We start from the raw sequence: 72,089 nt of genomic DNA, 5'->3' as shown, positions 1-72,089 counted from the left end.
CTGACATCAATATCCTCACTGATATCCATTCTAAACATCCCTGTCTTCCCTTCAGAGTACTCCATGTACCGCTTGATCTGCATTGCCTCAGCCCTGGCTTTATCAACTACACATTGCCAACGAAACGGTCTTATTCACCAGACAAGAAGTGGGTCTCATTTTTCTCTCTAAAGACAAACTTTTTTCTTACACTTAAAGGTCTTCTGCCTGAAAACACAGCCATGTTTCAGCACATAGTTCCAAAACAGGTGTTGGCTAATTCAGTAATTAGTATGCACATCTAACTCCATGCAGCCTCCGTTGATCTCTCAATTATAGTTAGTGGGTCCTCTGAAGTTTGTGGTAGTTAATTAGAGCATTATTGAACAGTTGGGCTCGAGAGCTGAGCTCTGCCATCAGCCTCCAGCCTGGTCCCAAGCCCTGAATGCTGGGACCGGGCCTTGACTGGGGAAGCGCTAGTCTGCAGGGTGACCCGGTGCTAGGAGGGCTTTTACTGTCTTTTGAATAACAGCTGGAGGGAGGCTTCTTTTATGAGTGGAGAATAATGGCCACATTCTTTATTCTGTCCCACCCTTGACAGGAAAATTCACATTCCAATGGTGATCTGTTTCAAAAATGTCTCCTTGGGGGGGTGGAAAAGATACCTTCAACATTCAAAAAAGAGGATAATGGCTCCAGGTGGGCTCTGGAAAGTCAAAACCTAAGGTGAACACATGAGTTACAGATCATTCTCCCTGCCCCTCTTCTGCTGCTTCGCCGTGACTAGGCTCCCAGAAGACCTTGGGAGGGGCAGAGAGAGACAGTGGCCAGGAGCGTGTAGGGACCCAGGCAAGGTAAACAGGGCACAAAATTCCAGAATGTGATTTGGAAACGGTGGCCTCTGAATAACGGAGGTATCATGTCATCTGAAACATCTGAGTCTGACTTTCCAAAACTCCTAATTGCCCCAGTTCTGTTCTGAATGCAGCCCATGAATATTAGAGCAAGCATGCCCTCACCACTCTAAGACAAAGAGACAAGCATGGCTTTGCCGATGGAAGGGCGGGAGGTGCTCGGGGGATTGGAGGCCAAGGAGGATGGAGCATTACTGATTGTGGTCACGGTCTGTGCTTTCCAGGGAGGATTCTCCTCTCTGTTCAAATCTAGCTTCCATGCTGTTCTTCCAAATTCATCGAGCCAAAAGGGTCACCACTCTTTTCTTGGCAAGCAGTGAGGTGTATTATTCTGCAACCCACCCACCATTGCAGGGATGGAATGGGAGAGGCAGGATCTGGGCTGGTCCACTGAGTCGGTATTCATCTCTCTCCACCTCTCTTCCCTAACACCCCCTACCACTCCCAAGGTTCTCCCAGCTTGGTCAGGAATGTAAAGGCAATGGAAAGACACACACATCTCAAAAGTTTGAAATGAACTTCATACCTCGGAGTTATTGGGGGTCTGGCTCCAGAGCCCTGCAATGAAGTGAACATCAAAATAGAACCAGTCACACAATTTTTTGGTTTCCCAGTTCATAATATATCATAGTATATTAAGTGTACAATAGCCTTTTGTTTAAAAAACTTACATACTTTAATTTAAAAATTTGCTGTCATTTAGTCACTGCTGCTGCTGCTGCTAAGTCGCTTCAGTCATGTCCGACTCTGTGAGATCCCATAGATGGCAGCCCACCAGACTCCAACATCCCTGGGATTCTCCAGGCAATAACACTGGAGTGGGTTGCCATTTCCCTCTCCAGGGGATTTTCCCAATCCAGGGACTGGCAGGGAGATTCTCTACCACTGAGCCACCAGGGAAGCCCAATTTAAAAATGCTTTATTGCTTAAAATGCTAACCATCATCTGAGTCTTCAGTGATTCATCATCCTTTTCTTGGTAGATGGTTTGACGTATCTCGAGAATTAGCAAAATGTGACACAGAGGCGTGAAGTGAGCAAAGGCTGGGGGGAAAATGGTGCTGACAGAGTGGCTTGATGCAGGGTTGCCACAACAAACCTTCAACCTGTAAAAAATGCAGTATCTGCAAAATGCAACAAATCAAGGTGTGCCTGTGCTGGAGATGAAATGGGTACGGTGGAAAGAAGGCTGCATTTGCCAGGATACGATCTCCACACGGCCACTGTATGAGCTTATTATGTAGGTCACATGACTTCTCTCCAACACATCTGAAAAGTGAAAATTGGCATAACGTGCCCTTCAGAAGCAGTTAAGCAGAGGTGAGGTTATCAACCATCTCCCTGGGAAGGGCGTGAGTAGAGACAGTATGGGAAATGATGTTAGAAGGCAGAGAACTGGTTCTTCTCTCCACTCTGTTCAGTGAGGGATCCTTAGGTGAGTCTTCACTGATATGGGTGTCAATTCCTCTAGCCACAAACAGGAAAAATAGCAGGATCCATCCAATACATCCCACAGAACCAAGGTGAAGACTAAATGTGATAATTATGTGAAAATACTGTGAGAGCTGTAAAGGGTGACATAAACAAATGTTTAGTACAGGCTGGAGTGAGGCGGATGAGTGATCAAGTGGCTGCACTGATTGCCAGGAAGCTAGGGAGAAAACTTTGAGAGTTCGTGACGCTCATCTACACAACAGCCTCAGAGGCCGACATCAGACAATTTACAATTCAGAGCTCTCCTGGGCTTGCAAGAGCCTTTGAAGTGAGGGAGCCTCCCCACCTCAGTTCCACTTTGCTGTACTGTGAACATAAAGAGCTCTTGCCAGATTCTCACCAGGCTCTCTATGCATCAATTCCTATACTAGGGAACAGCGTAGGAGAGCTCATCAAAGGTTCTAGGAATTTCATCTTGGTCACCACTTTTCCCTCCATCAAGCATCCTTTATAAAGGCCAAGCCATGAAGCAGGTACTAGATGTCTTTACATCCTATCTATCTGAAGCTAGGATGTGGTCAAAGGCTCTCCTGACACCCTTCCAGGCTAAGATGTGCTATTTCAGAATTCTATAAGCCCCTATCAGAAATTCAGTGAATAGATAATAATTAGACTCCGTGATGGAGAAGGCAATGGCACCCCACTCCAGTACTCTTGGCTGGAATATCCCATGGATGGTGGAGCCTGGTAGGCTGTAGTCCATGGGGTCGCTAAAGAGTCGGACACGACTGAGCGACTTCACTTTCACTTTTCACTTTTCACTTTCATGCATTGGAGAAGGAGGTGGCAACCCACTCCAGTGTTCTTGCCTGGAGAATCCCAGGGATGGTGGAGCCTGGTGGGCTGCCGTCTATGGGGTTGCACAGAGTCGGACACGACTGAAGCGACTTAGCAGCAGCCGACTCTGTAATGTCAATGGAGGTCTGTTGTTCAGTTGTTAAGTCGTGTCTGACTCTTTTTGACCCCATGGGCTATAGCCTGCCAGGCTCCTCTCTCCATGGGATTCTCCAGGCAAGAACACTGGAGTGGGTACCCATTTCCTTCTGCAGGGAATCTTCCCGACCCAGGAACTGAACCCACATCGCCTGCACTGGCAGGTGGATTCTTTACCAGGGAGTCACCAGGGAAGGCCCCAGTGGAGGATCACTAAGCATTAAACACTGGAGGGCCATCATTTCAGTTAAAAAAGACTGAGTGCTGACTACGTGCTAGGTTCTGGGGCAGCAGCACTGACTCCCTTTACCTCTCCAGGGATCGAGGTTGAGGAAGTCCAATTTGTGAGGTTATCAGTACAAATACACCTGGATTGTTGTGTTCTCATGCTGATGTTCATAATGCCCTATGGGGTAGGCAGAGAAGACCCTAGCATCCCCCGTTTAAAGATGAGGAAACCACCATCTGCAGAGGTTAAAGTCACATACTTAGTAAGTGCTGGAGTCAAGACTGTTACACACACTCTGAGGGGTGTGTGTCTACTGTAACAGGTTTATTGAGGTAACGTCAGCATGCAATAAACTGTACATATATAAAGTGTCCATTTGATCAGTTCTGATATGTAGTCACCTGTGAAGACACCACTACAATCAAGAGAAAGAACACTGCCATCGCTCTCTCCAGAGTTTTCTCACGAGCCCTTGTAATCTCTCCTTTTTGCCTGCCTCCACCCTTCAAGGAATTACGTGATCTGTTCTCCGTATCTAAAAATGAGTTGGCTTTTTCTAGTACTTTATATAAATGGAATCATATACTAAGAACTCTTTCTTGCTGGGCTCCTCTCACTTAGCATAACTATTCTGAGATTCATCTAACATTGCTGCATGTATCGCTAGCTCACTTCTTTCCACTGCCAAGGTGTATTCCACTGTGTGGACGCACCACAATTGGTCTTGATTTGATGTCCAAACAAATGTTTTAATGGCTTTGCTCAGAAAAGGGGGGGGAAAAGGGAAAATAAGGGCAATTCCCTCTACTTCTGCGCCAACTGTAGATGATAACAATTCACGTCTGTTCCTCAGATAGCTCCTGATTAAATGGTCACGTCAGAGATGCACAGACCACAGCATCAGGAAGCATCACTGAGAGGAGGTCTTATTGAGACCTGTGCATCAAGACGACAGTTTCTTTGCTTGCAGACAAGGAGAACTCACAGAGGCATAAACAATGGAGAACTTTGGAAAAAATTATGAGAGCAATTTAGCAGTGGATAATTAGATATCTTTTGCAGGGTGTTTGGGAAATTAAATTAGCTTTTTTTTTTTTCAATGAAGGTTTGGGGGGAACACTTCATAAAAAATATTTCTGTGACTGATTGTTTTTCTAATATTCTCTGCCTCTCTTTCTTGCACATTCAGGGAAGTGGCACTTTTTGCCCTCAGCGGTGGCAGCCAATCATAGCCTATAATTGCATTCACTGCATAAATTGTCAGTGTCATGAATAATAAAATTAGTTTAAATAAACCCCCAGCCGCAATCACAAATAACTATCTGGTAGAGGATCCTCTGTCCTTTCATTCTAGGGGAAAGGGCCAGTGTAATCTCTGTAGTTAAATTCTCAAATTAAAATGAAGATATAATTATTAGAGGGAGAGGGCTGGCAACGGAGGGGGATGCTCTTTGATGCTCAGCAGCTTCATGAGAGATCTGGCCTCCCGCCTGGACCCTCAGGGAGCCTGGTACCTATGCTGGACAGCCATGGCTAGCAGTGATGGCCCAGAAAGGGTTTGCACTGCCCCGGTGACCTCAGCTTTCCTATAGGAGGATCTAGGGGGAGAGGTTTGAGACCCAAGGCTGGTCAAGTTCTTCACTCTCTTGCTGTGTCCTAATGAAATGTCTCCACATATTACCTGGTGGCCCCAAGCTACTTCTGAAAACTACCCCCACTGGTCTGGCACTCTGATCATCGAAAAATGCTGGCCAGTTTTCAAGGGAATCTCTTGAAGAACTCTCCCATTGAATAGCGATCAACTCCTTAAGCTTCCTACTACTTGACTGTGCATAAAGGTGTTTTGGGAGTTTTGGAAGTCCTAGCTCAGATTCTTTTTTTCCAAACTTTTTATTTTGTATTGGGGTACAGCTGATTAACAATGTTGTGAGAGCTTCAGGTGCACAGTCAAGGGACTTAGCCACATACATATGTGTGCTAAGTCACTTTGTGACCCCATGGACTGTAGCCTGCCAGGCTCCTCTGTCATGGGATTCTCCAGGCAAGAACACTGGAGTGGGTTGCAATGCCTTCCTCCAGAGGATCTTCTTGACCCAGGGACCGAAACTACACCTCCTGTGTTAACAGACAGGTTCTTGACCTGCTTGGGAAGCCTAGCCATACATACACATTCTCCCCGAAACTTCCTCCCCATCCAGGCTGCCACATGACATTGAGAGAGTCCCCTGTGCTCCACAGTAGGTCCTTGTTGACTATCCATTTTAGATATCCAGCCAAGCTTTGGTTTGACAGTATGACTCATAACCTCAAAAACCTTTGGAGACTACATTTAGACATCTGAGTGGACTCCATCAGCTCCTCTCTTTCTTTACACACCCTTTGCAAAAGCTCTGCCCTCTGTAGATGTTTCAGAAGCTGCTAGAGTGAGTGAGACAGGAGCCGGCAATCCCACTCTTAAAGTCGGACCGCCTCTCGCCCACAGCATCCTCAAGCTGGAAGGCTGCCCCATCACTGTCCCCACGGCGGCCTGCCTGTGCCCTGGATTCTCCCATCACCCTCCTGTCTGCTTTCCTCAGCATGGCTTCTGTTTATATCACATGATTTTCCCAAACGCAGTCCTTCTCACGCTGACCCCAGCCCCCCGACTGAGCCAGTTGTCAGGGTGAGTCTCACCCCTTCTGCCCCCCACTCCCCTTATCCCACTCCTGAGCCCCCTCTACTGACTTTATGTAATGAGGTTTATTGTTTGTGCTTAGCAGTTTTCAAAGCCCCATCACCCTCTTTGAGTTCGCCCTCAGATCTTTAGCTTGCCAAAGAGGTGGGCTTTTGAAGCTCCCTTCATTAATTCAGTAACTAGCTTCTGCATTTAATGGCACACGGGTTTGAAGTGTACATAAGCCACAGTGGAAACATCTGAGAAGCGTCCCAAGATACCGCAAATTATAAAGGCTGATTAGGAAATAGCATGGCGCTCTATCTTCTCCTGCCTTAGAACTTGATTCCTTATATCAAAAAGATTCCAGGATATCAAAATATCACTGTCTGACTCTGATAATGACTTCCCAGAGTTTCAGACATTGGTGGAACAGAGACTTAATTTTAATTATTAGCAGCTCTGTTGTTGTTGTTTTTGTTGTTGTTTTTTAATCTTCAGTGCCTGGAAAGGACAGGGGAGCTGGGAAGAAGGATGATGAGGAGAAGGAGGCAGATGACATAGCTATGCAACCCTGCTGCCTTCCACAGGTCTCACTCCGCCTGGATGGAGGGGTTCCTGGGCTGCAGATGTAGGCGCTTCTCTGTTGCTAGTCTGTCTTGCTGGCACTAATGCTCCAGGCACAAATGCCAGGAGTTGATCCCTGAGAAGCCACGCGGGCTAACAATCAAGGCAAATGCGCAGACGTCAGAAACCACACGGAAGCAACTGAGTTTCCAAATCCAGCCTTGACCAGCTGGATTATAACCTGCTGAGGCTACAGCCACGGCAGGGGTGGAGGTGATGCCGGGGCAGCTGCAGTGGTGGGCGGAAGCCAGGCCTCTCCCCCACTTCAGTGAGGTCCCCGTTATCCCTGAAAGAGGACCATGATCCTTGGGAACTATGGCTCAGGGAAAGGAATCTTATCTAAGACCACCTGAGAGTGTCTGCAAAAGTGAGGCTGGGTTTGACGTTCTTTAGGGAGTCACCTGTTATATCCAAAGTCCTCACCACCCCTGGGAGCGGCTGATGCTCTTTACTGTCCTCCCACACCGACCCAGTCTCTGACCCAGAGGCCTGGATGCTGGTCCTGACCCTACCAGCATCAGACACAGCCTGAGGGAGATCACAGAGCCCCCCTTTGTCTTCAGTGGCCTTGGCAATTTCCAACGATTTTTTTTTTTTAAGTAGTGGAAGTATTTTCTTCTTCAAATGAAATCTGACATGCATGCTCACTATTTACAATAGCTGAGAGGGGCTTCCCTGGTGGTACGAGGTCCCTGCTGGCTCTGTTTCTCTTGGACCCCCTCCTACCAGCCGCCCCAGCAGAGGCTGAGGGACCTCAGGGCACCCCAGCCCTCCTCAGAACCTACCAGAAAAACGAAGCACTAAACTATCCTCATAAGTGCTTCTGGCTGTAACATCTATGACTTGATTTTAATCTGCACCATTTAGGACGCACTCAGGAGGGGCCCTGAGAGAGGCACATGGCAGACTTTTTCCCTTGGAAAAATCAGCCACCACTTATCCTTAAGGAGGAAAAAAGATGCCAATGCTGAGAAAATGATTTCCCTTTTCACAACCTTATTATGAATGCTGAGCATAGCTGGAGGCAAGGCAAGGCTGTGTGTGTGTGAGTGTATAAGTGCATGTGAGTATATAAGTGCATGTGAGTGTATGTGTGCATGTAAGTGTGTATATGAGTGCATAAATGTTTGTATAAGTGTGTGTATGTATATGTGTGTGTATAATTGTAAAAGTATGTACAAGTGTATGTATAATTATGTGTATGTGTGTGTGTCTGTATGTGTGTATATAAGCATGTGTATAAGTGTATGTATAAGTGTGTGTGTATCACAACAAACTGTGGAAAATTCTTCAAGAGTTGGGAATACTAGACCACCTTACCTACCTCCTGAGAAATCTGTAGACAGGTCAAGAAGCAACAGTTAAAATGGACATGGAACAACAGACTGGTTCCAAATCAGGAAAGGAGTACATCAAGGCTGTATACTGTCACCTTGCTTGTTTAACTTCTATGCAGAATACATCATGCAAAACGCCAGGCTGGATGAAGCACAAGCCGGAATCAAGATTGCTGGGAGAAATATCAATAACCTCAGATATGCAGAATGGCACCAGAACTAAAGAGCCTCTTGATGAAAGTGAAAGAGGAGAGTGAAAAAGTTGGCTTAAAGCTCAACGTTCAGAAAACTAAGATCATGGCATCTGATCCCATCACTTCATGGCAAATAGATGAGGAAACAATGGAAACAGTGACAGACTTTATTTTTTTGGGCTTCAAAATCACTGCAGATGGTGATTGCAGCCATGAAATAAAAAGACACTTGCTCCTTGGAAGAAAAGCTATGACCAACCTAGAGAGCATATTCAAAAGCAGAGACATTACTTTGCTGACAAAGGTCCATCTAGTTTAAGCTATGATTTTTCCAGTAGTCATGTATGGATATGAGAGTTGTACTATAAAGAATGCTGAGCGCTGAAGAATTGATGCTTTTGAACTGTGGTGTTGGAGAAGACTCTTCAGAGTCCTTTAGACTGCAAGAAGATCAAACCAGTCAATCTAAAGGAAATCAGTCCTGAATATTCAATGGAAGGACTGATGCTGAAGCTGAAACTCCACTACTTTGGCCACGTGATGCGAAGACTTGACTCATTTGAAAAGACCCTGATGCTGGGAGAGATTGGGGGCAGGAGGAGAAGGGGATGACAGAGGATGAGATGGTTAGATGGCATCACCGACCCAATGGACATGAGTTTGAGCAAGCTCTGGGAGTTGGTGATGAACAGGGAAGCCTGATGCGCTGTAGTCCATGGGGTCACCAAGAGTCGGACATGACTGAGAGACTGAACTGAACTGAAGGGTGTGTGTGTATACATGGTATGGATGTGTGTGTGGTGTGTGTGTGTGTATACGTGGTATGGATGTGTGTGGTGTGTGTGTGTGTGTGTACGTGGTATAGATGTGTGTGTGTGGTGTGTGTGTACGTGGTATGGATGTGTGTGTGTGTACGTGGTATAGATGTGTGTGTGGTGTGTGTGTGTATGTGGTATGGATGTGTGTGTGTGCGTGTGTGTACGTGGTATGGATATGTGTGTGTGTGTATGTACGTGGTATGGATGTGTGTGTGTGTGTACGTGGTATGGATGTGTGTGTGGTGTGGGTATGTGTGTGTGTATATGTGGTATGGATGTGTGTGTGTGTGTGTATATGTGGTATGGATGTGTGTGTGTGTGTGTACGTGGTATGGATGTGTGTGTGTGTACGTGGTATGGATGTGTGTGTGTGTGTACGTGGTATGGATGTGTGTGTGTGTATGGTGTGTGTGTGTGTGGTGTGTGTGTGTGTGTATGTGGTATGGATGTGTGTGTGTGTGTGTGGTGTGTGTGTGTGTATGTGGTATGGATGTGTGTGTGTACATGGTATGGATGTGTGTGGTGTGTGTGTGTGTGTGTGTGGTGTGTGTGTATGTGGTATGGATGTATGTGTGTACGTGGTATGGATGTGTGTGTGTGTGTGGTGTGTGTGTGTGTGGTGTGTGTGTGTGGTGTGTGTGTGTGGTGTGTGTGTGGTGTGTGTGTGTACGTGGTATGGATGTGTGTGTGTGTGTGGTGTGTGTGTGTATGTGGTACGGATGTGTGTGTGTGTGGTGTGTGTGTGGTGTGTGTGTACGTGGTATGGATGTGTGTGTGTGTGTGTGGTGTGTGTGTGTATGTGGTATGGACGTGTGTGTGTGTGTGTGTGTGTACGTGGTATGGCTGTGTGTGTGGTGTGGGTGAGCAGGTGTGGTTGACGACTCAACTCTCTCAGCTCCTCTGGTCGTGTCTGCAGCAACAGGGCAGGGACTGCAGCCAGATTGCAGCTTTGTGCCCCGGGCACTGCAGGCACGTTGACCCCAGGGTGGCCAAGGGGCTGAGAATCCCTTCATATCCCATGAGAGTGGAGGGAACCCATCAGGTCTCCCGTGTGAACTGGAGAGACTCAAGTCAAGACTGTCTGGGTGACAAACCCACCTCTGGGCACACGTGTGCAGCCTGACACCCCAGCCCTGGGTCCGGGCTGGGCCACTGCTGAGTGTTCCAACCACCTGTCCAGACACACTTTCACCATCTCCCTCCCCGCACGGCTGTTTCCATGCAGGGGAGGAATTTTGGCGCTGCAGTAATTTCCCTCTATTGTCTGGCACCCCTGCTTTCACATCAGAGAACTATAGGAAGAGAACCGTATTCTCCCAAGCAGATTTCAGCATTTAGGGGACAAATAAATCCACTCACAGCCCAGGCTTCCCCCACTTCCCTTACACCACTCACAACAATTCAGATAAACACCTTTTCAAATGGCGCTTCTCCTGTAATTTCACTTCCTTTAAAAACAGTGATGGGGTTATGTCTGCTGCCCTGAAACGTCTATCATGCGTTTATTTTATCCAGCTCAGTGCTAGGCAGCAATTAGCAAAGGGAACACTAATTAGGTTTTACAATGTAATATGTGTCCCCCTAAACTTAAGTCATAGCATTTTAAGCTCCTAACGATTGCAAGGTCACTCCTCTTTTCTTCATAATAGCAAGGATGCTAATAAGTGCATTTGGTATGCATGGGGATGCCCTTGTTTTCTCTTGGGGCTTATTAGCATTTATTGGGGACACTTTTCTTAATTTGTTGCTGAACTCATGCCCTAAACAGAACCAGTGAACCAATGAACTGAAAGGCTAAAATTTTGAACTCTAGAGGAATAGATCCTCTCTATAGCCTGGCTATCTGGGTTACTATGAGAAAGTCAACTTGTTTCCCCACCTGATTTCCAAGCTTCACATCCCTATATGTCCAGTCGTCTCAGCCAGCCAACCATCTCCCACCTGCAAATGTATTTCAACTTGTCCCTTCCTGCCAAGACAAATGTTATACTACTAAACTATGTATGTTATAAATGCCTTAACATTCAGAGTTTCAGGGTTTGATCCTGTTGCCAGGATACTCTGGGTGCAGATACTGTTTCTAGAATCAGTTTCTATTTCTTAGACTGGAAGCTCTCAGGAGGCGGAATGCAAACCCATGAGATAGTCTCTGGGCAGATTGAGCCCAGAGTCACACATAACTCAGTGCTCTGTGTGGGCTCTGGGCGCTGCTGCAGAGAATGAGGCAGTGGGCACGTCAATGCTGAGCTTCCAGCAGCCTCAGCAGAATTCTCCCCGGTGCAGCTGCAGGAAGACATGACAAAACGTATTTCCAGGGCTGACATGCCCAAACCATCACGTCGAGGTCGACCTCAGAGGATGATGTGATTCTGAGAGACACTGATGGGAATCAGCCTTCCTGTCTTCCTTCTAACAGAGTGAAAGGAAGTGATGAATGGAGGTTTATATATGCAAACTAGAGAAAGCTAGGGTTATCTTAATTTATTTCTTTGTTTGGTCAGTATTTATCCTTGTGTAGGGATGTAGTGGGGAACAAAATAGGCCAGGTGTGTTTTGTGCCTCTCGAGTCTATCTTGCAGTGTGAGGAGACCATGTTAGTGGGAGTTGCTCAGTCGTATTCAACTCTTTGCAACCCCGTGGACTATAGCCTATCAGGCTCCTCTGTCCATGGGATTCTCCAGGCGAGAATACTGGATTGGGTTGCCATTGCCTTCTCCAGGGAATCTTGCCGACCCAGGGATCAAACCCAGGTCTCCTGCATTGCAGGTGGATTCTTTACCTTCTGAGCCATCAGGGAAGCTCATAGAGTGAGCTGCTAATTCCCCAATGTGTTCTTCATTTTTAATCACGTTAATTAAAATAAAAGAGTTATGAGGTATCATCAAAGAAGATGGCCTGATCTACTCACTGGGTGTAGGGAGTTCTTTGAGGAAAGGGTATTTCAGCTGGACTCTGACAGATGAGTAGAAGTTATTAGATAAATGGGGCAGGGACAGAGAGCAGCACGCATGAGGGTCCCAGGGCTGAAAGTGGCAAAGAGCCAACTGAGGCTGTCTGGTCAGGCTGGGTTTGCAGTGGGGAGCTCTCTGCAGAACTTCATTTTTATCCTTGGCCAAGGATAGAATATACTGGGCCATTTTATCCTTGGCACCTTTAAAGCAGAAAGTGACATGATCACTCACCAGCCCTGTCCTCCAATATTTTCTTGAGCAGCAATCAGATGAGCTCTTGAGCTGTCTAGGCGCTAAGAGTGGGAGTTACAGAATCCTTCATAACATGCTCCATCTTCTCTGGGAATCTACAGAGTGTAGGCCTCCAAAGCTGTCTGTGAGGATCGAGAGATTAGATGCACGCACACACACAGAGCTTTGAATGAGAATCAACAGATCAGCGTGGCAATCTGTTCGAAGGAAGTAACTCCCAGGAACAGAGATTCCCAGCTACTGCAGCTTGTGATCATTCCTGGTGTTTCCATGATAGCTGCCTCCCGACAAGGAGCATCCTTCTGTGGGAAGAAGAAAAAGAAAAGCTTCCACAGCGGCTCATATGGTAAAGAATCTGCCTACAGTGCAGCAGACCCAGGATGGATCCCTGGGTCGGGAAGGTCCCCTGGAGAAGGGAATGGCTACCCATTCCAGTATTCTTGCCTGGAGAATTCCATGGATAGAGGAGCCTGGTGGGCTACAGTCAAAGAGTCAGACACTGCTGAGCGACCAGCACTAAGAAGGAGCATCTTTCTGGTGGGAAGAAGGAAAAGACAAGCAGAGCAGGCTTGAGAGAACAGGTGGGAGGAAGGAAAGACCATCCAAAAAGCTTCTGAGAAGCACTCAGAATCTTCCTGCTCTCCCTTTAAGAGGCCTGAATGTCAGATCCTGCAGGAGCAAGATGAGTCCCGGGTCTCAGACGGAGCGAGGCTCTGAGTCCTGCCTCTCCTGGCTATTGAAAGCCCTTGTGAATAAGGCGCCGGTCCTTCGCCTCTGGAGCAGGCTGGGGTCGGACCTTCATCCCATCCCTGCCTTGAACCTCCCTTTCATGGCTGTCCTGAGCCAGAGACAGAACTCATTGTGTCAGGAGCCTCAGTGACCACACGGCCCAGCCGCCCCCACTGGCAGACGCCTCAGACCCCTGGCGATAAACACTACTTTGTCACACACACTTAAAAATGACATCAAGAGAAGAAACTGCAGTGGGTTGTCACCAGAGCAAATGGAACATTCTCATAGCCAGATAATGCAGAAATAAAGTGCGTTTGTAATAGACAACAAAAGGATTATCCCCCATTCATTTCAAAGCACCCTTCATTCCACTGAGGGATTACATTTCTCTTTACTTATCTTGCAAATGTTGTGGTTTTTTTTTGCTTTTTTCCTCATTCTTGTTTTCTCTGAAGAGCACACGCATGGCTTATGGCAAATATAAAATGTAGCTGGGTCTTTTCAAGGCAAGGCCTCTGTTCATCACAGAGACGTCATTCTCCAGGACAGCATGGAAGCTCTAATCCACTGCCAGGTGGCTGGATGGCTCAGCAACCAACACACAGCATCCCAGGCATCGCTGTCTCTTTGTTCATCTGCAAGGGGGAAAAGGAGCCCCGAGAGAGGGCAGCATCTCAGAGCAAAGCTGAGCCGGTCAGACGGCCTCTCTGAGTTCTTCCAACACTGGGCTTTGAGCCCCTGAGGCAGGCTTCGTGGCTGTCCTCTGAACACCCTCCACGTACCCATGGCTCTTGAAGAACCACTGACTGGCCTGCTTTTTTTTTTTTTTGTCTCTCTGTGCAGCATGTGGGATCCTAGTTCCTGGGCTAGAGATGGAACCCATGCCTCTGCATTGGAAGTGTGAAGTCTTAACCACTGGACCGCCAGGGAAGTCTTGGGGACAGGCATGTGTTTTAAAGACTTCTGCTCTTTACTTGGAATGGAGTAAACCTCAAAACCTATGAAGCAGGCAGAGTAAGGGGCATTCCCAGTGGATGGAACAATGGCACTGGTGTCTGAGAAAACTGTGGAATGTGCATGGAGCGTGGGGCCCACTGGTGGCTTCAGTGCCCCACCATCCAGGGTGTGGGGACTGTGTGGACTGGCCAGGACTGTAACGCCGTCCAGAGCTCTGACTCTGCTCCGACCCCCGGGGGAGCAGTGATGTGATCCGTGATCTCTAGCACTTAAGAATTCACTCTCACCATAGGGTTCATCTCTGTGACTCTTTGCCTCCCTAGTTGTTACCCCAGCACACTATCCTGTGCTCCCGTTTCCTTCCCACATTTAGTATTTCCCACATTTAGTACTTCCCGCATTTAGTCCAATGCTCTGCCCAGGGGTGGGCTTCCCTGCTGACTCAGTGGTGAAGAATCTGCTTGCCAGTGCAGGAGAGCTGGGTTCAATCCCTGGGTTGGGAAGATCCCTTGGAGGAGGAAATGGCAACCCACTCCAGTATTCTTGCCTGGAGAATCCCATGGACAGAGGAGCCTGGTGGGCTACAGTCCATGGGGTCACAAAGAGTTGGACACAACTGAGTGACTCAACAACAGCTGCCCAGGGGGTACTTGCATACACATCGCCGTGGCTTCTGTTTGCTTCTGGCTCTGTTCATTTGCTCCTCTAGGATTTTGCAGTCACGAGACCCCAGGAAGAGGTCAGGGAAGGGGCTGCAGTGGGTAATGGTCCCTGAGTGCCTTTCTTGTGCTGAACTGCCCACTCCTGGCAGCATGCTGTGTCTTGACCTCTTTCTTCTCAGCTCCTGCTCTTCCCTGCAACTTCTCAACATAAGAAAAGCATCTCACAAACATGGACTGCAAACACCTCCATAACTAAAACCATCCCTTCAGGCCACTGACCAGAGGAGTACAGGTGACCCCACTGGGAGGAGCAGCAATTTGGCCCCAGACCCACCGGGCTGAGGATGGAGCCTGACGGCTATTCTTCCCAGGCTGATGGGAAACTCCAATATGAAAAGATCCGTCTTGGAATGAGGCCAGCTCTGGATCACACAGCTCAGGGAGACCTCCCGTGAAGGTGTTCAAGGCCTCATGGAAAGTCAAATCATATTTTAGAAAACAAAACAGAAACAAATGTGCAGTTCAACTGGATGCCAGCGTGGCCTGTCATGAGTATCAGATCTCTTGTCTTTCACCTGTCAGACTCCTAACTAACCCCACCTCACTGCCAATGGGAGGGAGAGTGAACCCCTGCCTCCACGGAGAGTCCAATTCACAGCCTCCCCCTGTCAGTGTATAACAGGACCATCAGGATATTTTTATTTCTCCTCTCTCTGTGTTGCACAATGCCACATCAAAAATACATTTGCAGTGAAGCTTATTTTCTGAAGATGGATAATTTGGTTAAATCTCTTCCACTTTGATTTCCTCTCCAGTTTCAGATGAGCAGCCGTACAACATGCAGCAGCAAAAGCCCATTTTATTCTCATGAAAAAGGATTTAATGACCCTCTGATATAAAATTGATCCTCTGATAAGATGGCACTTTGGGCTACTTTGACAGAAATATTAAACTAAGTGAGCCTGCACATATGCACTGATGTATGGCAGCTCGAGTTGCAGCTGGGATTAGGGGGGGCATGTAACTTTGCCTCTGCTGGGGCAGGGGGAGTAGATGCCTGGGTTGTCCGAGCCCATGAAACACCATTGAGTCACTGACTTCCTGCAGCATCAGGGCGGTCATTACAAGGACCACAGCTCGTACAGGCTGGGGAGTTTGAAGAGCTGCCCTGCAGACTCAAGCATTCCGTCAAACCGGTTGTTTGCCCTGGTTCTGTTCTCAGATGCGATTCCCTCCTCTCTCATGGAAATTTGAAGGTAAAGATTTAGCATCAAAGTCATCAGTAAGGAGAATAAGGGAAAGTAACAATGAAATACTGCTTTGTATGAATTAGGTAAGCAAGAATTAGAAAAGTGGAGAATACCAAGGTTAGTGGACATGGGGGTGGGGAATGGAACCTCCAGAACTAGTGGGAAGAATATAAACTGGTCAATTATTTTAGAACACATCTGGCAGTATTTAATACAATTATACACCCTAAGGCCCAGACATTTGGTCTGGGGGTATGAATGCCAGAATTCTCAAGCAGGCTCATGGGAGCAGGGAATGGAATTAGAAGCAACCCAAAGATCCATCAAGGGCTTCCCTGGTGGTTCAGATGGTAAAGCCTCTGATTGCAGTGTAGGAGACCCGGGTTTGATCCCTGGGTTGGGAAAATCCCTTGAACAAGGGCATGGCAACCCACTCCAGTATTCTTGCCTGGAGAATCCCACGGACAGAGGAGCCTGACAGGCTACAGTCCAGAGGGTCACAAAGAGTCGGACATGACGGAGCAACTCACACTTCCATTTTTCAAAGATCCATCAAAAGGGAATGGATAAGTGAAACTTTGCAAATGCATCAGTTAGAGACAAAAACTGGGTAAATATTAACAATATGAACAGTTCTTAAATGTAGAGCTGGATGGAAGAAGAAACAGAATTATGTGTGTGGTACAATGTCCTTTAAGTAAATTAACGCCATTCACATAGAAAATGCTGCTTATTTACATACATATTAAAAGACATGTATCAAACATAGAGTAGTTACATAGGGGTAGAGAAGGGAAACAGGAGTGAGGACCAGAGATAATGGTAAAATAATATAGAAAAGAGCGTTCTTCTTAGAAGGATGACAATGACCGTTAGGTAAGAAATATAACCAACCAACATTTCTTCAGCTTATTTCAATGAAAAAAATTAGCTTGCCAACTTAGAGCATGGGTAGAGAATGTAAATTCCAACATAGACACTGATTCTGATGATGACAACCCAGGCTCCCTTTTCCAATGGTCCACTGAACCTACTTATCTTGTACAATCAGTAAGGATGCTGTTAGACAAGGGGATTCAAAAGCAGGTGGATATTCTGGGTTTCCTGTGACTAGAGGTAGTTAAGGCTAACAGAAAGCAAAAGGTCAATTAGACTCAGTTACAAAGTAACTGACCCATAAGGATGGAATGTTCTCCTCTCTTGTAAAATGGAGATGTTCTATGTATAAGACTCCAATTTGGGAAGTGCATTGACTTTTTGACTTGGGTATAATGGTCATTTGGAGAGGTTGATCAAAACAAGATATGGTCTGAATTCTTTATAGCCTTTCACTCTGTGGAGATGTGAAGATAGCTAAGAAGAAGTAATGGAGGTCATCAAAGTCGTTTTCACTTATAAAATGTGACCCGGCAAACCATTAAACATAAAATCTCTGATAATAGCAGTTAAAAAAAAAAAGTGCCATGTACCCTAACTGACAAAGGAAAGGAAAGGAAGGAGCTGAAAGTTGGATGTGAACTCTGATAAGCTCCCTGCTGCTGGAATTATAATGGTGCCTACTTTTCTCCTTCCACCTAAGCAATCTGTAAGTAAGTAGTGGAAGATAAATGTTCTTCAAAGCTGGAGAACCTCTTGACCTCTGGAAAGCTATGCCATGCTCACCAACTGGCATGTCTGCCCGGGTGAATCCTAGGGATCAAGTTTTGGAAGCAGTTGTAGTGAAAGGTGGTTGTTGTTTAGTTGCTAAGTCACGTCCGCCTCTTTGTGACCCCACTGGGCTCCTCTGTCCATGGGATTTCCCAGGCAAGAATACTGGAGTGGGTTGCCATTTCCTTCTTCAGGGATCTTCCCGACCCAGGGATCAAACCCAGGTCTCCTGTACTTGCAGGCAGATTCTTTACCGCTGAATCACCAGGGGAGCTCCATACTGAAATGTGTCATCAAACAAAAGGACTGACTAGGGAGGCTGATGATGCCTAAGGCTGGCAAAAGAGCTGTTCCTGAAGTTCTGTAACGTTTGAACACATCATTTAGTTCAAAAGCAATCCCCAAACCTGGCCCAAAATGTGTCATGGGGGCGGAGTGGTTGAGCTTTACACATTAGAATAGGAAAACAACACCAGTAGAGGCCCCGGAAGAAATCCTAGACCTGTAGCATCTTCTTACACTCTTTCCTGGAGCTCACACCTCCTTCTACAAATCCCAAACTGCCCTTCAATTAAGCAAATTTGCTGGGAGGGAGGGAAGCAGCAATGAGTCTATTAATTGCTTGGTGGTTGGTATTTTGTAAAAGGAGGAGTCAGTTGATAGATCATTTTCTCTGCTCTTCAAACAAGTGTTTTATGCAGTGGAGACACACTGAGGAGTCAAGGAGCTGCACACAACTGGGTATATTCCCAGGTGTGAAAACACACGGCTCTGTTATATCGAGTTTATACCAAGTACATAGTTTAACACCAGAACATTAAACTCTCAGTCACCAATCACTTACACTCTTCAAAACATAGACCCCTTCGTCACCCATGATCAAGGAGAAAGTGGATTCCACTGGGGTTTAGAACTAGTTCTAAACCAGAGTTCTTGTGTGCAAGAAACACAGAGAAGCATAGGAATAGAAATGACAAAAAAAGAAATACTGCAAGTCTATTGATGGCAACCCAATAGGAAAGCATATTCATTTGCCAATAACACACACCCACTCCCTTTCCTCTGTTAAGGGTTAAGGAAAAAAGTAATTAAACAATGATTTCCTTATAAGTGCTGGACTTCTGAGGCCTGTTTTCTCTGTTGGAAAAAAAAAATAGATTTAAGATAATGGTCCTATTCTCCCCAGAATAAATTAAGCTCAGAGATAAAGAATTCCATTACTAACGCCTTTCAGCAAAGCCCAGTCATCCTTTAAAGTCAAACTTTAAAGTAGAATGTGCCGTGATCTTGTTGAAATCTTTCCTGTAATGATATTTAAGTGATGGGCAAGGGTATCAATGGTTCAGGCAAAGTATTGATTGTGTATCTTCAGGGCTGTTGAGCTCTTCTAGAGTATTCTGTTGGAAGGAATGCGCTGCACTTATTTAAAGACATTTTCAAAATAGTTGCAAGTGAAGTCAAGCAGCTGCTTTTTCTTGGAAACTATAAAAGAAAGAGGGCCAGTTAGGACTGAAGGAGAGAGAAGAAAGGGACATGGAGAAGACTCAGGTAGAAATCAATGCAAAGACCGAAATATGGAACCAACAGCTAGGTCCTGGGACATCAGCTCAAATCAATCCATGGTACCTGCTTCAAGTTACAGATTCTTTTTAATGTTCAGTTCTCATCATTTTTCTTTTCTGTGGGAAAAAATGACCAAGAAGTCGTCTTCATCCTTGCGGCAAGAAGCTGTCCACTTTCCCTTGGGGAGCAGGGGGCTTCTTGAAGAGGAGACAGCTAGCTGCAAGTCTGAAAAATCTACACAGTCTCAGCAAATCCAGCCGCATTCTCTCGGGAAGGGAATGAGGAGAGCCACAAGGCACTCAGGGCCAAGTCCATCAGCAGTGAAATAGGACATTGGCTGGAGAGAGAACGGGTGACTGCTTGGAACAGTTATGAACCTGGGGGAACCTCGGCTGTGTCCGACTCTTGCAACCGCATGGACTGTAGCCTGCCAGAATCCTCTGTCCGTGGGATTTCCCAGGCAAGAATACTGGAGTGGGTTGCCATCTCCTTCTCCAAGGATATTCCTAACCCAGGGATTGAACCCAGGTCTCCTGCATTGCAGGTGGATTCTTTACCGACTAAGCGACAAGGGAAGCCTGTAGGGAATCTCTCCTAGGGCTAAAGGCCCTTGATGCCCTCAGTGATCATCTGAATCATGGCCCTATTTAGGTTACAACTTGGATGTCCAAAGTCATCATATACAATGCTAACAAACTGATGACTAGCCCCCAGCATAGATTTGCCATTCTGACTCATCTCCCCTACATGACTGTAAGCTTCTATTTGTTTTAATTGGAGTATAACTGCCTTACAGTGTTGTATTAATTTCTTCTATAAACTTGTTGAGGGTGAAGACTGAAAAAGTTCTTTTTTCATCCAATAGTCTCAATAAAATATATGCATCTTGAGGGTGTCCAGTGCAAACTCTTTCAATAATTGGTTGTCCTCCTTGAAGCAAAGAAACAACCAATGCATTTGCCTAGCACTGAGGCCGTCATGGAGTTCACAGCGGCAGAGACCTCAGCTGGTTGCCAAGTGGCTCTCGAGACACCCCCCACTGCAATGTGAAATCTTCCAAGAGCATTTGAGCAGAGCGTCTGAAGCCCCATTCTTTTCTTCCACAGGACAGTGAATAAAAACAGCCCCAGTGCCCAGCACTCTGGGGTCCGCCGAGCACATCCTGACTCTCGGGTATCACCCTTCAGTAAGAAACACTCACCAAGCCTCGGTCTGATGGTGTTGCCACTGTGGAGGATGGAGTGTGCACAGGGCTTTGTGGTCATTGTGTTAGTCATTCATTCTGTCATGTCTGACTCTTTGCAACCCCATGGATTATAGCCCACCAGGCTCCTCTGTCCATGGAATTCTCCAGGCAAGAATACTGGAGTGAATAGCCATTCCTTTCTCCAGAAGATCTTCCCAACCCAGGGATCTAACCAAGGTCTCTTGCATTGCAGGCAATTTCTATACCATCTGAGCCATTTGGGACCACTTAAAGTTGCCACTTCCCTGGTGGCTCAGATGGTAAAAGTGTCTGCCTACAAAGCGGGAGACCCAGGCTCAATCCCTGGGTCAGGAAGATCCTCTGGAGAAGGAAATGGCAACCCACTCCAGTATTCTTGCCTGGAAAATACCATAAATGGAGGAGCCTGGCAGGCTACAGTCCGTGGGGTTGCAAAGAGTCGGACACGACTGAGCAACTTCATAACCAAAGTTGCCACAGTTGACCCTGGCAAGGAAACACCCACTGGATGGAAGGCTCTACATAACTGACAGAAGAGAATCCGTTCCGGCCAGAAGGAATGTACTTTTGTATCTTTATTACAGAGTAAGAGTTTCCCTCCCATTGCTTAAAATTTCTGGCTTACTCTCAGTTTGATTCTTTGGGTCAAGTTAATCATTTGAAATAAGTACATGCACATACCTATCATGTATGTATGTAATACACATTTGCTCCTGACTCTGAGGTGTATGTTTCACATGAAATTAGTTCAAGGCTTTACAAAAGGGAATTGGAAAGAGTGTACTCATAACTATACTGCCTTAATGCAGCAGATTTGTTTAACACACATTTATTTGGTACTTGCTACGTATCAGGCAAGGTGCTAATTCCTGTGGGTACAGAAGTGAAAGGCACACTCCTTTCCCTCACAGTCTATGAGCGGATGAGCGAGATAACCGACAACTACAATGCGGTGTGTTAGGAAGTGGACAGATGCCAGGCAAGCACAGGGCATGGCTCTTCCAATACCCGGTACAGGATAAGCTAGTTCTCACGTGGCTATCATCATGGAAGAGATGCAATTTTGTGTTCGATTTTCCTCCTACCTATGTCTTAATCACATTTGCTTCTTGGGCTATGTACATGTGCCTGCCCTCTCTCAGGCAGCTTTTCTTTAAATACACAGAAATCTGGTTACCAAAATGTTACCACCCCACATCTCTGCCTATATTTATTTCATTACTTCATCCGAATAATTTTTTTTTAAAAAAACAGGAAGCTCAGGATTTTCCAACCTTGTGAAATAAGCAAAAAATACTCTCATCACTCAGCCAGCGACATATTGTACCTCCGCCTGTTGTTTTCTAGCTTGTCTAATTAGTCCAGAAAGAATAGCTATGGTGAGCATCCTCATATCAGCAAATATGCTTTTGATTTAAGAAATTATTATAGGAGAATGCTGGAAGCCTTGTAGTCATCTTTGCTATATTTAGAGAAAAATAATGTCTCTCTGCAATTACCATTTGGCATGAGCTTTAGGCATTCACGGTTTTTCTCTTTTTACTTTTTATTTAATACACTTTTTTCCCTTCTTTTTTTTTTCTGGGTTAAACATGCAGGGATCATAGTTGCACAATTATTAAGAAGAGGCCACTTAAATCCCACTTTCTGAAGATACAGTGTCTGTGGCAGTGTTTAATTAGAGATTAAAATTGAGGAACTGAATAATTGGGGTTGCTAATGAATTTGAAAACTCAGCAACTCAAGGGGAGCTGAGCATTTTTATGGCTCTGCTTTGCTTTCCTGAACCCTTTCTCTTTTTGTTTCTTTTCTTTTTAAAAAATTAATTAATTTATTTTAATCAGAGGATAATTACTTTACAATATTGTGGTGGTTTTTGCCATACATTGACATGAATCAGTCCCGGGTACACATGTGTTCTCCCTATCCTGTCTTGAACTCTTTTTCATTTCCCCCATCATCACATTTCTGGCCTGACTGCTGAGTTTATTACTACTCATAACCCTGGCCTAAGTGGAAACAAAAAAAAGCTGCAGCCTCTTTGCTGAGGTCCCAGAGCCATTCAGTCTATTGGATTTATGGCATGTTCAGCAGCTGTGATTGCAGGAGGCTGGCAGTGATGAAAATGAGATATATTGGGCCACCAACACTTTCTGTAATCACCTTAATAGGTCAGTATAACAATGGCTGCTGTCAGATGGAGAAATAAGAAGAGGGTCTTAAATCAAAGCAATTTCCAAATATCACAAGTCCTCCTGCCACTTTCTCTAGGGAGCCTGGCTTATTTGGGGACCTTGCTTGGGAGGCTCACATCAGTTTCACGTGCCCAACAATGAACACAGTCTCTTGGTTCACCATGGAACAGAATCAACACTCCCCAAGGTGACCCTCCAATAGACCTTCTCAGGTAGGCAGTGTATTTCAAGCCTGGCCTGGAGGTAATTCTTTAGCAGAGATTTCCTGCATTGAAAAGGTGGCTGGATTATGAGACCCTGAAGGTCCTTTGCAACTTGAAAATGCTATGATTTTATGAAAGCAGCCTAGAACAAATTGCCTGGCTGTAAGAGGACCATCCCCTTGGAAGTCTCTTTTTCATAGAAAGTCAAAGCTTTTAGGACTATTTTTTATCAGTTGGATGCTGTACTTCAGTTGATACATTTCAAGCTTCATTTGGTGCAAAATCTAGGTGGTTGGAATCAACATTCAATGTACACATCTGCATTTTTATGGTCAAAGGCCCCCACACTTATGATTAGTTGCTCTTTTGCTGTTGCTGGTTAAATTGTGCCCTGATATTTACTGCATTTCTGATGCCAATCAGACTGATTACTCTAGGGATATTACAGTTGATACAAGAGGCTCCATCTGAAGCAACATCAACAGAACAGGTTTTTGGTCACAAAATCTTTTATGAATAAAAGGTATTCCTAATAACATTTCCTTAAAACTTCTTAGCCACGCTTCTTAGCATGGCTGCTTGATGGCTTTCCACTGATGACTCCAAATATATGCTTTTGACAGCAGGGAAAGAAGTCATCTGTTTGATAAGACTGTTCCTACTTGGGCCAAGGAAACCTGACCCCTGCTACTGCTGAGCACACCCATAGCTCTGAGGGGGAAGGGGGTCAAGGTGGGGGGAAGTTTGCATAATTCCATCTTTAACCTTGCTCTGTTTTTATTCCACATTCACTCAATGTTTGTAATGTTCTCTTTATGTTTGTCAGCATGGAAGCCATCCTTCTGAGACACTAAGACCCCAGAGAATAAAAACTGTGGGAATTTTCTTTGAAGGTATCTAAGATGGTGCCAAGAATCATCAGGTAGCTAAAAAATACTTAACTCAAGATGATGAGGATGATGATGCAGAAATAGGAGGTAACATGAAAACTCATCTTCAGATACATATTTGGGGCAATGCTTCAGAGGAGAACCTGAGGGAATCTGGGTCATTCCCTGGTTTGGCAAAAAGGGCAGTGTCATGCCAACTGTCCTCTCTGTCTCATTCCTGGATGGATGGCTGCAGGACCATACTGTTCAATCTGTAGAGGGTGAGCTAAGCATGGTTCAGAGGCGTCTATCTCTTTTTTTAAAAAGTCAACTTTATTTTGGAGTATAGCTGACTAACAATGTTGTGATAGTTCAGCTGGACAGCAAAGGGACTCAGCCATGCATATACATGTATCCCTTCTCCCCCAAACTCCCCCCAATCCAGCTTGCCACATACAGAGGGTTCCATCCTTGAGGGCAGGACTTGCCATGTCCAGGTGGGGTGTGGGGCAGGGATGGTTAATATTTTACAATGAAGGAGAGGCTCACAGAGGGGTCTCCTAGCTGCTGGTATGAACCAGATACACAGGCTTCCTTTGAGATGAGTGGAAATCATTTTAACTTTTACCCACCTTGCTTTCTCATTTGCAAAATGGCATTGTGGGGGTAAAGAGCCTTATAGAATTTCAATTCATCAATTCACTAGGTAGGCACTTACATCATGTCCATTCTTCTTGGGATTACAAGCCGAGGAGCCCATAGGAAGGAAGAAAGTATTAGTTGCCCAGTCAGGTCCGACTCTTTGTGACCCCATGGACTGTAGCCTGCCAGGTTCTTTTGTCCAAGGAATTTTCCAGGCAAGAATACTGGAGTGGGTTGACATTTCCTTCTCCAGGGCAATCTTCCTGACCCACGGATCAAACACGGGTCTCCTGCATTGCAGGCAGATTCTTTGCTGTCTGAGCCACCAGGGAAGACCCAGTTCCCTACCCAGGGGTCAGAGAGTGAGGAGGGAATGTCTTCTTTTTAGGCCTTGCTGGACCTGTCCCACTTGTGACCAGAAAACACATTACCAGTCTCAGCGTGCATACTGGATGGGTGTGAGATTCTGTTGCTGAAAGGTACCACCACTGTCTAACCTGTCCAGCTGTGAATCTTTAACAAAACACTGGAGCAGTGAGTGAATCAGAGCTATACCCACCTCCACGGCCTGACAATACAAAGCCCTATCTGCCACGGTCACTCCATGCTGGGTGACTGGGGAACAGTTTCAAAGGGATGTGACTCCCCAAAGGGCTCCAGGGTTCTGTCCACACCCAGCAGTACAAAAATCCTGGTGCAGCAGAGTGGGGAAGTCTGGTGGAGATGAAACAGCTGACAGGCAGGGCGATCCTGTTTGGGGTTTGTATACAAAGTTGTCAGTTCAGATTTCCATTTCATCTGCTAAACCAGGAGCTTTGTAGAAGCAAATGCCAGGCGGGCTTCAAGGCTGCAGGCTGTGCAGAGCCCCAGGCTGCGATCATACTGCCAGCCCCATCCTGCCTCCTCTCTGGGTCCTCTCACTGCAGACACTGGTCCTCTTTCTCCCCAAACCCTCTGATTCCTTTGAAGATTTTTGATGGGCCACCTTCTGCCCGCTGACCACTCAAGAGGCAAGCGGTTCAAAGATGCAGCTCCTCATCTCTGAAATCGAAGTTATCCTGCCTGGCGAGACTGCAGAAGCCTTTTTGTTGGTGGCGTGGATTTTGTTAAAGGGAAGCCTTCAAAAGTAGGGAGGCTGGGAAAGAACTGGAATTCTTAGTCTCTTATCAACAGAGGGAAACTGAGGCTCAGAAAAGGGACGTGTGAACAGCAAGATGACTCTCAAAGAGACAGGCCTCCCAGATGGTGAGGACCTTACAAATGATTCCCTTGCTGCCTTGGCCCAACAACTTGTTTTCCTTCCAGCAGATAAGTGAATGAAACAGTGTTTTTGCTTCAAATCTCATTTCCTTTCACTGTTTTTTAGCATGTATTGGAACATTATATTCACTGATAATCAGGAATAATTTTAAAAGCAGGCAATGTGAACTGCACACATTATAAAACAAGGTAGATCCTCCTGAAAGTTTACAATCCTTTTAGATCCTGAAAGTATTATTCGCTCAGTCATGTCCGACTGTTTGTGACCCCATGGACTATAGCCTCTCTGTCCATGGGATTCTCCAGGCAAGAATATTGAAGTGGGTTGCCATTCCCTTCTCTAGGGGATCTTCCTAGGGATCGAATTCAGGTCTTCCATATTGCAGGCAGATTCTTTACCATCTGAGCCACCAGGGCAGCCCTTTTAGACCCTAGAGCTCTCCTATATGGCCCCACGAATGAGGCTGCATGTGGCTTCTTTCTGGGATGTCTGTCTTGTCGTGAGTTGTCTTGTCTTTTGAGGGGCCATAAAGAGAAGTCAGAGTGGTTTGGCTGAAGCCCAATTTTCTGCTTCTGAGTTATTCCATTCCATGGAAGAAAAGCACAATGAAAGGTTCATCATTTGGACATTCAAAGCAAAGAAGGAGGCCAGTCTATGAAGGAAGCCATAGTGCCCTTATTTTTTCAAACGAGGGCACCTCTCTGATTTGGGTCCAATCACCCACACGGGGCCCAGCACACGGTCAACAAACCCATCAGTACAGGATGTCACTATTACAGTTGCTGTTGGACTTGAATTTCTACTGGAGATTTGGTCAGAGCGCAGAGCAGTGTCTTCCAGTTGGAGATGCCCTTGCACTCTTTCCCCAGACGCCCCATTACTCAGACACAATGACTGATCTGTATGCTTGCACATCTGGCTTTGAAGACTGGGCCATCTCCCGAGGGGGGTGGATCTGCATTTGATCAAATTATTATCTGATCAAATATAGTTATGATCATATTCACCAAAGACTACCATGGTCTCCTCCACACTTTGGGACAGCCGCAATAGAGGAAGTAGGAATGGAAGATCATTGCCAGTGGCACAGAGCGCATGGAACAAGAAAGAGACAGCCTGCAGATCTGAGGCCAGGCAAGAAACTTTTTGGTGGAAGGACAGGTTGTAAAGCTGAGAGAACTTCAGTAACAAAATTAAGCAAGGAAAATGAGTCTAGGATTGGAGCTCTTTGAGGGCTTCTAGCACTTGTTCAAAAAGTGTTCTGAGTACCATCTGTGCCAAGGCTCAGAGTTGACCCCTGGAGCTCCAAAGATGAATGCTTCTTTCTTTCAGTTTAATGGAACGATGGGCTGAAGTTGTAAACAGAAAATTAGTCTAAAGTGACAGAGATGAAGACAAAGCTAGCAGGGTCTGGCTTCTGCTCTCCTCCAGCCTCGCCTCTTCCTGCTTTCCTTCCCACTCATTTTCTGCACTTTCTCCACCTGGTCCAGACCCTTCCCTTGCGAAGGTTCTCTTGCCTGGCGTTCTCGTCCTCTGGGTACCTGCACGGCTTGCCCCCTCACTGTCTTCAGATCTTAATTCATGTGTCGCCTTTTCAACAGAACCTCCCTTGACTACTTGACGTGAAATTACCCTACCATTCACAAGACCCCCAAACCTCTCCCCTGCTTTCTCTTCCTTTGTGGCACTTCTCCCTTGGAGAAGGAAAAGGCAACCCACTCCAGTATCCTTGCCTGGATATCCTATGGACAGAGGAGCCTGGTGGGCTACAGTCCATGGGGTTGCAAAGAGTCAGCTACAATTTAGCAACCAAACAACAACAACAATGAAGATACAGGGAATATGACCTTGAAGGATGGAAGACCTAATCTGTATCTTCTGGGTGGCAGGGGAATGGGGGGGGGTGTCCTTAGAAAAACAGCAGGCAGGTGGAGCTCTGTAGTAGAAATGAGCAGTAGTAGGGCAGGGAGGAGGTCAGGATGGAGAGGGAGGAGTTAGTAGGGGTTCTGGTACTAAAGCCCAGATCCCACCTGTGGGCTTTTTCCATCACAGGTATACAGATATGGGATTGAGTGTGGACCTCTTCTCTAGCCTGATATTTCCTCCAGGCAAGAACTCTTTGTAGTCATGAAGGACTCTTTGTAGGTACAGAAAACACCAGCTACAGTTAGTGCACCCGGGGTGTCCACAGGGTGAAGGTAGAAACTGCATCTTCAGTGCCTGCTAAGTGCTAGCTCCCAGGGTGTGAGTCCATTGACAAGATGGTGATGTAAGTTCAGACACACACCCCAGGCACAGATGCCAACCCTTGGGGTAATGTACAGCTGCGAATGGGCTCTGTTGACTGAGGTCATGATGGTCCCCGTCTCCCAGAGGAGTCGGGGGATGCGCTTTGGGCTCCAAAAACCCAGGAGAGGCAGCACCCTGACCCCATAGATGACCTTTTGCTCCTATTGTCTCAGCATCGGTGGGAATGGCTGTGCAGGGGTCTGCAGCATCGCCACTGTAAAACACTTGCTTAAAATATGCATTAATCCCTGGGTGGGTGTTAGGCGAGATTCAGATATATGGTCTGTGATATGGGTAGGATATATTTTTTTATTGCAATAATAAGTTTCTCAAGTCCTAATGGACCTTGCATTAACTGAAGATGACAGGGAGAGAGGGATGGAAAGCCGGCAATTTGTTAAGGTTGTGGAGCGGCAGTTCCAGGGGTTGTAAAAGATAAAACATTTCAGAGTCATTAAAATCACCCTAAATTGTCTACCTGAGCTCAAAGCAACAAACCTAACTCAGCCCCGAGTCTATCACCAGATATCCTTTTCTTTATGGTGTGTCTGCATCTTGGAACTGACATACGGTTCAATCTTGCACTCCCAGAGGCAGTCAGGCTTTGAAAAGTCCTCTGTGGAGGTGGGCTTTTCCTGCTCAGGAAGCGAAAGGGGGAAGCTGTTTGATGGACACACAGTCCCAGGTATAAAGGCCCTCATTTAAAAGAAGGGGTCAACCAAGGACTACTTTGGAGAGAAGGGGTGCCTGGGGGATTGTAAGGCCTTTTTGGAGTTGCTGGTTGGCAAGGAGAGAAGTCCTCAAATCCTTGATCAGGTCTGGATGACAAAGAATATAACCAGGAGCTGAGATGCCTACACAGACTTGTGGTCATTTTCATGATAAATCTTGCTACCCGCTCCTTACTAAGGACTTATGAAAGCCTAGGCCCCTGTTTAGGAATTTCCATAAATGAAGCCATACTCCTTCATGGATCACAGCCTTGTGGTGGCAAAGGGGCTTGTGTAACTCAATGAAGCTCTGATCCACGCGGGGCAGGGCCACCCACGACGACAGGTCATAGTGAAGAGTTCTGACAAAACCGTGCTCCACTGGAGGAGGGAATGGCAACCCACTTCAGTATTCTTGCCTCGAAAACCCCAGGAACAGTATGAAGAGGCAAAAAGATGACACTGGAAGATGAGCCCCCTCGGGTTAGAAGGTGTCCAAAGCGCTACAGGGGAAGAGCAGAGGACAACTGAAGTTAAGTCCAATGCTATCAAGCACAACATGGCATAGGAACCTGGACCTGAATTTGAGCAAAGTCAGGGAGATAGGGAGGACACAGGAGCCTGGCGTGCTGCAGTCCATGGGGTTGCAAAGCGGCGGATGTGACTTAGTGACTGAACAACAGCAACGAAACCCATTCAAGTCTTAGAACAAGCCCGTGCAAGAAATATAACGTCTCCGTTTTGCGGATGATGAAATTGGGCAAGCTTTTCAGCCTCTCCAGGAGTCAACATCACGCACCTAAAAAGGCACCTGGGCTTGGCTTAAGCCCCAAAGAGCCCATCTCCACATTGGCTACAACACACCCCTCTTCCCAGCAAACAGTGTATGTACAGTGCAGATGAATGCAGGAAGTGTTCAACACTTCCGGTCCCTCTCAGCTGGCAGCAGCGGCTCCTCTGATGGAGTGTCCTTGCTATCAGATGGTGTCATTAGCAAAAGCAGCCCAGGAGGGGCTTGCACTGGACCCTTGGGTTTGGCAGTGAGCAAGACAGAAAGATATGTGTTCCAATAGCCAGGAAGAGGGAAGGCTGGGCTTTACAATCCCCTCTACAACTGTCCTGGGCCGCCAACGTCCCTCTTCCTGTATTTTATCCTCTTTGGAGGCCAGGGCTGGGGGCTACTGTGATCAGAAGGAGGTGGGGTGGAGGGGAGGGGAGGGGAAGCAGTGAGAGCAGGAAGTTCGAAGGGATGACAGAGCTTGGGGTACAGGCGATGACAACAATGACCCACCCTTCCTCTCCAAGTAGGAGCCCCAAGCGGGGAAGGAGGCCCCCAGAGGAAAGGCAGTCCTTGCGCTGAGTGGCTGTTCAGAAGGTGACACTTTTATCACCTTCAGAAAACAGTTTCTCATCCCGGATCACACACTGACATTTGTCTAATTAAAAAACCAATGGAGATTTTGCAGACAGAGGGACGTGGCCAGTGCATCTGCTGGTGAAGCTTCCATATGGCCCAATCCGATGAGGGTTCTGGTGCAGGGACCAGCGGGGCATTCTAGCAGTAAGGCTGCCCAGCCATTAAATTGCCTCTGTGCCCTGCTGGCCACCAACAGCCAGAGAAGGGAAGGCTCGGGCCAGATTTCTGTTGGCCCCACTCCTTCCTGCCCCAAGAGGAAGGATTTGACATGCGCACAAGCCCCCCTGAAGTGGCGAGGGTGGGAGGTGTGGGTGGCAGGACAGACAGATTATTATGGAGGAATGTCCTCTTCTGCCCCAGTGGAAATGAACTGAGATCATTCTGTCATTTTTAAGATCACACCCAAGTACTGCATTTTGGACTATTTTATTGACTCTGAGGGCTACTCCATTTCTTCTAAGGGACCCGTGCTCACGGTAGAAGATAAAATGGTCACCTGAATTAAATTCGCCCATTCCCATCCTTCTTAATTCACCGATTCTTAAAATGGCGATGCTCACTCTTGCCATCTCCTGCTCGACCATATCCAATTTACCTTGATTCATGGACCGAACAACCCAGGTTCCTATGCAGTGTTGCTCTTTACAGCATCGAGCTTTACTTTCACCACCAGACACATCATTCTTTCTGGAACTATCTCTCCACTCTTCCCCAGGAGCATATCAGACACTTGGACACTACATACTGGCCCCAGGGGATGGTGAGATGACTCAGTAGAGACCAGGAAAGAAGCCCTGGAGAGCTGCTTCCAGCCCCGGACACCCAGAGAGGAGTCCCGATCATTCTGAGCCCTGGTGGGATCAGGGTGGGGTCTAGAAACCTAGATGAAGTGAGTCAGAATTCCAGAAGACCAGTCTGGAGACCAGCTCTCCTTTCAGAAAGACAAGATCGGACAAAAGCACGGCCATCAGTAGCGTGGCTGCTTTCCCCGGAGATGTGCTGGCAATCTGCACCTCAAGCAATTAGTGCAGCCCAGCGTGACTCTCAGCATGTAAAGGTGAGGCCCACAGGTACCTACAGCCAGGCTTCCCTCCTCACCTCTCCCTCTCTTCGCCTCTCTGGACCCTGTCTGTCACTGTCTGAGCTATTCACTCCTCTCACCCTGATCATCCCTTCCCATCTCACATTCCTCCAGTGAGTGTGTGTGAAGATTGTGGCACTTTCGCTAGCCCCAGTGCTGAGCATCTCTCACACAGGTGTCAGCCAGGAGGATATCTCTCTCTGTCTCTCACACACACACACACACTCACACACTCACACACACACAATAGGCAACCTGCCACGAGCTGCAAGATAGAAATAACCCAGCCTGTCTGTTAGTCTGGAATAAGAGGCTGATGAGCAGAAGAAGGGCCAGGCACTTCACCTTCCTCCTGGAGCCCACACTGTGTAGCTGTGAGGTTTCTGCCCCTGCCATTCATTATGCTTCCAGGGTCTCTGAGGCACCATGGAGCATCCCCACTATAGCAGCCTAATTACCAGTCATCTCTCTTCATTCCCACGGGTGTGGCAGGTGAAGCATAGCCAAGAAAGACGTGACGTGACAACAGAACCTAGTGATGAACTTCTCTCCTTGTCATGACTACCGGCGCTGTGTCATCATGATGACATGCTAGGGGGTGCTGAGTCGTGACACACGGGGTATGCCAATCAGTCAAAGCCGGCACGAGAAGCAACCCTTAGGGGACCACCAGCTGGCTGGGAAAGACTCTCAGCCAAGCAAACATAGTTAACAGGAGTGGCTGGCAGGCAGGTGAAATTTAGAATGCACCTCTGGCCATAACTATCCAATGAGATTCAAATGTGGATACCACACACGGCACGGGAGCTGGGCAGACTGAGCTCATCTCATCCATCTTCCAATATCCTTTCTCCATGAGCTATCTGGATCAATAATGACTGCAAGTGACACCAGATGTCCAATTATGGCTGGGAAACACAGTGCACTCTCTAAGAGCCATTCCATTTCTCCCTCATTGAAGAACGGCAATGCTTGATAGGAAAATCATCAGTTCCCTGGGTGAGCCTGGTGGGTCTGAGGGCTGTCCAATTCCCTGACAAGTCACCAGTTCAGAACTGGGCTAGTGGCCCCTCTTTGGACCAAAAAGATGCAAGGAAGGACTGCTGAGAGGTGTTTGGAAACTCATCTCACTCTTAAGAGAGTGATGGAAAGCCCACACTCTCTCTCCCTGGATGTAAAGCCTGAATCATGTTGCCAAGGTTGATGCTGGCAGCTGTCTTATGGTTGGGAAGGAGGCCTGCTTGGGGAAAAGCCAATCCATGAAAAAAGGGACCAAGACAAAGATGGAAAAGTAGGTCCAGAACCTTTATTCGATAGTGCCCAACACTGCATTTCTGGTTATGTGAGCAAAATTGTTTATGACTTCAGACCACTGGAGTCAGTTTCTGTTAATGAAGCCCAAAGAATACTTCTGTAAGAAAAAGTACCTCCTTCCAAGTCTGCCTGGGAAGAGACCACCACCTAGGCACTGATGGAGGAAACAGGAAGTGGCTGGGCAGAGCAGGGGGTGCATGGGTCCTCAGGGCTGCAAAGCTGGGAGGGGGGTCCCTGTGATTGATGTCTACATGCGTGCATTAGAGGGGGCTCGTTACCAAGCAACACATCCATCCACACTCACGAAGAGGAGGTCAGCTCCCCCTACCTCACGTACAATCCATCAGCAGCATTGTGGCAGGCTGCATTCTGCTCCCCATGGTTTGGTCCCCTCCTCCCTTTGCCATGTGACCTATAGTGCTTCCTCAAGGTGGAGTTTCCTTCTTCATGCCTTCATCATGCTTGCACCGGCCTTTGCTTTACAACCTGTTTTAGCTGATGGAATATGAAAGAACGTGAGGTATGCCATGTGTGGGCAGATGCTTTGACCCTAGGTGTCTCATCTGGCTTGGCTAATTTCTTCCCTCTGTCATGAGAAAGGAATGTCTCAGAGAGATGCTGCTCTTTTACCCAAGGCCCTAAAATGCAGTTGCGTGGAGTAGAGACACATTCAACCCATAGTCCCCTGTGATGATACTGGTGGTGCTGCTGTTAGTCAGTCATATCCGACTCTTTGTGACCCCATGGACCCCCACCAGACTCCTCTGTCTGTGGGCTTCTCCAGGCAAGAATAGTGGCATGAGTAGCCATTCTCTTTTCCAGGCTGTTTTCCTGACCCAGGGATTGAATCCAGGTCTCCTCACTGCAGGCAGATTCTTTACCATCTGAGCCACTCGGGAAGCCCCTGCAATGATACTAAGAGGTCAGTATTTCTTGTTGTAGGGTGCTGAGACTCAGGAGTTGTTTGTTACAGCAGTCAAGCTAATGCAAGTATATATCAAGTGCCACTATATTCTTAGGACTCTGCAGGGTGATTTGGAAGACACAGAATTATGAGGCCTGGTTTCCGTTCTCAGAGAGTTTACAAACACAATAAACTCCAAAAGAATTACCGAGAGTACACATTCAGGCATACATTATACACAGAGAATGTGGGGGCCGCCAGAATTCAGAGGAAAGGAGACCAGAGATGAATACACTCGCTGGGACAATCTTCAAGAATGGGGGAGACCTGGAGAGCAGTGGGCGGGGTTCACAGTGGGTAGGTGTCAGGGCCTAGGCAGCTGAAGACCCTCCAAGCCCCTTGTCAGCTGGCCTCAGTGAAAGGAGAGGCATTGTTAGTGTCTGGATAGCACACACCACTTCACTTTTTCTTCTGCCTGCCGGAGGCAAAGATGCTGAGACTTCCACTTTCACGTCTGAAGGAAAATATCTCAGTGTACAAATTATCACTTTACAATTAATTATGCAGAGCAAGCAATACACCTGAGACCTCAATATTATGACAGCTTGGAAATTTACTGTTTTCGAACTTAGGATGCAACAATTCTTGCCAACTGTAGGTTGAAAAGTAGCAGAAAATCAGACGATTACCTTTTGATCTTGTCTATCCATGGCACACTTGTGGGTCAGTGTAAACACCACAAACAACTCAGCATATGACAACCCAACATCTCACCCCCACCCCCACCCCTAGCCCCTCCCTGCTTCCCGTAGGACTCTGACCTTAAAAACCAACGTTCTTTAATTAGGCTTTTCCCTCCCCTTCTGCCTTTGGGGAGAAGGGACTGTTCTGAGAAAAGAAATGATCGCACCATATTGGAGTTCACCAGGCATCTCAAATGGTTTGGGTTTGATAAAAAAAAAAAAAAAAAAGTAGATTTCATTGCTGAAATCTTCCCTCCAGAATTTGTAAGCACCATGTGGATATCAAGGGGAATTTTATCAGTATGTTTCTGGTTCCTTTACACTTAAATCATTAAAAGATTTTTGAGGGTTTTGAAGTCCAAAAACTCTCCTGAGCTACTCTTTTCCCCCCAGCACATTTTTCATTTCTTTTCATAAAATTTAGGAAATTGAATTTTAGCTTTGGATTGAAGAGAAAAGAAAAAAGCAGCTGCTTGTCAATGATAGTGGCTAAGGATTTAAATCCTCCCAAAAATTGGTCCTGGGGTCCAACTATCTGATGATCATTTATTTATTCTCACTGGGCCCGTATCTCAGATGGTAGTGCATGCATGCTCCGTCACTTCAGTTGTGTTCGACTCTTTACAACCCCACGAACTGTAGCTCACCAGGCTCCTCTGTCCATGGAATTTTCTAGGCAAGAATGCTGGAGTGGGTAGCCATTTCCTTCTCCAGGAGATCTTCCTGACCCAGGAATTAAACCCATATCTCTTATGTCTCTCGCACTGGCAGCCAGGCTCTTTACCACTAGTGCCCCCTGGGAAGTCCCTCAGATGGTAGTGAAAGTGAAAGTCTCTGTTGTGTCCGACTCTTTGCGACCCCATGGACTATATAGCCCATGGAATATAGCTCCAGGCCAGAATACTGGAACGGGTAGCCTTTCCCTTCTCCAGGAGGTCTTTCCAACCCAGGGATTGAACCCCGCTCTCCCGCATTGCAAGTGGATTCTTTACCAGTTGAGCCACAGGGGAACCCCAAGAATACTGGCGTGAGTAGTCTATCCCTTCTCCAGGGGATCTTTCTGACCCAGGAATGGAACCGGGGTCTCTTGCATTGCAGGTGGATTCTTTACCAACTGAGCTACCAGTTATGATTCTGGAAAGGAGCTCAGGGAACAGAGGCTTTGCTTTACTCTTTGTAGTATCTAGTTTTGTTCAAGAAAATCCAGGAGGGCTGGCTAGGATGGAGAGAGAAGTGAAATATCATAATCTGGATGAGGCCTGAGTACCATTCAGCCAAGTCTCTGCCGTGGTGAGGGAAGATCCAGCTTGACAGTTTCTAAATCTCTTCTTATGTTCTGTCCTGGTAGCTAATATTGCTTTAGCTGCATTGTAGTCAACTTATTCTTTGTTATGCTTGACATAACCTGATCTTCCTCTTAGGTAAAAGCATTTCCCATTTTCCCAATCCCTTGAGAGATCTGAACCTAATCTTGAAATGAATCATACAACTGCTTGTAAATATCAAACAGTATCACAAAGAATCCAGTGTGGAGTGTAGACTCCATGACAGCAAAGACCTTATCTACCTTCTTCCTGTCGTATCCTCCAGACCCTGAGCATATAGATGAGGAAAAATACTTGTTGAATGAATGAATAAAACTCTAGTCATGTGAAAAATACATTCAACTTGTTCACAGCACTTCTACACCTACCGATTAATTGTAACCTACTGCTATTCCAAATGAGTAACATAAATAAAGCCATGCTTTGCTGCTGTGGTTCAGTTGCTCTGTCATGTCTGACTCTTTGCAACCCCGTGAACTGCAGCATGTCAGGCTTCCCTGTCCACCATCTCCCAAAGTTTGCTCAAACTCATGTCCATTATGTCGGTGATGCCATCCAAACATCTCATCCTCTGCCGCCCCTTTCTCCTCCTGCCCTCAGTCTTCTCCAGCATCAGTTTTTTCCACTGAGTCAGCTCTTCACATCAGATGATCAAAGTACTGGAGATTCAGCTTCAGTATCAGTCTTTTCAAAGAATACTCAGGATTGGTTTCCTTTAGGATGGACTGGTTTGATCTCCTTGATGTCCAAGGGACTCTTCAAGAGTCTTCTCCAGCACCACAGTTTAAAAGCATCAGTTCTTTGGCCCTCAGCCTTCTTTATGATCCAACTCTCACATCCATACATGACTACTGGAAAAACCGTAGCTTTGACTAGATGGACATTTGTTGGCAAAGTGACGTCTCTGCTCTGTAATATGCTGCCTAGGTTTGCCATAGCTTTCCTTCCAAGGAGCAAGTGTCCTTTCATTCCACGGCTGTAGTCACTCTCCTTAATTTACTTATATGGTAGCTGAATTCCAGATGGGGTATGAGTAATTTAAGATCTTACAGCTGGTCAATGGGAAACTGGAGTAGATTTCAGGTCACCTGACCCTCAGCAGGGGCTATTTTTCTCACGTAGATCAGTGTTTCCTAAGGCTTAGCATGCCTCGAGATCACATGGAGAATTTATCAAAACACACAGTTCTGAGGTCCACCCCTACAGTGTGAATTCAGTAGGTCCAGGAGGACCACCAAAATCTGCATTTCTAATCAGTTCCCAAGTGATTCTGACCCTGCTGGTTCTGGGCCACACTTTGAGAACCACTCATTAGGATCATACCTAAAGAAGAGGAAAGCAAAAGTGCATGAGATAGACTATTCTGAACATCCTCTGGCTGTATGATTAGTTTATCACATTCAACTGACCAGGGTACAGAAAGCCAGCCTGTGAAGTTTCAATGAAGACTTTATCCCTCTTCATTAAAACGTTAAACAACAAAGTTACTGATACAGACCATGGAATGGGGCATCCCAACTTAGGAATAGTCCACCTAGAAAGAATGGTACGTGGAATTTTACCAAGGAAGAGTCTAGGTCTTGAATAGAAATTTTGAAATTGGAAAGAATGTTAGTAATCACCTGGTCCCATCTGCTCATTTCTACAACTGAAAAAAAAGAAAGTGAAGGTTTAGACAGGTGACTAGGCCTGGCCCAACATCCTGGCTTCTCCTTTTATCTGATGCTTAAGCTTCAAGCCAATTCAAAGAGGAGCATGGCTTCCCCCAGCCTGCTTCTCCTGCAGGGATAGTCAGTCACTGTCCAACAGTGTTCACGTTATATACGTACATTGTGTGGGTAATGAGTGATGATGAACTGGGACAATCCAATTTCCAGTATGACATTTTTGGTGGCTGCCATGATTTCTGGTGGCAACAGATAATCATTTTTCTGCCCTCCACTAATCTCCTAAGCATAGGGATGGAAGTCAGAGTTGGGGTGAGGTTTCTGGAATGAGATGATAGAAGCCCTGGGTAGTGGCAGGGGTGGTGGGGGTGGGGGCAGAATCTGCTTCTCCCTGCCATCCAGTTGTGTCTCCGGTTGTTGCCAGACTCTTTCACTGGATGTGTGATTACACAGCTTGTGGGGCCAGGGGGCAGAATCGGGACCTGTGACTCCTCTCTTCAAGTTGGTCTTCATAAGACTCCACACGGGTCTCTGGCACGTGCTGGCATGTGCATTACACGTATCAGAAATACAAGGTTACACGCGATGATATATGTGCTTCTCAGGGGGACGACAGGGACCTGAGGCAGAGCAGTTGAAGGACACACGACTTGAGTGAGATGGATGATGCTGAAGCAGAAGAGGTGTTTGTCATTCATTTGCTTATAAGGCTGTTCCCTCTCCCCAGTGTGTGTCCAGCTGAGCCTCAAAATCACTGCTGGATGCCGAGGGCATGTCATGAATTTCAAGTAAGCAAATAAACATGATTTAGGAGGAGAAGAGGAGAATTTGCCACACCACGAAACTTCCCTCTTTATTTATTTTGACAATTTGGTGTCTAATATTTATGACAGTGCTTTAGACTATCCAAGGAGTTTTAGTGTAAGGAGTAAAGATTTTGTAAACTGTATTGCTTATTCTCTGACAGGGTGATGAACAAGCTTACAGGTCAGAGGGCAATCATGAGATTTTTAGCTGCTGAAACTAGTTAAGAGAGAGTCCTTTGGACCGCAGGAGGTCAGACCAGTCAATCAGGAAACTAACCCTGAATGATCATTGGAAGGACTGATGCTGAAGCTGAAGCTCCGATACTTTGGTTACCTGATGGGAAGAGTTGACTCATTGGAAAAGACCCTGAAGCTGGGAAAGATTGAGGGCAAAAGAAGAAGGGAATGACAGGAGAGGAGATGGTTGGATGGCATCACCGATTCAATGGACATGAATTTGAGCAAACTCTGGTATGCTCAAAAGTACACGGGGTTGCAAAGAGTTGGACACAATTTAACTACTAAAAACTACACCAAAACTGGTTAAATGACTGCAGTTTGGCATAAATATTCATCACCATCATCATTAATAACTCACAACATATGTTAGGTGTATTTACATGAAGAGATAAAACAATACATTCCTGTCTCCCAGAGGTTTGTAACCTAAGATCGGGTTTGCAGATACATAAAAAGGGTACTTCCATTCTTCATCCTGTGCCCATGGCAGACATTACTAGCCAAGCATAGTGTTCTTTACCAGCATCTTTTCCTACACTGAACACCAGGCAGCCACTACCAATGGATTGCAGTACATGTGTGCAATCTTGATTGATGTACATTAGTGAAGAATGGGCAGCTGGACCCACAAGACATTCTTATGACATTAGATGGGGGGGTATACAGACCCAAGGAAACACAATTTTTTAACATCAACTTAGGTTTCCACACCTTCGAGTACTTAACAAACGTATAATTTTTAGCATTGAGGCATGGAAGCTCTGTGGGTTTCAATATATCTGATCCCTCAGCGTGGATGCTCTTGTGATGTGGGTGGGAGAGAGCTCGTGGGAGGTGTAGCCATCAGGAGCAGTTTTGCCCCTAAGATAAGAGAAGGCCGGCCCTCTGCTTAAACACTGATCACAGCCCCCCATGCCCTCCTCACTTCCTTTTGTAGTTCAGTTGAGTAGTTAAAATCACTTCTGTTAAACTAGTGTGGTTGGCTCAATAAGCCAAGGGCAAGTTTATGGATCTGGAGGATGGAAACTCCTTTAAACACCGGCAGTTCTAGCCACGGTGAGGAATAACAATTAGAATAATTGATAACCAGGTCCTTGATGTCAGGCCACTGTCCAAGGCCTCGACACGGGGGCGGTGAGCCTACTCCTCTGTCTGAGGGAGATAACACAGCTGCAGTCCGGATGTTCTGGGTGCTCAAGCTGCTGTGGCTGGGACATGCTTCAGTTCATCGAGGCCTAATGTGCAGAAGCTTTTTAAATTCCCATAGCCAGCCGTGCTCTGGAAAAGAAGCACTTTTCCAGAGAGGGGCTGAATCAGAACGTGTGGCTTTCAGAGTAGATGTGGAGAAGTTTTAGGCTGTAAGGTTCCAGGGAGGACTGGCAAGGAGCTGCAGCAGGTGGAGTGTTGACCACATGGGACCAGCTCAGTTGGCATGGCAACAGCAAGTGCAGGTCATAGTTGTTGCTACCTACGGATGCGCCATTGGAGAAGGTGATGGCACCCCACTCCAGTACTCTTGCCTGGAAAATCCCATGGATGGAGGAGCCTGGTAGGCTGCAGTCCATGGGGTCGCACAGAGTCGGACACGACTGAGCGACTTCACTTTCACTTTTCACTTTCATGCGTTGGAGAAGGAAATGGCAACCCACTCTAGTGTTCTTGCCTGGAGAATCCCAGGGATGGGGGAGCCTGGTGGGCTGCCGCCTATAGGGTCGCACAGAGTCAGACACGACTGAAGCGACTTAGCAGCAGCAGCAGCAGCAGCAGCAGGGATGCACCATAAAGACTAGCTTTTCCTTCTGCCTTAATCAGGAAGAATATTACTGCTACCACTAACTGTCATTCACTGAACCATTACTACATGTCTGACAGGATGCTGTATTCATAACTTTCATTTATTTCATCATTTAATTCTATCATTCAGTCTTCATATCAGTCCCATAAAGCACTCGTCATTCTCTCTATCATACAGATGAAAGCTCTGAAAGGGTAAACCCCTTCCCTGAAGTCAAACAGGCAATAAATGGCGAGGTTAGAAATCTGACCCCAAAACTCTTGCTCCCAACACTCATGCTTTATTGCCTTACACAGGCTCTCTCACTGCTGACTATACCTATGAGATGACTTTTTTTGGTCACTACAAGAAGCAAACCCAAGAGACCTATTGATTAGACAGCCATAAGTGCACAGCAACATAGTAAAGCTCTCAAATCACTGCTTCAAGGAACAAAAAGGTTGAGTGAGATCTCTCTAAATTGCAAAGACCCTCACTTCACTGTGGGACTTAAGCCACTGGATCGGGATTTGGGATTCCAGGTAAAGAAGTCTTCCCGTGAAGACTTGCTTTGTTCTTGTGGGGCAGTGCCATGGGCTGTTTTTTTTTTTTTTTTCCCCTGAAAGAATAAATTTAGATACTTTATTTCCTATCCATAGTTTCCTAATTTTCCTGATTTTTCTTGGCTATAGCTTAGAATGTGCTCTAAGATAGATATGTTCTTGGATATTATTTAAACCTCCCCTCATTGGCCTTTTTCTTTCTCCGTATCCTACAGACCCCTCATCTCCATTCTCTTCCCTAACCAGCTCGCCCAATGCGTGAGACCCCATCATGTTACCCACTGCACTTACCCCTGTGCCCAATTCTGGGATGCTGAGAGTTGCTAGGCTAGGGACTTCTTTGGTGTTCCAGTGGCTAAGACTCTGCTCAGAATGCCCAGGTTTGATCCCTGGTCAGGGAATTGATCCTGCATGCTGCAACTAAGACCCAGCACAGCCAAATAAAACAAATCTTTTTAAAATGATTTTTAAAAGAGAGTTTCTAGACCAAATCACCACAACACCCCACTGGTTCCATTTGTAGTCAAATGGAGCTATATTTCTCAACTGACCCCATCTGAATGCATGACCTCCAGCCTCCACTGACCGTCCCACCATCTGCAAGCCTCTGTGCTCCCATGATCGAGTCTGTCTCCCAGCCTCCACAAAGGCTGAATCCCATCTCCTCCACGCTTCCCCAAATTTACTACTACCTCCCTGGCTCCCTCGTGTAGCAGAGGAGCTCTCCTTACTCCGCAGACAAAATAGAAGTCAACAGAGAAGTGTTTTCTTAATGCCCCATTCACCTTGACTCTGTGCTCACCCTCTCCACATTTCCACTTAGGACTCAAGAAAAATGGCCACGACCCATACATGGCTTATCCCTCCATCTGTGCCGTGGGTCCCTTCCTCCCACTTCTAGGGACCTTGTCCTGTCAGTTTTACCCTCTCCCCTTCTACAAACAGGATTAAGACAAGTCTTTTCCATCCTAAAAACAGAGAAAAAGCAGTAGCAACAGCACCTCTCTTTACCCTGGATTCCTCTGCAGCTACCTACCCACTTTCTCCACTCTGTTTCCAAACTTCTTGCAGGGGGTGCGTGCATTCGCTGGACCCATTTCTTACACCCGTTCCTTCCTCACCTGGATGAATCTCCCCAGCTGGCTGTCCTGACCCTCTTGTGGCTCATCCCTTCTCCTCACTGCAGAGTGATCTTCTGCAACACAGATTAGGTCTCACCGTCCTGTTTACAACCTTTAGAGAGCTCTCTTCCAGCACCTACTGGAGCACCAGGCACTTAACAAGCCCCCCAAAAACATGTGCTCAGTGGAAAAAAAAAAAAGATTGGGATCTAAAATAGAAAAGATCTCCAGGCATGTGGGAAGTCTAACGCCCATTAATTTTATGTCATTCTTATATTTGCTCATTTGCAATAAGAAACACATGTGGCTTCATACACCAGCCCTACAACTGTTCTTCAGCCTCTGTTTACTTCCTCTCAGAAACTGGCCCCAGAGTGACATTTATTTTAAGGCAGGGCCATTGGGGGATTTGGGAGAACAGAAAGATAAAGGGGTAGCTTGGCTCCATTAGAATCCCTGTCTCTTCAAGCAAATGTGGCTGCTCACTTGCATCACCACCAATGATGGTGGTGACACCAGACGCCCATCCCCCACCCCTCTGACACCCACCCCCCGTTCCCCCACTCCTCCTGGTTAGTTTTCCTGCAGGTTGAGGAAGTTGTTATTAGCCTGATTCACTTTCCAATAGCACGGATATTCAATGTGACTGTGTGTGTGTGTTAGTGTGTGTCTGGTATGTGTGTGTGTGCAGAGGAGCCAGGGAAGAAACAGCAAATACACCTAGGTGCCGTGTTCTTAGGGCAAAGGGAAAGGATGTCTGTGTTCTTGAAAGAGACTATTCTAGAGAGCTCTCTGCTCCTCTTCCCAGCTCTCTCCTTCCACGAGAGAAAAGGGCAAGGGTTTACAGCATCCTGGAAGCTCTTGGAAAGGTCTGGCCAGCGCCCCTCTGCCATCTCTCCCCCTGCCACACACCATCACCATCCACTGGGGACTGGAAGGCTCTCCTGCCCTTTTCCTGGGCTGTCAGTGCCCTGGATTTAACGTGCATGATCATGTGTCCGGACAGGGGAGAGGCCCCCCTCCAACACGTGTGAGGAGGCTGCCAGCCAGAGGCAGGCCAGACAGTGACAGGTGCCTGGGAATGGGGAGGGATGGAGAAGAGAGCGGAAGAAGTCAGCAGCTGCCCCCCAACATGGGCCCGGAGTCACAGAGTCGCCTGAGGCAGAGTGGGGATTTAGAGATTAGATGGAGGAGGCGGTCAGGCCCGAGCTGAGTTCGGTGGGAGGGCTGAGCTAGAGAGCAGATGCCACCACCTGGGAGCCCACCTGCCTGCCCTCTCCTCCTTGGCATCATGTCCTCCTGCTGTTAATGACCGCCTGTTCCCCAGCTCCACCCTCCGCAGGGCCCCAGACCATGGGCCTCTCGGAGTCAGAGTCACCACCAGGGAATCAGCGTTGAAACCACCTGTCGCCCCTCTCCCCGGCCCCTCTCCCTGGCCCCTCTCCCCGGCCCATCTCACTGGCCCATCTCCCCAGCCCCTCTCCCCTGCTGCTCTTTGGCTCTAGGGGGCTATGCCTCGGCGCCTCCCCACCAGCTGGACACCGCACCTACCTTCTCCTCCCCTTTGGCCCTGTACCTGCTCAGATGCTCCCTCCTCCTCGTACCTGAAGTGGTCACAGAACAGGGCTCTCTGCCAGGCTGAGTTCACCTGGATCTCAGACATCCATGTCCAGAGCATCAACTGTCCTGCACGTGGTCACAGGGGGCTGAGGACGCTGTTTCTCTTACCCATGTCCTTTCTTCGACCCCAACCTTGCATGCCCGTCCCCCGTCCTCCCACTCCTCATCCACATCTCACATCAGGCCCTGGGAACAGAGCAGAAGAGACCCTGGGAGATAGTACTGAAGGCCCAGCCTGCCCGTCTGTCATGAAGAGGAGGAGCCTGGCACACCTGGGTTTGAAATCTGGATCAATCGCCTACTGGTCGTGCCACCTCAGCTAAGCAATTCAGTTTAGTCTTCTGAAAGACGGGGAGACAAATAACTAGGAGGCTGTACAATGAAAGTCGTACATAGAGCCCAGACTCGTCACTGAACCTAGTTGGGCTGATCTGAGTATTTTGTTGTCATTTGGTGGCCCATGTGGCTCCCTGTGGGCTTCCCTGATGGATCAACGGTAAAGAACCTGCCTGCCACTGCAGGAGATGCAAGAGACACGGGTTCAGTCTCTGGGTGGGGAAGATCCCCTGGAGGAGGAAAAGGCAACCCACTTCAGTGTGCTTGCCTGGAGAATCCCATGGGCAGAGGAGCCTGGCCGACTACAGTCCATGGAGTTGCAAAAGAGTCAGACATGGCTTAGCGACTTAACACCAACAGACAGCAGCAGCAGCAGCTCCTGTAGGGCCACCCTGAAGTCAACCTCCCCAGATTCTGTCCAGGGAGATCCACGGCTCTGTAGGCACAGCTGAGAGGCTCCCTGGGTACCATGTCCAGTCAGGGGCTACACCCACTTAATTCACGTCTCTGCATGCCCTCTTTGCCTCTGCAGAAGGCGCTCGACTCTAGTGATTTGCTGCAAGAATTAGGTCTGGGATGTGACAGAAGCCACCTGGCACTGCCCTGAAAGGAACGGCAAAATCTCCGGTGAGAATTTCCTTTCCCTTTCTGTGGTTGGGATGCTGAGCACAGCCAAGCCTCGTGGAAACCTCTGATGTTTGGGTGGCTTCTGAATACTAAAGAGGGTGGGGGAAGAAATGAAAGCCAGAGGAGAAAGAGGTCTCAGTCGGAAGTTTTTCTAATCGTTATGGATTTCCCCGTTTTAGTGGATTTGAGAGAGGGTATCGGAAAAGGAAGGAAAAAAAAAAAATCAAACGCAGGTTATTACCCTGAGCTGTTTCCCCCTTTCCTCCTGCACCGTGACGGCTCTCTGCCTGCCCCAGCTGTGTGCTCAAGGCTGAGGGACCGGGCAGCCAAAATATTGACCACTGAGCTGAGATTATAGTTTACTTGGATCATGAAAGATGGAATCAATTAAAATGGAACTTTTCACTCAAAAGGTAAATTAGCTTCTGGGAAAAAAATCTGAGAAGTGGATCATACAAATTACTGAAAGGAAAGCTCCCTAACGCAGCACATGGAACATGCACGCAGGCGTGTGTGTGCGCGCGCACACACACACACACACACACACACACACACACTGCATACTTGGGATACAGTGACTACTCAACAAATATTGGCCGGATTTATGACTGCATGGACACACAATCTTCCCAGGTGGCACTAATGGTAAAGAACACGCCTGCCCATGCAGAAGACATAAAAGACAGGTTTGACCCCTGGGTCAGGAAGATTCCTTGGAGAAGGGCGTGGCAACCTCCAGTATTCTTGCCTGGAGAATCCCATGGACAGAGGACCCTGGTGGGCTACAGTCCATAGAGTCACAAAGAGTCGGACATAACTGAATGGACTTAGCACCCCAAGCATGCACACACACATATATTGATAGGTACTATTCAACTGTACCCACTATTCTGGATCTGTTCCTGCTTAGCAATGCTAGGCATGAGCTCGATCATATCTGTGAGATCCCACCAGGCTCACATTTTTCTTTCTCTCTTTACCATTAATACAAATGCTATTTTAAACAACAAAAAATGAAAGCTCTTCTTTGACCTCTCTCCGTTCGGACTACTTTTACAGGAAAATGTGGACATGACTTTTACTCCAGCCACCTAACAACGGGTAGAAAATAAACCACGATGTCAAGGTTTCCACACTCCCTGCCCCAGCCTGGCCCTCTGCTGCCTGATCTCCAGCAATATTCACACAAGAGCCAAGCATAGGAGCTGCCTTTGTCATCCCCTGATCCCTCCACGTGTCCTCAAATCTCAGAGTATCTATTCATGGAATGAGTGACCCTGGAGAGAGAAGATCCTCCAGAGGACACGGTCTGACCGGTGGACACCACCAGGACAGGGAGCAACAGGGGAACATGTGGCTGGGTGGCGAGGGCGTGTTCAGGAAGAGGTCAGAGGAGCAGGGGGAGAGGGAGCCTTTACGTGTAGAAAAATGGAGGTCAGTTCCACGTGTGGCATCATCTGGAACACGACATTTTCTGACTTGCCCCCAAAAATGCAGAGCAGAACCGACTATGATAAGAAACAAACAAACGCAACAACAACAACAACAAAAGGGAAGCCAATGAGACGGAACAAAGGCGTACCAGGCCCGTCCAAGCTGGAGAGACACACGACCCAGATTCGCACCCGGGGGGACCCAGAGCCCCATCAGGGAAGCAGGCTGCGGAGTGAGTCAGCCAGGCCCAGAAACCGAAAAAGCAGCCTGCCCGGAGTCCCCTTGGGTACGAAAGTTCCTGGAGAATCTATTCACGGCTTCCAATTTCCCCTCATCAGACTGCACATTTGCCTGAGAGCGATTCTGCACTAAACATAACTCAGCCCAGAAAAATGCCCCTCTGTGCCCTCTCTCCAGCCCTGAATTTCAGCTTGGCTTAAGCAATGTCCTACAGTGTGCACAGAGGTGGGAACGGAGAGCTCATTATCGCGTGAGAGGCTGTGGGGGGCCCCCACCCCCACCTCACCCATCCCCAACTACACGGGAGGGAAGAGGGGGGGAAGGGGAAGGGGAGGGGGAGAGAGGAGGGGGAAGAGGAGGGGGGAGGCGGAGGGGGGAGGCGGAGGGGGAAAGGGGAGGACGGAGGAGGAGGGGGAAGTGGATGGGGAGGAGGAGGGGAGGGGGGAGGAGGGGCGTGTAATTTGTTCATTTCTTACATTTTATGGAACACTTCACTTTTGCTTTCAGCATAATTATTGTTGTACTTTTTGCTGTTTCTCATTTGCTGTGTTTAAAAAAAACACATACACAAACCCTTCACTCCCCCCTTGCACACTTTTCTTAATGCATTAAAATTAATAACTCGTAACAGTGACCTAATTTGCTTTGAGTACTGTAACTCAGGGTTTTTTTTTTTTTTTTTCTCCTCCCAGATCTGCAAAACCCTTGACATGTTACTGTGGTAACAGGAGCATCTCAGTAAGTTCATGAATGAACCCACTGTGCTCTCCAAAGCCATCTCTTCCCCATTCTTCACAACGCTTGTATCTCACCCATGCCTCCTGAGCCCTGTGTGTGATGCACTGGAACTGCATTTCTCCCAAACGTCCCCACATCTACGCTGCATGCCCATTGTCTTTCTGCCCTTCCCTAGGGTTCAGTGGGGCAGGTCTGCCCCTACTTTTCCTAAGCTCTCCAGAGCTCTGTGGCAGGCGTTTTTCCTCTCTCCTTCAAAGTTCCTCCAAGCTTAAAAGCTGTCTCTGTGACGCATCCACTTTCTTGGTTGATGTCTTCTGCTCTTCCTGCCATGACTGCCTGGACTGGAAGCTAAAGGAGGGTGCTAGGGATGAGGGGCAGGTGCCAGACGCTCTCCATTCCTATGCCCCGACTGGATCTGCCATCTTCTTTCATCATCTCCCTGCATTCAGCTCAGTTCTCCCAACCCATCTCACGCCCATTGCAGTTCAGGGTGACTTACTGAACTGCCTGTAGTATCCTGCCACTTTCATGCTTCAAACCCCACCCACCCACCCCCTTGCTCTTGGGGCTTCCCTCATGGCTCAGATGGTAAAGAATCTGCCTGCAATGCAGGAGACCCAGGTTCAATCCCTGGGTCTGGAAGATCCACTGGAAAAGGGAATAGCAACCCACTCCAGTACTCTTGCCTGGAGGATCCCATGGACAGAGGAGCCTGGCAGGCTACAGTCCATGGGATCACAAAGAGTTGGATGCGACTGAGTGACTAACACTTTCACTTTCACACTTGGCGCTAGTTGCTCTCAGGATTGTGCCCCAAATCCTTCATGCAGCTTCTTCACAGGCTCTTCATCATCTACAGACTGGGTATCACACTAGCCTCAAGGTTGATCATCCTCTTCCCCACACTCTTCCCAACTGCACTGAACACTTGGAACTCCCAGCCTATGCAGTCATTTCTATCCAGGCTTCTGTTCCCTTGGCCCCAGCATTCCTCCCCTCCCCAGCTTTCATCTCACATAGAACAAGTGTAGATCTCTCTTGCGCAGAAACTTTTGGGGAGTTAAACACCGTTCATCTGAGCTCGCACAGCCCTCTGTGCTCAGGCCAGCACAGGGCTCAAGTGTGTCTGTTTACTCTCATTGCCTGCCCCTCCAGCTCATTGATAAGCTCTTTGAGGGATGAGCCTGTTTCTCGGGCACTGTTCTATCCCGAGCACCTACTGCAGTGCCTGGCACATGTTATGTGCTGCAATCAAGACCGGATAAATGAATGGACACACTGGAATCTATTACCCATCTTCTCCCTCCTGCCCCCATCTCCACCCCTTCCTCCATCTTTTGCTGTCAATCACTCCACAAGCCTTCCCTGTTGGTGATGAAAAGAGTAGGGGATACAGAGGCGAACCTCCGTGACTTCCTGGAGCCCAGGTGCCGTGAGATCTGTGCTTGGGACAATCTTATGATACATTTCTTTTGGGGGGAGTCTATGAACCCTCTAGAATGGCCATCCTAGAGGGTGACTTTGTTTTATGTCCAAATCTGCTTTCTAGTAGCATTGTAAGAGTGAGGATCCTGAGTAGCCCTGGTTGTCTAAACAATTCAAAGGAGGAAAGGAAACAGTCATATATCTGCTCTCATTATTCCTTACAGCATCCTAGGGAAGGTCAGCAGTTTCCAGATTGGAGCAAGAGGCAGGAAATGTGGAGTTGACCCCCTCATAGCAAAGAGAAAAGACAATGCCCAGTGCTGCAGAGCCCTGGGGCAGGCTGACCCCCCCGGAGTGCTGTGTTCTCACCTGGATGGGTGTGGCCAGGGCACCCCCGTCCCTAATGAAAGTATAAAAACTTCATCTCTACAGCTACCTGGAAAGGGAAATTCATCAACGCCCTCAGCAGACAGCAAGAAAAGAAGAAAAAGAATAAGAATGTAGCAAAGAGACTTGATACTGATTTGAAAAGCCTTGCTGACAAGAAAATGATTTGAGTCCATTTGCATTTTGTGGCCGAAGCCTCTGGTGCTCGCTCTGCTTCTGTCTGACCTCCCAGAGCAGAGTTCATCAAGAAGCTCCCTGGCTGACACTCTAATCCTGATTTTCCAATAGCCTCTCACCTGTTTGTCTAGAATGGGGAAGGGCAGGTCTGTAAAGGGTGCAGTGTGGCTTCCTGGGTCTCATCTGGAAAGCAGTCAAGCAGGCCAGTTTGGGGGAGCAGGCGGGGCAGTCAAGCAGGCCAGTCCTATTTCAAGGCTGATTTAGAAGAATACATTTTAAAAGTGCTGGTTGGCCTCACACAGATATGACCATGACTGTCAACATTCCTGTCCCGACAGGGGTTTTCAGCCAAGGCGTAATGCAATGCATCCAGCCTAGCCAACAGCAACTCTTGCCTTGGGCAGATCCTGCCTCGTCTGCTTCCCACAGGTTCTTCCCACCAGGAACCTAGCATCTGCTGTGCGTGCCTTCTCTTTGCAGGGCCAGAATCCCAAGCAAGGGCAGCAGGCCTGTGTGTTTAATTCACTTGTAAGTGAACAGCTTCTGTGTGTTAGAAAAAAAAAAAACACATAACTCAACTTATGAATGTGTAATTGCTTGAGATTTCACCTCCTGGCCACACTCGCCTTCCTATGGAGTTATTAAAACCCACACAATATGGTCTAATCATTTATTAATAGTCAACATAAACAGATAACAGCTCACATAGCCATATAGCCATTGCGTGTTAAATAATGAGCGATTATTTAAAAGGCTCTTTCACTGGAGAGGAGGAAGCCTGGTTGCTATGGTTTGGAATTACTGCTGTAATGGCAGATAAACTCATGGACTCAAGACCTTCTTAATTGTTCACCTGGCTACACTCAAGTCACTGTTTCCCTACCTTCATTTGGAAGGGGCAGGGTACCACCCATTGCCCAGCAGAAAAGGACATCCAAATTAATGGGAAGGGAATAAATAATTTCCTCAGGAACAAAGTAAAAAATACTGGAGTGTGTTGTTCAATTTCTCTGAAAAAGCCTCAACAATAATGCATCTTCTGACTTGCTTTCAAAGTCTCCATCGCCAGGAGGTGGGAGGGAGGTTTAAGAGGGAAGGGATATATGTATGTATGTGTGTGTATATAGATATATACATATATATTAGTTCAGTTCAGTGGCTCAGTCATGTCCGACTCTTTGCGACCCCATGAATCGCAGCACGCCAGGCCTCCCTGTCCATCACCAACTCCCGGAGTTCACTCAGAGTCACATCCATCGAGTCAGTGATGCCATCCAGCCATCTCATCCTCAGTCGTCCCCTTCTCCTCCTGCCCCCAATCCCTCCCAGCATCAGAGTCTTTTCCAATGAGTCAACTCTTTGCATGAGGTGGCCAAAGTACTGGAGTTTCAGCTTTAGCATCATTCCTTCCAAAGAAATCCCAGGATTGATCTCTTTCAGAATGGACTGGTTGGATCTCCTTGCAGTCCAAGGGACTCTCAAGAGTCTTCTCCAACACAATAGTTCAAAAGCATCAATTCTTTGGCGCTCAGCCTTCTTCACAGTCCAACTCTCACATCCATACATGACTACTGGAAAAACCATAGCCTTGACTAGACGGACCTTAGTTGGCAAAGTAATGTCTCTGCTTTTCTATAAATATATATATCTATATCTGACTCAGCCTTCTGCACAGCAGAAATGAACACAACATTGCAAAACAATTGAACGTCAATAAAAAAGTTTTTTTTTAAAAAACAAAGTCCCCACCATCAGATTGGACATGGCTTTCTCATGACAGTTCCTTCATCCCAGTATTCTGCAAAGTGAATAAGTGAGTCCAAACTCATTACACTCTAATGTATGACTCTGTTTCTTTCTGCCACTCCTGCTCCAATTGGCAGGCCTTCCCTCCCCAGAGTCATCATGCTATCTTCCCTGGGGACCTCCTCTTTACTCTTTGAGTGTTCCGTAAAATTTCAAATTCAGTAACAGATACTAGGCAATCAGAAGAGAAGGCAGTTGGAAGGAAAGCTGTCTTTATTTGAGGAAAATCTTACATATTAAAAATCCTAAGGGATCTACAACAAAAATGACTAGAGCTAATAAATGAATTGAGCAAGGTCACAGGATATAAATTCAACACTAAGAAAACAATCCCATTTACAGTAACATAAAACACTAAACATTTAAGAATAAATTTAACAAAAGTGAAAATTCATACACTGCCAACTAAAAAATATTGTTGAGAAAAATTAAAGAAGTTTCAAGTAGATGAAGAAATATTCCATGTTCATGGATATAAATACTAAAATATGTTAGATGGTAATTCTTCCCAAATTATCTTTCTATTTCACACAATTTCTACCACAATCACAACAGTATTTTTTTAATTGACCCAATACCAAGATTTATATAGAAATGGAAAGAACCCAGAATAGCCCAAATAATTTTGAAAAAGAATGAAATTGAATTACTTACGTTTTCTGATTTGAAAACATGCTATAAAGCTACAATAGGGACTTCCCTGGTGGCTAAGAGGGTAAAGAATCTGCCTGCAACACAGAGAAGCAGGTTTGATCCCCAGATCAGGAAGATTACCTGAGGAAGAAAATGGCTACTCACTTCAGTATTCTTGCCTGGAGAATTCCATGGACAGAGGAGTCTGGTGGGCTACTGTCCATGGGGTCACAAAGAGTCAGACCCAACTAAGCAACTAACGCTTTCACTTTCATAAAGCTACACTAACCCTCATAATCTGATGTTGACATAAAGATAGACTTGTCAATCAATGGAATAGAAGTGAGAGTCTGAAACTAAATCCTTACATTTATGGTCAATTGATTTTTTAAAAAGATGCCAAAGCAATTCCACGGCCTTTTCAACAAAAGGTGCCAGAACAGTTGGATAGTCACATGCAAAAATGTGAAAATGACACCCATGCCTCATATCACATAAACAAATTTACCCCAAATTCATACAGATAACTGTAAAAGCTAAACCTGTAAAAACTTTTACAAGGAAACAATTGAAACCCATTGAGACCTTTGTTTAGGCAGAGTTTTTCAATACACAACAAAAGAATGATCCATAAAGAAAGACATTAAGAATTGGACTTCATAAATATTTAAAACTTTTGTACTTTAAAAGACACCATTAAGAAATTTAAAATATAAGTCACATACTAGGAGAAAATTTTGTGAATCAGATGCATAATAAAAAACTTATATCCAGAACATATTAAGAACTCTTTTGAAAGCTCAATGATGAGAAAGCAGACAACTCAGTTTAAACATAGGCAAAATCAGACAAGTCAGAGACTGGGAGACAATATCTGCAAAAGACATATTTGATAAAGGACTAATGTATAAAATATATAAAGAATTTTAAAAACTCAACCCTAAGAAAATGAATAACCGGTTTAAAAAATCAAAGTGGGCAAAAAACCTGATCAGACACCCCACCTAAGCAGATACATATACAAAGAACAAGCATGTTTGTCAAAACTCCAGAAATGAACAACATCAAGAGTGAGCCCTGATGTAACCCACAGACTTTGGGTGATGATGGATCCATGGAAATTCATGGATTGTAACAAATGTTCCATTCTGGTAAAATGTGGAAAACAGTTTGGCAGCTTCTTAGGATGATAAACATAAATTTATTGCATGACTCAGCAAATCCACCCATAGATAGCTATTGAAGAGAAATATATATGACCACAAAAAGACATGCACGCACATGTGCATAGTAGTATATTCATAATTGCACAAAGTGGAAGGCATTTAAATGTTCGTTAACTCTATAGCCATACAATGAAATACAATTTTAAAATAAAATGAACTAACTTCTGTTTTTAACTTTTTATTTTATATTGGAGTATAGCCAATTTACAATGCTATGATAGTTTCAGGTGGACAGCAAAGGGGCTCAGCCATACATGTACATGAATCCATTCTCCCCCAAACCCCCTTCCATTCAGGCTGCTACATAACATTGAGTAGAGTTCCACGTGCTCCACAGTAGGTCCTGGTTAGTCATCCGTCTTAAACACAGCAGAGTGTACGTGTCCATCCCAAACTCCCTAACTATCCCTTCCCCCCATCCTTCCCCCTTGGCATCCATAAAAAAAAAAAAAAATGAACTAACTTCTGATGCTTGCTACAGCATGGATGAACTTCAACAACATGCTCAGTGAAAGAAAGTCCAAATGACCACATATTGTAAAATTCTACTGACATGAAATGCCCAGAAAAGGCAAATCCAGAGATAGAAAATAGCTCAGTAATTGCCCAGAGTAGGGCAGGGCTGAATGTGGGTGATGGCAGCTCTGGGAACTGCCTGAAACTGGACACGAGGGGCCTTTCCAAGAGAGATGGACTTATTCTAAAATGGATGGTAGCAATGGTCCCACAACTGTGTACATTTATTAAAAATCATTGAACTGTACATTTAGTGAATTTACCGTATGTAAACTAAACCTCAATAAAGCTGTTAAAAATAGCAGATGCTTATTAAGGATGTCATGGGGGCCCATGAATGGGAGGGCACACATTAAGGAGACTACCTGTGATTAATTTCACATCACGTCGTTACTGATGAATGAGTCTTTCAGGAATACCTCCTGCTGGTACCAGAAATTCACTGTATTTATCTAAGATATAGCCTCATAGTTAGATCAAGCAGAGATAACTGAAGCCACTCAGTTCAAAGTTCAATTCAAATATCATCTTGCTGGCAGAATGAAATAGGATATCCCCCAGCTTGGTCAGAAAGAGGGTATGACCTGTCAGCTAGTCCTAAAACAACCATTGCCTTCCGGATGCCTTTCATATATCTCTGTGTGGATTAAAAGGCCTGAACAATAGAGTTCTCACTGACCAGTTGACTGGCCTCTGCTTTGTACAAGGGCTGAGGTGAGGATAATCATTTTCTTTGGTAAAGCACCTACAAAATGCTTTAACACACACTATCCCATCTATTATTTCAGCAACCCTACTGTGAGATGAGGCCAACACTGTCAGCTGGCTGGTCTGACCCTCTTCCCTGTTGTGGTCAGTGACATGTGAGCATCAGTTTGCTGGGTGGGCTGAAGGGAAAACTTTTGCTTTTCTGACACCAAGAAGCAGATCTTCCATGCCTTCCTCTTCCCCCTTCTCCACTTTGTATTGGGACCACGAAGGACAGAATCAGTAGAAAAGGGCAAGAGAACTGTGAGCATTGCCAAGATGCTGCTCCTAATGAGGTCAAACTGCTGGACCAACTCTAGCATCATGTCCTTGGCAGGCCTGTTAAGTGAGATCAGTGAATCTCTACTTGCTCAAACCATTGTGGCTGGCTTTCCTGTTTGCTGCCGTCAAACCTACTGCTATCTGTTAAAGCAGAAATTACTAGTCGTACTTCACAGATGCCAAAACTACAGTTTTGCAGAACTATGCAATTCATTCAAGGTCAAACTGGCAGCAAGTGGAAGAAGAGTGACTTGTACCCAGATTTCTGAGTCTACTGGTCTAAGAGTAATAACAGCGACAAAGACAAAACCCACCTACTGAGCACTGATTAGGTACCAGGCCTCTGACTCCAGGTTGTTGTCATCATTTAGCTGCTAAGTCGTATAGACTCTTCTGCAACCCCGTCAACTGTAGCCCGCCAGGCTCCTCCATCCATGGGATTTCCCAGGCAAGAATACTGGAGTGGGTTGTCATTTCCTTCTCCAGGGGATCCTCCCAACCCAGGGATCAAACCCACGTCTCCTGCATTGACAGGTGGACTCTTTACCACTAAGCCACCAGAGAGCACCTTTTCTGTAATTCTTATGATTCTGCAAACCAGGTATCATTAGATCCACTTTACAGATGAGCACACTGAGGCTAAGAAAAGTAAACTGCTCAGGGTCATGGAGCTAGTAAGTGGCAGTGCTGGGATCCTCAACTGGCATGTGTCTTGCCCACTATGATGGAAACTGAAAGGCATAAAGCACATGCCCTAGGATAAAGGAACCAGCTGCTCAATGCTACCACGGATTAAAAACATCATCTGCTTGGAAATGGGTCTGGATGATCGCTAGTGGGATTCAGGTTAGCTAGCAAAACTCACCGTGCTTGAGTGTGTGCTGAATAGTGTTCACATTTTAAACAGAAAATTACTCTATTGTTTTTATATTGTTTACAACCACTTTTGTGTCTTATCCTCCAACGTTTTCAGGACACTCACACTGATTACAGGATGTACGGGACAGTAAAGGAGTTTTCCATGGGAGATGTGAGGCTCTGATTCTTTCTAGGGTGTTAGTCGCTCAGTCATGATGACTCTTTGTGTCCCCATGGATTATAGCCTTCCAGCCTCTTCTGTCCATGGAGTTCTCCAGGCAAGAATGCTGGAGTGGGTTTCCATTCCCTTCTCCAGGGGATCTTTCTGACCCAGGGATTGAACTGGGGTCTTCTGCAATGCAGGCAGATTTTTTTTTTTTTTTTTTTTTTACCATCTTAGCCATCAGGGAAGCCCCCAGGGGTAAAGATGAAAACATCACTTTTCAGGACCACCAGGTATAAGGACAGCTCTTGGAGCCTAGAATGAGCCAGAGGAGAAAGAATCCCCTTGGAGGGTGAAGCCCGGCCCTGGTGCCTGCCTGGCTGCAGTGAGAGAAGCTCTCCACCAGCACCAGGCACACACCACAAGCATCACCGTGATGGGCATCAGTGTTCTTCCAGGTGAAGACGGGTAATCCATAGCATCCTCGAGCTGTCGTGGGGCCTGATGTGCACGTTGGCTTGGAACTGGGGGAGGATGGTGAAAAGTACTTTGAAAGGATTCAGAGAGGTTTAATTGCTAACCGCTGCCTCTACCCAAGAAGTAATCTCCCGCTTCTGAGACGGGCTGCAATATCATCCATCTCCATCAGACCTAAATGGGTAGATCACCCTTTAGGAGCTTAATTAACTTTTCTTTCTGGGCTCCTGCCTCCCCAACAATGACTGAATAATTGATTCACTCAAACAAGGGACAGCCAGAATTGATGACTTTTCAAGGGATCTCAGAAGCCTGAGAGGCCAGGGAGAAGACAGGCCAATGCAACACCTTGGGAAGGGCTGGGACGGTGCTACTGAAAGGCTACCTCACTTAACAGTCCTCCACTGGCCACCCAGGTGGTGCTAGTGGTAAAGAACCCTCCTGCCAATGCAGGAGACATAAGAGACAAGGGTTCGATCCCTGAGTCAGGAAGAGCCCCTGGAGAAGGAATGGCAACCCATTCCAGTATTCTTGGCTGGAGAATTCCATGGACAGAGGAGCCTGGAGGGGCTATAGTCCATAGGGCTGTACAGAGTTGGACATGACTGAAGTGACTCAGCACGCACACATGGACCACCCAACTGCTGTCTCCTAGCAACAGTGCCTCCCATGGGCTGTGGGCATCTCTCAGATTTGTGAGATGAGACACAAGGTGAGCTGGACATGGAGAACCATGCTCATTGAACCTTAGCATAGTCCTGTAGCCTGGAATCTGCCCTCACTCCTTCCAGAAGGGGCTGCTTTCCTATATGTGATTGACTCAGCATTTCCACTCTGCAAGAAACTGAAAATAGAGCAAATCTTATCTCCATGGAAGCAATGAATCTTCCCGGCCAACTTATCATCCTGTGTCCTTCAGAGATGCGTGGTCTTCCCCAGGCTCACTCTGAGTGAGCCGCAGGGTCATTCGAGGACCTTGGGAAAATCATTAGGAGAAACCCAGTAGAAAGAAAAATCTGATCATGCTCCTGGGAGTTTCACCTCCTCGACTTCTCACCACCCCCTTCACAGCCCCATCCTCCCAACCTCCTGCCCCTTCAAGCTTAAAGCTTTTCACAGAGTCCACCTCTAGGGATAAAAAGGACTCTTTCAGCTTATTGAGCAGATCATCCATTACCACTCCTCCAGGACGAGAAGCAATGCGGACCACAGGCAGGTCAGAACACCTCGGCACTTCTGCAGTCTCCCCACAAAGCAGTATCAACCATGACACTAACCTGTGTTCTCTCATCAAAAGCATCATAACTCATTGAACGTTGAGAATATTTTTTAAATCCTTTTTCCTAGATTAGAGAAACAACAGTTGTTTCTCTTTCTTTTTATTTCAGCAGGGTTCCAGATAATAAAAAGATTTATAATTAAGCCAGTAGATTTACTTTTGCTATGCCACCCTAGATTATGAAAAAGTATAATTATATGCAATTAAAAAATGAACAGTATTTCTTATCCGAGTGAAGCTTTGAAAGTCATTATGAATCCATTAGCTCAGCAGACCTTACAAATGGCCTTCTCTACTCTGGACTTCATTTAAATTTACAACGGAGAGAAGGAACTTTTCCCATCTCCATGCTGCGTGTGTGAGTGTGTGTGTGTGTGTTCGCTCCTCCATCTGCTACCACAGAGTGTCCAGACATTCATCTTATGTGCTAAGGCCACATTCTCCATATTGAAGTTGCCATATTCTTCCAGTCATACGGCTCATAATACTTCACTTTGGGAGTCTGCCAGCTGAAAAACTGAGGGATGACCTTAGACTTTTAATTTATCCTTATCCCCCATCTTTGCTCTTATAGGCAGCAATTTAGCCGTTAGATGCTGAGAGTACCTCATCCTAAGTACCAGATGAGGTCAGGATTGCCATGCAGCCGTTTGGACCGTGATCAGTTTCCCTCCTCTCCTCCAGCTTCATCAGCCTGAGTTTTCCGAGCAAACTGATTTACGGCCGGGTTACTATGGAGTTATTAGTTGCCTCACTTATCCAGATAATTATGTAGAGTGATGGAAACTTTATGTGTTGACTTCCAGGGACGATGCATACAGGAGAACTGATCTAGATAATTTGGACGCTAGTCATGATTTTATTTCAATTGAGCCTTCATGTCAGACAAGAAATTGTAATTATAGAAAATTTCATTTCCTGTCAAATAATGGATCATACCCATAAAACCCTTTTCCCCCTTATTCCTTAATGTTGGAATCACCCTCAATGTCATCCTTAGCAATAGCACCAGAACTATAGTTAAAACAACTAGAAACATCCCTTCAAACCCTATGCCACCTTCCTTTATGTAACTGGACATCACTGTCCCTCCATCTCCAGCTTCCAGTGTTTTGCCCAATGACACGAGAGCCTTCAGCAGTGGCTCCAAGTGCGGCCGATAATCAGAACCACCTGGGAAGCAATTTTTTAAAATACAGATGAATCATAACCTAGACTTACTGAATCAGAAGTTCTAACAGAAGGACAGAGGAATCGGCCTTTAATTTACTCTGCGGGTGCTTCCTGGAAGCCAGCCCAGCATGGTACATAAACTGGCATTTACATCACTACAGCCTGGAGCTTGGGTTGGGCACACTCAGGAGGATAAGAGGAAAGACTCACCTCTGTTTGTTCCCCACTCTTTCCTCTTCATCCTTTCTCAGTCTTTGGGCACCAGCCAGGATGAACAAGGGTCCCAGGACCTGAACCAAACACCTCCAACTCTGCAGCCAAGCAGGCCAGGTGGGGGTGGTACACCCTCCCCCTCCCTGGGGACGATGGTGGACTTTCCAAGTGTCTCTCTCAGTGCCCCGTAACTGCTCAATGGACCCAAGCTTCCCCCTCGATTATTTTCCAATTTTTTAACGTTCTAGTTTCAGCACGCACTTAATTCACCAGAAGCCATCAACGAGTTACTTAAAAATTAAAATCCTGCAACACTCCAAACAGGAAGACAATGAGACAAGGAATTTGCCAAAATGAAAAGAACACAGGGCTGGAATTCAGCCAAACTCGCCTTTCACCCCAGCTTTGCCAATTTCCAGGGCGTTAGCCTTGCAGAAGTCTCTCCATCTTTCCAGGCTTCAGTTTTTTTTTCATCTGAGTAATAAAAAGTGTTGGGCTAGATGATACCTAAATTTCCTTCTGGCTCAAACACTCTGGAATAAGACCCACTCCAAGAAAGCTTCATATATGTTCTTCCAAGGATGAATACTTTTACACTCTTCATCTCTTAAGATCTCAAGTTATTAATCTCTTTGAGACTTAGTTTACTTGTTAATAAAAATGGAATAATTGCATTATCAAGCAAATAGCTGAATGAGGATTAAATGATACAGGCATTGAGAAACCCTCCTGCCATGCCTGGCCCACGGTAAGCGCTGGACCTGTTACATCATGTTAGCATCAGATCATCACCATCATCATCATCACCCTCACTCTAATCACCACATCACCTCCAGTGTTCCAAGTGGCCTACTACACGCCAGCTACTGTATCACCCTGTCAAGGCAGTAACAGAGAATCTCGTTACCTAGTAAGAAGGACTTAGGAACAAAGAATCAGGGCATAACCTCAACCTTGGATTCAGAAAACAAGGACTTACTCATTCTGTAAACGCCCAGGTCCCAGTCTCTCCCTTCCTCTCCCAGCTGAAGAGGGTCACTCAAGTGCCATAAAGTGGCAGCCGCTCGGGGACAGTGACCTGCATTCATCCTGGGAGTTGGGTGGCCCGTGCTGGAGGGTGCTTTGTATCTTGTTTTAATGAATGAGGCCCTTCAGCGGAAAGGAGTCTCAGATGTCCCCTGGCTTACTCTGTGTGGCCACTCCAAGAGCAGGGACTGTCTTGAGCAGGCTGTCCTTGAGACTCCAGGGCTGGCAGGGAGGCAGCCCCCTCCTCCAGGCTTACTGCTCTCCTGTAACCTCACCTTCCTTCTCTGTCTCTGAACATCTCAAAGCCAAGTGGTCTGTAAGGTTCTCCTGCCTAGGGTGTTGTTACCCCAGCTCCATGCATTAACATGCAGGCAGTGAAGTAGGCAGCAGCTCCGATTTGTTGCATTAAGGAGGCTCTACTGCAGTGGAGAGGAACATTAAAAGATTTCACTCTAAGATATCCCCTCCACCCTCCCACCTACTGCAGACAAAGTCTCATGGGACAAGCCTCTACTCTGGCACAGTCGTTTGCAGATTTCTGATAAATGCTCCCATCAGTGTCTCAGGCCCTGGTGCCGCTCCACTGGGTCTTCCCTTGAGGATCTTGGGGGCTGGCTCTTGAGATGGCGTCGGGCCTTGAGCATCCCCCCCACGGTGAGCCATTCATCTTCATCCTTCCCCTCCTCTCACTTCCAGGGAAAGCTGTGTCCCAGGGAGGCATGGAGGGAGATTCCATCTCTGCCACAGAACACCTCAGTCCTGGAACTAATCACAGCTTTTCTCTGTCCTTCTCGGCACAATCTGATATCATTATCACCAGCATCATCAACAGGAGCCCCTTTCCAGATCATATGGTACACACAGAGTTGCCTAGACATGGCCGACTTTGCTTCTTTGCAGCTGGCAAGCACATTTACACAGGGCCATGGAGCACGGGTGAGGACAAGCCCAGGACGAGATTAAATCATGGACTGAAAGCTAAATGAGTGTCAGGCATTAGTAGTGAATATATTTCTCAGCGTGAGTGCCATACGGGGTGGAAGGTTAGGAGGCAGGCATGACCGCAGGGTCCGGGGGGACCAGAATGACTGATGTGAGGGGTCAAGGGCGGGCGTTTCCTCTAAGGGAAGCATTAGAGAGCAATCTCCATAAGTGAAAGGAAGGCGTCATCGTCTCTTTTGTCCTCTTTGTTTGATTAACATCTTGTTGGGATGAGTGAAAATGAGGTCTCAAGGTTTGGGGGCTATGCCATCATTGAAGGCAGACTGAGGGGGGGCTTCTTCATCTGGAAGTTGAGGGCCAGGCCAGGAAACCTCTTCCAGGGCTCACGGATTATCCAGGTGGGCAGGAGGAAGGTGAGAGCATGAACCAATTTTTCTCCAAGGGGACAGGGCTCCAGTGAAACCTCCCAGAAGAGGCAGAACTTTGACTCGGGCTCCGTCGGAGACAAGGCTGGACTCTGCAACCTGAACAGGGCAGCCCAAGGGGCGCACCTGCACTTGCCACCCCTTCTAACACCTGTGTGCTTGAGGGATGCACACTGGCCTTCCCAGGGCTCCTGCCTCTGTCTAGGCTAGGGCTGAGACAGAGGAGAATCCAGCTTCCTCCTCCAGCTCCCAGAGCTGCCAATTCATAGCTGCGTTAGCTTTCATTTGGCTAACAGCATGAGGGATTCTCAGATATTGACTCTGACCAGATTTAATCTGCACGCTGAGCTCTGCCCTCTCTCCACTTGCCTTTTATTCAAGACGCTAATGGAGAGGTAGATGGGGCTGGTGGACGCACATCCCGTCCGGGGTGGAGAGCTCCCGCAGCCCTTCATCCATGTCTACCCCACCATCACTACCTGCTCCAAGGAGGGACAGGGGCCCGCTCAACTCCCTCTGCTCTGAAACAAATTAAATCTCCCTGACACACTCTGCCTGCCTTGCACTGAGGTCTCCGTGATGCTTCGCCTTCGGTTTGCTTTTGCAATGACAAAACTGCTTTGACACGTTTGCAGATTCTCAGGGCCCCCGCTCTCTGCAGCCCCCGCCCCTGCCCAGCCGCTGTCCAGTGTGATTCTTGTCACCGCAAAGCCATCCTTCTTGGGTGTCGCTGTGTCTACAGCTCTTCAGAGACATGTCATCAACCTTCAGCCACAAGTGTGGATCCCACGCCTGGCTGTGTCTGGGGCATGAGGACACCTCCACTTAATTCCTGGAGGGACCGAGGGAGGAACCCTACACCTTTCTTCCCCTTCCTTCCAGCCAGCACAGCCATCCTGTTGAAAGAAGTCATTCTTCCCTGAGTCTTCCTAGAAGTAGGTCCCTAGAAGAATGTGGCCTGGGGCCTTTCGATACCATTTTAATCTATACTTGCAATTGAGCAAATCTTTAGAAATGTTCCCCCAGGCTGCGGGGAGACACATCTCAGGATTCCTCCAGTGCCTTGCGGGGAAGCTGCTCTCTGTCCTCCATCCTAAAAACCTCATTAGACTCACAACAGACCTGCCCTTCCTCCACTGGGCTCCTAGACTGAAGCTTTCCCACCTCCTTAGGATAGCTGGAAAAGGTGTGTGTGTGTGGGGGGGGGAGCGGTCCGTAATTCCAGGCAGGTCACCATCAAGACGGTGACAACAACAAGCATGCTGATGACCATAGATTTTGCATTTTCAAAGCTTCTGTTAGTGCTTTCTTTTAGAGTGGCCTTATTGGAATTAATCACTGCAGTCATGTTGGTTATATCCATCACTTGAGGTCTGGTAAGGTCCCTTCAGCTCTAAAGTTCGATTCATTCATGGTCTCATTCCTTCATTCATCAAACACGTACTGAGTACTTGTCACATGTTTGGCCTTTGGCTAAGGATTCCCTGGATTGAAGTTCCGAGGGAATGGGCTGGAGTCAACCAGGCTGGAAGGGAAGGAGACCACACACCTAATACAGGTGCCCACACACTCTTCCCACTTCTTGTCCCCCATAATCACCATAGCTTCTCCTCTCCCGGTCCCTTTTTCTATGCAAATTCTCTTTGATCCATTAAGCAGGTCAGCCATACAAGGTAGGGATATGCCCTCCAAGGAGAACTTCCACTTCCATCCCCCAAGCAGCACTGACCTCTTTCATCTGACTCCTGGCCTCATCATGGGCGCTTCCTCCAACCTATGATGACAGCTGCTAGAATGAGGCCTCTCCAAATCTCAGATCCTGAGCTGGGGCTTTAGAAATTCAGATCAAGTCAGGAAGCTTAACCAGAGCTGCCAAGAATACTGAACTGAACGCAAGAACCCAGAGTTCTTGAACCGGGGCTCAAATCCCCCTTGTGAGGATGAGAACCCAGAGCTTAGACTCAAATTGCATTTCTTCCCCTGAAATGATAGTTGTTGTTCAGCTGCCCAGTCATGTCCGACTCTTTGCAACCTCATGGACCGTGGCATGTCAGGCCTCCCTGTCCCTCACCGTCTCCTGAAGCCCCTCAGACGGCAAAATAAACTCATGTCTCAGGCAGTGGCTTCCAGGCTTCACAGTTGACCAGCCACCCTTGTCCTCTGAAGGGGAAGATCTGGTTGACAAGACATGCTACCACGCTGGGAGCTACAAGACCTGGGTTGCAGTTCTGCCTTGGTCCTCATGTACTGGGTCACCCAGCCCAAACCAAGCGCTGGGCCTCTGTGTCCTCATTAATAAAACACTACTCTGCTTATAATAAGGCTATAAAATATACAGGCTACACTAGATGTTTAGTAAGGTGACTTTCCACTCTTTAAGTCTCACAAATTAATTGATTCATTTATTTAATATATCTTGAGAACATACTTTATGTCAGTCACAATCATAAGAGCCCACAAAATATGTCCCAATATCCATAACAGGAAGGACGTCACTTAAATAACAAGATTAAATCACTACAGAGAATCAAACACCTACTAACAGGGGCAATAATAATAATTGTTATTAAGTTACCATTATTATGTATCAAGCAATGCACTAAATGTTTGTTTAAAAATGGGTTTTTTAATTTATCTGGACAAAACAACCATATAAGGTAGATTATCATGATGCACACATTGTTTGATCAATGTTTATTGTGTATTTCAGCTGTGGCAGGCCTTGTTCTAGGGGTAGAGGGGTTAAATGACTTCCCAGTTACCAAGCTAGCAAGTGGCAGAAAGAATCTAGCCCACCGGGCTTCACGGCCCAAGCTCCTAACTGCTAACCATCCTACCTCCTTCAGTTTGGTTTGGTAATCTCCATAAAGTCAGCCAAAGCCAGTGTTTACTGAATCAATAGCTCATTCAGTCCATGGTCCTCTGCCCACTCGGCGGCTCCCACATGGGAACTGACCTTCCCCACAGCCATCCTCCACCTATGAAATACCCACTTTGTATTCTCCCTGCTTCACTGCTTCTCATTTTCAATTGCCACCTGCACACTGCTATTTTCTTCTTGTCTTCCACTCTTTGCTCTCTCCTTCACCTCTCCTCTAACTCTGTGAAATAGCTGTGAATCGGCTAAACAGAAGGGCTCTCCCATGGTCTGATTCTAGAGGCACAGACTATGAACTCCTTTGAGAAGAGTGGCTGCGCCTTACAGAACCCAGAGCAGCAATGGAGTCAGGGAATTCCGAAATGACTTTCAGTGAAGCTGGGGGTGTGGGTGTCTTGGCACGTCTCAAAACTGGACGGCCTCTTTCTATCTTGAAACCACATTTGATCGGATGGGTGCAGTGAAACGGGAAAACATGAATAGCCACTGGGTTGAGTGAAACATGCACACAAGACATACAAACACCTTTTCAAGATAAGGATGCCTGGGTCAGGTTCTCACGTGTCACGTGGGAGAGGATGTGACAGGTGATGGAGAGACGGGTCTCTTATGGACGGGGATGCTGGGTCTCTTAAAGAAATCTGGAAATGTCATTTCATAATGCACAGCACCATCCTAGTGAGTTCTCCAAAATATGACTTGCTCTTTCAGACCACCGTGATGTCAGTCTCGTCTGTGATCTAGTCTAGAAGGCGGCTCTTAGAAGCTGTCGTGGGTCAGGAAGTACATTGCCAGAACAGAAGTGAGCCAGCCCTCACTTACCACGAAGCTATGAAATCCTATTTGACAAAACACAGCATCAGATTCCACAAGTGAGTGATACTCCTGAAACTAATATACTTATAAATCAATGCTGCTGCTGCTGCTGCTAAGTCACTTCAGTCGTGTCCGACTCTGTGTGACCCCATAGACGACAGCCCACCAGGCTCCCCCGTCCCTGGGATTCTCCAGGCAAGAACACTGGAGTGGGTTGCCATTTCCTTCTCCAATGCATGAAAGTGAAAAGTGAAAGGGAAGTCACTCAGTCATGTCCGACTCTTAGCGACCCCATGGACTGCAGCCCCCCAGGCTCCTCCGTCCATGGGATTTGCCAGGCAAGAGTACTGGAGTGGGGTGCCATTGCCTTCTCCAATAAATCAATGACATGTCAATTTTTTAAAATGGTGTCAGGCTCTTCAAGAGTTAACGCAAACATCCCAACTGCAGCTAAGTCACCCCAAACTCCAATACAGCCCATTATTTCATAAGAGGTGTTAAATATGAATTGTTCATTAAAATACATATTATTGGATGTTTAACTGCCGTGTAATTGATTTTCTATCCATTGCCAAGTGGTTAACCCTCAATAAATGCTTTTTTGTAATCAACTTAGAGTATAATAGCTATCACGCTTGATATCTTTCTCCTTTGATTTAATAAGAAACCAATTCTGTATTATTGACATCATACTTGATCATAAAAAAGAAAAAGGTCGAGGTTTTAAGAACAGCATAAGAAAGGCTCCCTGGCATGAACCTGTCCCCCTTCATGGAAGGATTTCAGGGTAGCCGAGAGCTCAGGGGACCAGGATATGGTTCTAGTCACTGTGATATTAGCTAAGGTGCATGGCAGTCAAAGGCTATGCTCACAGCCAGAAAGTCAGCAGAATCGAAGTAGAAACAGCAAGCAGGAACAAGCAGGAACCCAGGGTCACAGTCCAGTCTGACAGAAAGTGCAGCTCTTCCCTGTGGTTGTAAGGTCCAGAAAGCTAGGAGGTGTTTTTGGCTTCCCCAAAGAACAACGAAAGAAATTAAGCATTAATATGCATTTAAAGGGATTCCAAGGTGGTGCTAGCGGTGGTAGAGAATCTGCCTGCCAACACAGGAGATGTAAGAGACACGGGTTCAATCCCTGGATCTGGATCCCCAGGAGAAGGAAACGGCAACCCACTCCAGCATTTTTGCCTGGGAAACCCATGGACAGACGAGCCTGGTGGGCTCTAGTCCACGGGGGTCACAAAGAGTCAGACACAACTGAAGCAAGTAACATGAACCATGAACTATGAACTTAAAAGACCCATGTGAAGTGCAGTTGCTCAGTTGTGTCTGACTCTCTGTGACCCCATGGACTGTAGCCTACCAGGCTCCTCTGTCCATGGGATTTTCCAGGCAATAGTACTGGAGTGGATTGCCATTTCCTTCCCCAGGGGATCTTCCCGACCCAGGGATTGAACCCAGGTCTCCCACATTGTAGACAGACGCTTTACCGTCTGAGCCACCAGGGAAGTTATTTTCCTTCTTCAGAACTTTGCCCAGTGCTATTTCCCTCTTTATTCAAAGTGCTCTAGGTGGTGGTGCCCACCTAGACAGGATGGGAAGAATAGGAAACTGAGCCCATTCATGGCTTAACGAAACTGGAAACTCCAGTGAGGCAGAAACCTAGGGGGTGGGACAGCAACTCAGAGCTCAGAGTAGGGGCCGTGAGGGAGCAGACACTGCTGGCTGGTCCCCACAAACCCCTAACAGGGGCACAGAACGCCCACTACTCTCACCTCCAATACCCACCCAGACATACGCACATTCCCTAAACATGGCAGAGCTGGGTGAATGATGAATGAAATAATACACATAAAGCTCTCAGCAAAGGCGCAGAGCAAGTGCTAAAATATAAACTATCATCAATGCTGAATATTCATCGGAAGAACCGCGGCTGGAGCGGAAGCTCCAATACTTTGGCCACCTGATGCAAACAGCTGACTCACTGAAAAAGACCCTGATGCTGGGAAAGATTGAGGGCAGGAGGAGAAGGGGACGACAGAGGATGAGATGGCTGAATGGCATCACAGACTTAATGGATATGAGTTTGAGCAAATTCCAGGAGAACAGGGAATCTGGTGTGCTGCAGTCCATGGGGTTGCAGAGAGTCAGGCATGACTTACCAACTGGACAACAACATCATTTTCTCTATTAATATTTACCATTCTATATTTTTGTCTATTAGTATTTATTATTCTACAACAGGAGGTGTTGGTTTTGTTCATTCGCTTAATTTCCTTAGCACTATTGAGAGGAATATTATACTTTGATGAGTTGATTCATCTCTTCCCTTAGATAAATTCCTAGATATGATTTTGCTGGGTCTGCCAGTATGAAGTGCTATATGGAAGAGGTACCTCAGCTTACTGGTTACCATGAATTAGATATCTTTGTAAGGTATTAGATATCTTTGCCTTTGGTCAAAAGAAGACAGCACGAGGAAGAATGACTCTTTTTTAAAAAACTGAAGTACAGTTGATTTATAATGTTGTTATTAATTTCTGATATACAGCAAAGTGGTTGTTACATATATAACAAGCATTATTTTCACATCCTTTTCATTATGGTTTATAATAGGATACTAAGTACAGTTCCCTGTGCCACACAGTAGGACCTTTTTGCTCACGCATTCTATATAGAACAGTTTGCATCTGCTAATCCCAAACTCCCAATCCTTCCCAGCCCCTCCCGACCCTCTTGGCAGCCACAGTCTGTTCTCTTATGTCTGTGAGTCTGCTTCTGTTTCATAGCTTCATTTGCCATATTTGAGATGCCACGCAGAAGTGATATCATATGGTGTTTGTCTTTTTCTGACTTCTTCCCTCAGTAGGATCACCTCTAGGTCCATCCATGTTCGTGTAACTAGCATTACTTCAACCGAGAAGGACTCTTGATTGGAGGCTAGTGATTTGTAGGCAGTCGGACTCCCAGGTCCCTTTGAGTTCTTAGATTTTATGATTCTGATTCTTCTGGACACTGCAATAGTGATGCACACGCACCTTCGTGTGGAGCAACATAAAGGTGTAGTTCAGATTCAAACCCTAACAGGCTGCTAAGCATCCTCCCTGGAAGCTGTCACCCTCGGAGCTTGAAGGCTGAACATGTCCTCATTCAGCCGGTGACAAAAGAGAGAGGGTGCCTGGGTAGTGTGCGGTTGTTAGACACACAGGAATCCTCTTCTCAAAGAGTGTTCTCTTCTGCACAGTGAGTGGGAAGCTCGCGGCATTTGGGACACATCCCTAAAATAAAATTCAATGGCCACCAAATGACTCAGTGTGGGAACCTTCTTTCTGCAGGAGAAGAGGGCTGCTAAGAATGGCAGGAACCACCCACAGATGGTCTGGGTACCAGTTGCATCAACAGATGCATACACAACAGCTCTTTTCTCTGAAGCATCCAGCCAAGCTCACATCGAGTTCTCCACTGTGTACATTCAAACCAAAATAAATAATCCGAGAAAATCTGCACATGTCTGTGTGTTTGGGGTCCAAGATAAATCAGGCAATAGGCCCAAGAGGAATTTAAGATATTCGGCCACTTTTTCTTCTTCTTTTTGGTTTGTTATTTATGGAAATCAAAGCATTAGATCACTCTCCAGCTTTAAAATACACAAGGATATCCAATGCCCGAGCACCATGGCTAATGGCTGGTGGTGAAGAGCCTTCAGAATCTGACTCTGTATACACAACTAATTTCATGTCTCATAAATGCCATGGCTCAACCAGGCTGGTTTCCTCACTATGGTCACCTTGCTCTATCATTCATTCTTATTTCTACCTTCAGGTGTCTGCTCAGGCTTCGTGCATTAAGAAGAGGCTCACACTTTCCTCCTCCATGTAGAAAGATACATCCTTCTCTAAGGTCAAGCTGGTAACCAGTGACTTTGCCTGGTGTTGATCTGGGCTGATCCCTCTCTTCTCTCATCTCCCATCACACAGTTGAGGATAGAGGTGAAGGACCATCCACCTGCACATGTATTTTAGGAATCCCGGGAAGCAAGGACTGGTTACATTTGCACAGAGCACATATACTCCTTGGTAGAAAAGTGATGGAGTGGATATGGTTGAAAGACTTCTTGAGGAATAAAGATCGACCCTCACAAATACAGTTCCCTGCATCATACATCAAACTCCAGCTGGCTGTCTATTTTACATATGGTAATGTATATGTTTGAATGAAATCATCCCACCTCTCCTTCTCCCACTGTGTCCAAAAGTCTGTTCTCTATGTTTGTGTCTCCTTTGCTGCCCTGCACATACTATCTTTCTAGATTCCATATATACGCATTAATACACAATATTTGTCTTTCTCTTTCTGACTTACTTCCTTCTGTATAATAGGCTCTAGGTTCATCCACCTCATTAGAACTGACTCAAATGCATTCCTTTTTAGAGCTTAGTAATATTCCATTATGTATATCTACCACAACTTCATTAAAATATTTTCATTCAGGTGGTAAGTGAGTGGAGAGGGGTCACTGATGGGGGTCTATCTGTGGGGATCCCCAAGAGATGTATCACTTAAAGACTCCATGGGTAATTTTGGTGATAGGCTGGAGAATCACCACCTTAGCCTATGTTTAAAGTAATCTGGTTATCAAAGGTTGAAAATATACAGAAAATAAAGGAACAATGAGGGTTTAAAAACAAATGGAGTTTTGTTTATTTATGACCTAAACGTGTTGCCATTCCATAACCTGCAGAAAGGGAGATCGAAGAGGCAAAGTTGAGACAAGCAACCAGGGGTGGCAGGAGTGTGAATTACTTTCCTATCAGTGCTGTAACAAATGACCACAAATTCAGTAGCTGAGAACACCACCAATTTATTGTCTCAGAGTTCTGGAGGTCAGAGTGGATGGTGGCTCAGCAGGGCTGGGTTCCTTCTGGAAGTTCTGGGGGAGAAGTTATTTCCTTGGCTTTTCCAGCTTCAGAAGGCTGCCTGCATCCTTGGATCCCAGTCCTGCATCACACCAACCTCTGCTCCTGTTTTCACATGCCCTTCTCCGATTCTGTCCCTCTTGCCTCCCTATACAACGACTCGTGATTACACTGGGTCTGACCACATCATACAGGATAATTTCCCCACCTTAAAATCCTTAACCAAATCTCATAAGTGAAAGTGAATTCACTTAGTCGTGTCCGACTCTTTGTGACCCCATGAACTGTAGCCTACCAGGCTTCTCTGTCCATGGGATTTTCCAGGCAATAGTACTGTAGTGGACTGCCATTTCCTTCTCCAGGGGATCTTCCCAACCCAGGGATCGAACCTGGGTCTCCTGCATTGTAGACAGACGCTTTACTGCCTGAGCCACCAGGGAAGTCATTAAATCTCATAAGAGTCACTTTTAAAATATGTATTTGTTTGGCTGCACTGGGTCTTAAAGTTATGGCATGTGGGATCTAGTTCCCTGACCAGGGATCAAACCCAGACCCCGTGCAGTGGGAGCCTGGAGTCTTAGCTGCTGGACCACCAGGGAAGTCCCCAGAGTCACTTTTGATGTGAAAGGTAACATATTCACAAGCTCTAGGATCAGGGCATGAGAATATCTTTGGGGAGCATCATCTGTCTACCATAAGTGGTAAATAAAGCGCATGTACTGAGGGTAGCCTTGGGACAGAGAAACCACGTGTACCTTTAGCCTTAAGACAAAGTAAAAGTAACAGAAAAAAGCCTAATAATCCAGAGACCTGAATTTAAAAAGAGAGGCGGGTGCATCAATACAAATGCTTTGAGCGTTTCATAATGGACTCTCATATTTTTGGATTTTTCTCTAATTAGAACATAAGGTTCAGAGGGGCAGAAACCATGTCTTACAATTTCCAGTTTATTGCCCGTAGCATCTGGCTCACTGCAGAACACACAGTAAATGCTCAGTAATGCCTTACTGACCAGCGCGAGTTTGGTATAAGGAGGAAGTTAAGGGGTGTCTACTCAGAAATGACTCAGAGAGAAGCAGACAATCCTGAACCAGAAGGTTTTGCGTGTCGGGGCACTAGGATTGGGGGTGAATGTCTCAATGGATCAGAGGTGAATGTCTCAATAAGCAACACATCTTGCCTCCTCCTCACCACGGAAGGGCTGACTGCATTTGAGGTGTGAAGACAGCTGTGGCCATCATTAGGCTGGCATATGGGACACTGGAGACAAAGCAACCAGAGGACAAACCAAGCCCCTGAGTGATGGAAGGAGCACAGAGAGACTGGTCCCATCAATCCGGCAGAGAGGCAGGATCAGCTGAAGGCTTGCCAGCCATCCTTCCTGCTCTCCCGAAATCTGCCGCAGTGAACTCACCTGGAGGAAAGAAGCCATTGGCGAAAGGAAAAAGGAAAGATGAACTGCAAATGTGCTCTTATTTTTATTATTTTTTATTAAAAAAACTGGTTATTAGGGGAAACTTCCAAATACATATAAAAATAGAGAGTATAGTTATAATGGAACACCCAAGTAGCCATCACTGAGCTCCAACAGTGAATCAGCTCATGACCCACTGTGTTTCATCTATACCCCCACCAACCCATCACTGTTTCCCTGGATTAAGAAAATATGCTTTTAAAAAAGGTCAGTCATGAGCCCAAGGCACAAAAATGAGCTTGGGCCAATGCATACGCATTCATCATATACACAAGGCTTCCCAAATGGCACTAGTAATAAAGAACCTGCCTGCCAATGCAAGAGACACCAGAGGGGTCTGGCGAGCTATATAGTCCACGAGTTCACAGAGCCCAGCACGACTGAGTGACTAAGCAGAGCACAGAAGCATGAGATATATATGAGACTTCCCCTGACTTCTTTACTCAGTGGGTAGAGAATTCGCCTGCAATGCAGAAGACGCAAGAGACACAAGTTCAATTCCTGGGTTGGGAAGATCCCCTGGAGGAGGGCAGGGCAACGCGCTCCAGTATTCTTGCCTGGAAAATCCCATGAACAGAGACACCTGGCGGGCTACAGTCCATGGGGTCGCAACAAGTCAGACACGGCTGAGCAACTGAGCATACCAGCACATATCCCAGGAAAAGTTTGGGAAAAGATAGGGGATAGAGAAACAATGAGGGTCTAAGAACACATACTGTTCTGTTTATTTGTTTATGATTTGAAAATGTAGATAGTTCAGAGAGACAACCTTGTAGAAAAATCTAAGATGCAAATGTGAGTTAAATACACACACACACACACACAGACACACACACACACACATTTTAAAGAAAGAGATCTACCAACCTGCTAAGTATAATGACAAGACCAAAAGGCTGATTGCTGGCAGAAAATAATCAAATCGGTCACCAGTGTTTCACAAAAGAGTAATTCCTACGTTTTTAAACCACAGGTTGGCAGGAAAGGATTTCTGTGATTTCTGCCTCTCAGAGGTCTCTCGAACAGCTTTTGTGATATACTGTTTTTATATAAATTCTGCAGTGACTTTTCCCTGGTGTTATTACTTGTTTGGGTTTTTCTCTGCCTGCCACAGGCTTATTTATGTTATCCTGATTTAGATCTTTTCTTTCCCCCTTTCTTTCTTTGCTGAGGCAGGGTTTCGCAGCACAGTCTGCTGAATGGTATACAGAAAAGATGCAGGTCTCTCAAGCGTGTGTGTGTGTGTGTGTGTGTGTGTGTGCAGAGTCTAAATTCTCACCAGGGGCTGTGGACATCTCCTGTATCTTATGTCACTCCTCAAGGTTTCCAAATGAGTGGGGCAGAGGTGTCGAAGTCATCCCCATAGGTACCAGAGGACGGAGTCCGTCATTGCCTGAACCCAAATGAGAACTGGAGAAGAATTCAGGAAGTTCATATCAGGTCTCTCAAAACAACAATTATGCCTCAGATTCGACATTTTATTTTTGGCCACATTAGAGTTCAGATGTATTTTGTGCTATTATAGCTGATTATTTATCATTTCAATGGAGAACATGCTGATTTACTTAATAGTCGTTGCTTATAATGTAAAGATTTGCAAATTACAAGTTGTCTGGGGGCTCAGGAGTGTTCCTTTCTACCTTGCTTTTCTCCTGCTCTCCTATCTATGTCCCAGCCCCATCCCCATGTCCCCCTCCAGCCCTTATCCTGGGGGAT

Source organism: Capricornis sumatraensis, chromosome 8 (genome assembly GCF_032405125.1).
Source record: "Capricornis sumatraensis isolate serow.1 chromosome 8, serow.2, whole genome shotgun sequence".
NCBI classification, from domain to species: Eukaryota; Metazoa; Chordata; class Mammalia; order Artiodactyla; family Bovidae; genus Capricornis; species Capricornis sumatraensis.
Note: the sequence above shows the minus strand (reverse complement) of the source record.